We start from the raw sequence: 72,089 nt of genomic DNA, 5'->3' as shown, positions 1-72,089 counted from the left end.
TGTTTGTTATTATTAGGGTTAGTGAAATTTCACGATTTCGCGGACAGCGTGAAATTCGTGAAATTTGGCTTTTTCCGCGAAATCCCGTGAAATTTTATGTTGGTGTGAAACTGTAACGATTTTTCTCAAAATATTTTATCAAATTTAAATAGGAATAAAAATAATCTTAAGAACTACTGTAGAATTAAGCGTGTGAGTATCCTTGTTCAATTACTAATATAGGGTTAGTGAATTTTGACGATTTCGTGAAATTGTTGAAATTTATCAATTTTCTCATTTTTTTTTCTAAAAAGAGCATAATAAATATTTCAACCATGAAGACTTTTTAAAGTAAATTTTATTGGTTTTTCAATTGAATAGCTTTATATGAACCATTTGAAAAATTGTTCAGATTTTCAAGTTTTTTTTAGAAAATAACTAAATTTAGTAATATTTTCGTTCGCTGTGTTTTAACATTTATTACTTTTTTATTTGAAAGGTATAATTTCTAAAAAAATTAAAAGAATCAAGCTTGGTTTTATTCAAAATAAAATGAAGAATATTTTTATCTTTCAAATCACCTTTCAAAAACATTTCAGATTTTTTCTGAGTCCTGTTTAATTTAACGACATTTGATTATTTGGGTTGATAATTCCCGTGAAAGTTAAAAAAAAACACCTTATTTGTTTTCTGTTCTAATTTTGAATAAAAATTTAGATTTCGTTACACATTATATTATTTTTGTCTATTGATTTTAAATTTAGTTTTTGAAAAGAGAGATGAAAACCTTAAAAGTTATTGAATGGACTAAATGTCGCAGAAAATTAAAACCTATTTTACTCATTTTGGCTAGACAAGATTGTTAAATTTTGCTTTGATATGAAATTCAATAAAATGTAAACTGATAAAACAGAAGCAAATTAGAGAAAACTTTTTAGCTTTATTAAGGGAATATTAAAAAAGCAGTTCAATAAATGAAAATACGCATGCCCTACATTTTGTTTCAAAATATAAATAGAGCCCATCCATTAACCAGGTGGAAACTTTTTTGAAAACTGAGAGATTTTTTTGTGTCACGTTCAAATTTAGTGAAGATTTTTTTAGTTTATTGAAGAATAATATATAATGAAGCATAAAAAGTAGTTTCTGTGATTTTAGCATGAGATTTTCAGAATTATTTTAACATTTTTCACGTTCCGCGAAATTTGCGTGAAATTTTGTGTTTTGAAATTGAGGTCCCCGTGAAATTTGCTATTTTCGAGCGTGAAAAATCACTTAGCCTTATTATTTACCAGGCTTCACTGAAAACCAAGATCTGGTGCGCCGTGGTGCGGTTTTCGTGTCACTCTAGAAACCAAACCGAGCTGTTTGTTGTCACACCATAGCAACTGTACCGAAAGCACCTTGGTACACCACCGGTGCACCCAAACTGTATACCAAGGATGCAACTCAACATATGGTTGATCCAAGTAAACCGGAGGCGACATTGTTTTGATTGAGGTTTGCCAGCCATTATTCACAACTTTGGGATGGCGTGGCGGTTGTTGTCTCCGTCTTTTTACCACGAGGTTCCTGGTTCAATCCTGGGTACAAATATTTTTGAGGATTTTTTTTTCAATATTTGCTGTCAAAATTACTGATTATATACATTTTTTAAGTAACTTCTTCGAACCTGCGACGCTTTAGTCAAAGAGTTAGAAAATTGAATGGATTTTTGTAGTGGAATAGAGAAAACATTCCATATTATGCAGGCAGGTTTAAGTGAAAATGCCTATTAATATTAATATTAAATTCATCATCCCGGTACGAGAATCAAACTCACGACCTCTGGATTTGGAAACCCAGCACGCCGCTAGTCGAAACCCATCCCCTACCGGTCAGTACTCCCAGTGAGCATATTTACTCCTTTAAGGGATCTGACTTTGCCGAGCCAGACAGGAATCGAACCCATCAACTTCCGCTTACAAGGCGAAACCCGTAACCTCACGGCCACGGAAGCTCGGCATTATTTCAGGGTTATATGCACGAGAAGTTAAAGTTTATATTTCATGACACTACGAAATTCCTAACCAACTATTCTAAACAAATAAAAAACATTTTTTTTTTCAAACCTTAATATGTTTTTGCAACAGCCTCCAACACCCATACTCCTATAGGTCAAAAGTTAGGCAATTTCGTGGACTAGAAGCCTATGGTATTTTTTTTTTTTGGACAATCGCAGTTTTTCTCATTGTTCTACGATTTTTTCTATAACAAAAAATTTACAACGTTCACTTTTGCCCTGTAGACCAACAAGACGACACTTTTTGGACTCAATTTTGTCATATTCAGAATCCTCGGAAAATTCCACTTTAGATTGAGGTGTTGGAGTTATGGTATAACGTGTAGTCCCGTAAAATCTGTAAAATAATTGGGGCAACAGCCAAACTTAAAATAAAAATTAAAAAATTAACGTTGTTCATTATTTTCTTAAAAGTTTCTAATCTTTTGTGCAAGTTTTTTATCCTGTATTTTTTCAGAATTAATGTTCAGCCCCCTATTTTTTGGGGAAGGGGGGAGAGGGGAGTATGAAATAAAATCATGATTGGCCTTATCAATTACCGAACAAAAACTCAGTGCAGTGTATATAGCGATGAAAGATTCATGATTAAATAATTCTAAAAAGTATAAACTGAAAAGGATAGTTCATTACAAAAGCTCAGAAAATAAATTTGTTTTTTTTTAATCAGAATGTTGTTTCTAGATATCCTAGAACGGAGAACTCTTAGCGTATTTATGGATGCATTAATAATTTATCATACATTTTTGTTAGTTTTCAAAAGTTATCAAATTCACCAAACAAAGACTTCCCACAAGCAGATGCACTCCAGCTGTACCGAATTATAACTTTCCCTTTCATTTAAAAAAAAAACGAAGCCCATTTAACACAATTTCTAATCCCACGAGACCTTACACTTCTTTCTCATTAAACTAACATTATCCCGCTTATTCCCACTTGGCTGATGCCTTTGAAAATCGATCCTAAAGACATCATAAAGTGAACATAAAAGGCATTAAAAAAGCGGACACAATACGAAGACGTTCTCCACTCCGCAATTCAACGCCAAAAAGATGCAAAATTTTGCAGGATTCCCTGCTGATTGATTGAATTTCCTGCTGAAACGTGGCGCAGTTTGATGTTTTCGAGGGAGACAACAAGGGGGAGAGGTGGCTTGTTTCTCGTCATTATTTTTTCGAAAATCTTATATTGCCCGAGGGAGAAACAAAAAAACGCATTTATTTTTTGAAAAATGACTCAATTTTCCATGCGAAACGCACTGAAAACTGACACGCTTGACATAAATTGATCTGATTTTACGAATATTTTATGATGATTAGGGTGATCGGTGCCATTGTAGTTCGCTTTTTTTCATTTCTTTTTTGAAAATCGGATCAATGAGATTTTTTTTGGTTCTCTAAATGGAGGGGACCTAATCGCTCAATCATCATCGTTCACTCCTGACCGGGCCAGACGACGGTTTCGATCCAATCGAGATAATGCGACACCCGGTTGAACACTTCCACCTCGACGCCACACTCGTCGATGTGAACCGTGGGCATTCCGACCACGTACACGGTGCTCCCGAGCGTGGTCAGCAGCGGTCCCGAGGAGCGTGGATCGCAGAATCGGGTTAGCGAGCTGTTGGTGCGGGACTCGCGGACGCAAAGCTGGAAGTCCTGAACGCCCTGGTTGAGCTCCGGAACGGGTCGCTTCAGCTTGGCCAACTCGGCGCTGCACTCTTTGCGGGTTATGAGCGGGAGGTCCAGCCACCGGAAAGACGGATTCTGCTCCGGCTGGAACTCGAACCACTCGCCGAGCACGGCCTGCGGGTTCTTCAGCCGGTTCTCGGCCCACAGACAGGCCACCTGGCTGCGTCCCAAGGCGTCGCGATCGTACCTGCTGATCGGCGAAAGAACCTTTTACGATCTCTAATTTTGAGGTTAGGTTTCGTCCTACTTACACTGCGTTACGTAGCTTAACGACGGCCACGTTGTAGTACGCTGGCTCCTCCTCGAACTTGGGATGGACGAAGATCTTGCTGACGTAACGACGGCCATGCTCGTAGTAGAAGACCTCCTCGCGGTCGACCATCGCGAACATGTGACTCGAGGGATGCTCATCGGGGCGTTGCAGCATCCGTAGACACAGGGCGGACGTTAGCAGCGATTCGGGACTGATGAAAACCGCTGGACAGAAGTAGGGCTCCTCGGTGGAGAAGATCTTCAGCTGAAACGTTGGTATTTTTGAAGATCTTATATTTTCTTAAAGGCCTCATTACTTACCGGAAATATAAAGCTGAAAGAGGTGCATTCTGAAAAGAAAATTAAAAACATTAGTGCGTACTTAACTTTGCCCAACACCCTGAAACTCACTCCTAACAGCAAGTCGCTTTCTACTCGGATGATCATTGTTGAACAGCCCCAGCGCATGGTATCTCCCAGGATCGATGTTACTGACATTCTGGACACTAAACTGATTATTAACTTCACCGAGAACGACACTACCCACCACCGCTCCCAGAAGGATCAAGATCTTGTACACGTCTGCCATTTCAAGGTTTGTAGATTGATATTCAGGTCATCGGTGCATCGCAGTCGGGCATCAACTGAACTTGACTAGACAGATTATTTTCGATCCAATGTGTCGTGGAGTGTGTCAATGACCGATGAATTGATAAGGGATTTGCATAACCGAACGCTATCAGTAGTTGCGATCACGGTACTTGATGATTAATATGTTTCACTAGAAATTGTTTGTGAAGTTGATTCGCTCGAAGATGATAGAACATTGAGTAAAATGGACATATTTGATTTCTGGTGGGATGTTGTGAATGTGGTGTTTCAACTTAGTTCAGTTTGTAAATTGTTATAGAAAGTTCGTTTCGGTACATAGAGTTTGGGGATTCCTTTTAGCTGTGAGGTGATAATTCATTTTGAATTTGGCTAACAGCAAAATGTATGGTGCTGTAATTCAATTTTTTTCCCAGCTCGATAAACCAGCTTTTAATTAATTTTTCAAAATATTATGGCTTGACAAAATAACTGTTTCTAACTAAAATTTCTCGAAAGTGCGAGAAACTTATTCAGTTTCTTTTAGTATTCTCAATTTCACAAACTTCAATGTGGGTGGTTTCAAAGTTTTTCAAAAATGTATGACATAAAATTCAACCATTTATTGCTGGACACATAACTGCACACAAAATTCCGTCTCAAAACTGGACCCCAAAAAGACACACCTCATTACAATCGTAACATCACCATGATTTATAGGACTTTCTTACGGTAAACATTTGCACATCAGCAAAGCCGGTCGTAAATTAGAACACCGAGAAACAGAAAAAAAACTTCAAATTTAAAACCATAAATGCATCGCTCCATCATCACAACCTCGATGTTTCCTAGTTTCGGCTCAAGAGTTGTTTCCATTGTTTGATCTCCCCCTTTTTTTCGAAAAATAGCTTCGTCCACTGCCGTTTGTAGCATTTGTAGCGCCCGCCGAAAGGGACACCAGGTATCGATTTCAGGACACATGGGTACAAGACAATCCGCTTGTAATCCGCTCTGAAATATATGTCCGCCTGTCAAAGGGAACTCATGCCCGTATCACAGGAATTTGCACTAGTTTTTGGGTTTGTTGTGGAATTTGCGAAAAATTTGCGCACCTTTTTTTTCGGCTCCGAAGTTTTCTGCCAAAAGGGACCGCTTTCCCACGTTTCCGTGTTGCGATTTTCGGAGCGATGTTGTTTGCTTTACAGGGCCTTTGCGAAATAGTGCGAAATTGTTCGTGAGGAGGGGGAGGTCATAGGTGTAGGGAAAATATTTTCAAAATAGTGGTAAATATCCTCCGGAGAACAATTGTCGGTCTTCTCGGAAACTGGGCAGGACGCTTTCACTGCCTTGGGTGGTGAAATTACCGGTTGACCGGTAATTACCGGTATTCGTAATGGAATTAGAATTAGCATTAGCCAGGGTGGATTTCGAGCGCGCCGAAAGGCAGCCAAAATTTGAATAACGCCGCGGGCATGCTGTGACACTTGAGCAAATCGGTACGGAGAAATGCTAATTTTGCGAAAGTTGGTCGCTTGAACTGTGGATGGAGTGTTGTCGCGCGGATCGAATTACCGGAAGTTTTTCCCATGTGATTGGAGGAAGCGCTGTGCGATTCACCTATTAGTGTAGTAGAGAAATTTTCTATTTGAGATGTATTTTTGCGAAACTTGAAACGTACTTGAAAGGAAAATTCTAACCACAATTCAAAAACCTACTAAAAATATTTAAGGATAGGGAGGTTTATGAGGACTTCTAGTAAATTGCACTGCAAGTATTTATTGATGAAACACACCTAGAATTTGCGCTCGTGATTTCGCTCTGGGCTGGCAATAAATTACAAAAAAAATCAAATTATTCACTCTACAGGGGTGACCAAAGTATGGCCCGCGGGCCAAATGTGGCCCGCGAGGTGACTTTTTGTGGCCCGCGGGCCCATTTCGAATGATCATGTAAAATGGCCCCGTTGACCAATCTGTATAGTAATTTGTAATTTTTAAAAATTAAGGTTTAGTTCAAGTGTGGTTTGGTTGAGCGTTTTAGTAGAATGCTAATTTGACTAAAGTGAAAAAACTGTAAAGATATCAAAAATATAGGCATTCCATTCAAATATTAATTCAAAAATTAGAACGCATTTTTAAAGGACTGAGCCTCAAACTTATCTTGCTCCTATAAACCACCTAGGGATTTGAAGTTATGAAATTTGGTGACAAATCTGAGTGCATAAATATAGAAATTTTATTGAAATTGCAGGAAGAATTGCTGAAAAATCTTTTGCAACGAATTATTATTATTTTTCAAAGTTTATTTTACCATTTTTAAAATATAATAAGAATCGTTGAAATTCAAGTGAATTTCAAATAATTAATTTTTTTACCAATTCCATTATCTTTGTGAAAATGTGATTGTTTTCAGCCACAACATGTTCAACCGCCTCTCGACCTTGACCAGGCCATGATTTTTAAAATTCTTGCAAAAATACTGTATTTCCTGATTCAATGTTTGGCATAAACATTGGAATAAAAAGCTTACGAATAATATGTTTTGCTATTTTTTTTTATATTGCTGATTAATGAAATTGGAAGCTATTTGGAACAAAACTGCTGCAAAAATTTATTATTTGTTAACTAATATTTAAGCGACGAAAAAAAAATAACAAAAAAAACATGAAAATAAAAAAAAAACCCGGTAGTTATACTTTCTGCTATTATGGATTGATATAAAGTAATTTATATTTTCTCAAATAAACAATTTTTACATTTGGCCCGCAAGCTCATGTGAGCTACAAATTTGGCCCGGCATTCACAAACTTTGAGCACCCTGCTCTACAGCATTGCCTTGGCGTTCTCGATTGCGAAATCCTACGACCAAACCTCTAGGTTAGACCGGGGCCAACATTTACTTCCCCAACCGACGAAATGCGTGATCAGACAAATCTCGTCTCAAAAAATTGCCATCGGAACCTTCTGGGATCGAACCCAGGCCGACTGAGTGAGAGGCAACCACGCTTACCCCTACACCACGGGTCTCCTAAACCAATCTATAAACAGGCTGTTTACCTTTTTTTAATTAGTTTTTTCGAAAAAAGCTACAAATTTAAACATTAATTCTAACAATACTTCAACAAGTAGTCTCCTGTTGTCATGATTTTCTAATTCTCATGGCATTCATAGACATTTTTCTTTGTGATACGGAGCTTGGATGAGATTTGATATTTTATTGTTTTTCTTAGCTGAACGGCGCCATGATTCCCTCTTGATTCTGTTTTCGATAAAATTGTATTAATTGAAATGATGAATCACACATAGTAGGTTATCCTGTTAAATTTAAAGTTTGTTGCTTAGTAAAATTTTCAAAAATAATCCTAATTGTAACATTATTTAAATATATCGTCCGCAGCATATTTTTAAATTGAAGTTGCAAAATAAATAAAAAATCAATCAGATTATATTTTTCTTTCCTATATGTGGCTTTTGGCTTTGCTAAATCTGATGAAGTTCACGGATATAGGGGAACTATACCCTTTCTCAGCCTATTTGTATTATCGGCCTATCAGCACTTTGATCATGAATTACAGCTTCCATAAAGTGTTTTGACTGTTCCAAAGTAATAAATAGCTCAAATAAAAGTGAGCAAGCAACTCTTTATTGTTTATGCATCTGAAAATGTTGATTTAATAGCGAAAAACGGCAAAAGTGATGAGAATCGGTCGAATGGCTTAGAGTGATTAAAATGGGTATATTTCCCCTATATCCTGTAAGTTAATTAAGAGCGAGTCCACGAACAGGGCATACCCCTTTGCATGGGACGTCGTTTGGACCTCACCAATCTGCCTGAAATTTACAGGGGTTGTTTGTACATATAAAACTAGCATCTGGCCAAAATATGAGCACTCTAGAACAATGGGAAGTGGGGCAAATCGGGTCACAAAGTTTGAAGGTTCAAAAACGTCAAAAATCTTAAAAAGGCTATGACTTTGGCAAAATTCAATTTAATTTCAAAATTAAAAATGCATCTGTAAGGGATTAAAAAATGCAATAAAATGCAGGGAGAAGCATCCCAATTGGTTAAATCTCAAGGGAGTTATTGGCATTTTAGCGAAAAATAGCAGAATTTTCAAACTCAAATAAAAAATACGATTCTGATTGTCTGTGGAAGTGTTGTCGTCTCCCGAACTTCGCTGCATCTTTTTGAAGATTTCTCGCCGTTCAAACTGAGTGGAATGTAAAGTGTACATCAGTTTCCTGCTATTAAGGACCCACAGCGTCGCTGCAAGTTGGAGTGCAAACGATCGAGTGATTTGCTGGCCTGCAAGACAAAAATCTTTTTCGCGAACACAGAGGCATAACAACAAACAGTGCTCCATTGTTCAATATCGAGGGACAGTCCGCTGGAGCTATCTTCGTTCTCAGCAACGCTGGTGTCATCTATCGGTCACTAGAGGAACTATACACTGTTGTGCAAAATTAATAACTATGAAGAGATCCTGCCAAAAGTGTAAACAAAATATCGCTGCTGATGAACCGATCGTTATCTGCGAAGGATTTTGTGAAGGAATTCAACGATACCATGCGAAGTGTGTCGGCCTAGCGGCGGAAGACCAGAAATCCTGTCATCTGCGCAATATCTTTTGGATGTGCGATGAGTGCTGCGATCTAATGTCGAACAACAAGTTTCGTAATACCGTCAACGGGTTGAGATCTGCTGAACGCAAAGCTGACTGTGAACTGGAAAGTCTGAGAAACGAAATGTGTGAGCTGAGAGGAACTCTATCAAGTTTTATGGATTCCTTTCAAACCTCCAAAACATCTGCTGCAACGTCATCTCCTCTAATATTACCATCACGCGAAGGTTCGACAAAAGACGATGCAGAGCCGCTCTCTTCGACTAAAATTCTCGTGTCGTCACCCTGCCCAACGGATAACTCGAATGCAGATCAACCTATTGCGAAGCTCAGATTGCACCTCTCAAACATTGCCGTAGACGTCACGGAAACCGAAGTGTCTGAAATGGTCAGCGAAACTCTTGGGATTGATAAAACGCTCATGGTTAGGTGCTTGGTTCCATCCTGGAAAGACTTTTCGTCGCTAGAATTTATCTCGTTCAAGATCGAAGTTGACCCCCGTTGCAAAGCTCGTGCCCTGAACCCATCAAGCTGGCCAGGAGGAGTGAGATGTCGGGAGTTCAAGGAATTTGCTAGAGATGTTTGGCGCCCGAGAACCAGAAGCCGCTGTTAACTTTCATGTTTGATTTTGTAACCGATGTAAATTATAGATTTTTGCTTAGCAATTTATGTTTTCGAATTAGATTTTAAGTCCATTTGGGCTAAAAAAGCCTGTTGGGAGAAAACAAATAAATAAATTTTGAATTTTGAAATCAAATTGAATTTTGCCAAAGTTAAAGCCTTTTTAAAATTTTTGACGTTTTTGAACCTTCAAACTTTGTGTCCCGATTTGCCCCACTTTCCGTTGACCTAGACTGCTCATATTTTGGTCAGATGCTAGTTTTATATGTACAAACAACCCCTGAAAATTTCACGCAGATTGGTGAGGTCGATGCGAGATGGGTATGCTTTGCTCGTGGACTCGCTCTTAAGTAACTCTATGTTGTCAAATTTGTTAACAGTAAAATGTTTTCAAAATCGTAAATCTAGAAAGTTGCACTTATCTACAATTATTTTTATGATTATTTATTCACGTCTTTTTTTTATGAATAATGCGTAAAATTTCGAAATTATTCAATAAACAAATTACTGTTTAATTGAATAAAGATGAAAATCTCAAGTTTATTTAAAAAAATTGTATTTTGAAAACAAAAAAAGTCACCGATTCCAACATTGAGTATGTGCCAAAAAAATGAAAATCCGGGCTAACAATATTTATGACTTATCATTAGCAAGAAACGTAAAAATAAATCCAGAAACTGCACAACCTCTCGATTGCACAGCAGCGAGTTGAGGAAAAAAAATTGCACCGTAATTATCATATAAATTTGCAGCAATTTGCATCAATCAAAAAGCGAGCAAGCTGCACTATTAAGGATGGCTCTTTTTCCCCCTTTTCGAGTATGGTGAAGACACAAACCTGCCCAAGAAAAAGCCAACCCGAGGTTGGCGTTTCAAGAGTGTGGAAATGGAACCCCTTTTCCCGTGTTTTGACCCAAAGATGCCGGAATGGAAAGGATTTCTGACATCGTGTTTTGACATGTCAATTATTATGCACGTTATTGCTGGGTGATCTCACGAGAGGTTGGTGGGAAAACGGAACGGATTTTGCCTCAAATTTCCGCTCTAAAATGGGAACAAATTGGCCATTTACATTTGAGTTGATTAGGCAATTTGTCTACAAATTGCCGACAATGAGAGGCAGCCACTTTGTTGACTTTTTGTGCGACAATTTGGAGCAAATGATAAAATTATGCAGCAAAAGTGATGCAGTAAATTATTGGCAGTAAGGAACTAAGCACTAACGGAAAATCAAAATTGTAACGGACTTCTAAGAACTATGTTTCTTTTTGTACAGCATGGATAGAAAACTCGCTCAGCAAGAAAAATATATATTAAAATTGTGTAAAATTCTAATTGCCTTTCAAAAATTCATATGTGAGATGTTTTTTTTTAGGAAAAAGTGATAACCAAATTTCACTGTTTTCTAACTTTTAAAGTACATCAAATGGAATCGAAAAACAAAAAGCAACTATTTCCAAACTTGGCCCTATTTTGTTGATTTTTTAAACTAAAAACATCTGTTCCTTCGTTAGAATACCTACAACCTAACTTTAAAAATCGCCGTTTCATACCTATTACCCTCTGATTGGCCCTTTAAAAATTATGACGCAAAGCGCAAAGGTGTAAAAACTTGATCATTCTTCAAGGTGCTAATTTTCTGCCGGGATCTCCGTATCTTTTTTTGATTTCTTCATTCCACCTACTACTCGAAAAAAAGCGTAAATGAACAAAAAGAACCTCTCGAAACAGATGGAATTACATTCGCTTTCGTGTACTTTTGTAGTGGCGGCGGTGGCACGTGGAAATCTGGTTTACGAAAGGAAAAATTTATGAGGCACGTGCGCGCGCTCTCGTCCCAAAAGTTTCGTAGAACAAAACAATATCAGCGTTTTTTTCTGTTCCTTTTTTGAAGACCTTTTTTACTAATTTAACGCAGTTTTTACTTCGACGGCAAAACAAACAAAGCAAACTTTTTTCACATTTCTTTTGAGCGGAAAATATTTTCTACAGGAAAAACAACTTTTGCCGATAAGATCGATCTCTTGACTGCGCAACAATCGCCTATCGCTGATCGATCACTGAGCTATAAATATTTTGGAGCACAATCGAACAAAACAAACTCGAACGAGAAATCAACTTTTGATTGCACATAATGGGCTGTCCCGGGAAGTTATTGAAACGTCCGAAATTGATGGGCAAGGTGGTTTTGATTGGATCCATCTGCCCTTTGGGCACTCCTAAAGAGGAAAAACCGTTTGCAACTTCAAACGGCTTTTTCTTTGACACCTTCCAAAAGGATCCAGAACTGAGTCCGTTTAAAGAAAGTCAACCAGCTTGACGAATCCGTTATCTTTTCTTCCTACGAACAACCGGACTTGGTGGCGACTTCGGGACAAATCAGCGCACAATTTATGATCTGACCGACCAATTCATTGCTCGTGAACCGTGGAAAATCGAGGTCCATTTTTGGTGACTTTGAAGGGATTTTTGACTTTCCACCGAAGAAATGGTAAATAAGCTATAACCATTTCACGCGCAATGTGTTACGGAATCGGTTCGGAAATTGCAGATGCTCGGAGCCTTGTGAAAGGATGCAGGATCGTAACTTATAGTCATAATTGTGAGAGTTCAGTGGAAGATCTGGAGCTTTGAACAAAACTCAATTAGCTCTGGACAGTGACTTTGAAACGATTTCTGAATCGTCCTAAGTTATGAACTAGCGTGGAAGATAAAATTATAACTTTTCCAAGAACATCTGGTTGATGTCAATTCCTCACAATTGCGTATCGTTTTCCCCAACCGCTTTTTATCACTTTAAAAATTCGCATTTCGAACCCCCCCGCCTTAACTCATTCCGTAACAGGTTCATAATTGGTGGTCATTACAAGTGTTAATGTAATAAATTATGACCCTCGCTCGGGACCCTCTCGTTCGCCGTATCAATGACCCAAATTAGAGCCTCATTTACATTCTCACGGTTCTCCTCTTAAAAAGGCGAATCGTGAAACCAATAAAATAATAAAATGTAAAACTGCTTAAAACGACCTGTTTGATACAGTTTCCAATTGTTGGAACGAGTCCATCCAGGCCGTCCAGACGAGGACGAGAACCGCGAGCAATCCCTTCTCGCGGCAGCTCATTAAGACGGTTGTTTTACAATTTATTCCAATTAAGAATTCCAGACCAGCTGGAGCTGGATGGTGTCTGGAAATGGTTTAGGGATGGATTGGAATGAGGGAAAATACTAGGATGAAATTAAACAGAAGTGGAATGGTTTGAATGAACTGTTTTTATTGCTAATTGGAAAACTGTAATTTAAATATATCTACAAAAAAAAAGTTTTTTTATGAAATAAATGAGTAATATCTGATGATCATCACCAGGGCTAGTGATTTTTCGCGATTTCACGGAAGCCGCGTAATCCGTGAAATTCACCTCTGGCCGTGAAATTAGGGAAATATCGTGAAATGCCGCGAAATTTGAAATATTCAAATGATAAATCGTTACTCAGTGCAAAAGCTTTATTTTTTAATTCAAAAATTTTAAAAGATTTTTCACAAGCATTTTAAAAGCAGTTTACAAATAAAAACGTTATTTAATCCACCTTTAGGTGGTTGGTGCCTTCCTCACATTCATAAAGTGAATACACTACACAGCGTATAAATAACACTTATTTTTATCAAAATATCTGAGATCAGGCCTCAAAAGAGTGAATTGAAAACACTATAGTACTTATAACTTTTGATAGGGTTGTCAGATCTTCAATCTTCAATCGTTGGAAAGGTCTTTTGATTACCTATCCAACGATGGGTCGCTAATAGATCCGGACAACTTTTTCATCAAAATATTTGAGATTCGGCCTCAAAAAAGTGTATAAATAACACTTAAGTGCTCATAATTTTTGATGGGGTTGTCAGATCTTCAATCTTTTGGACGCATTGGAAAGGTCTTTTAAATACCTTTCTAACAATATATAGCATGACGGGTATTCTTACAAAAACCACCCTTTTTACAATTTTCCGAAGTTCAGCTAAAACCGTTTTTTTAGCATAACTTTTGAAGTACTTTTCTAAACTTAAATATTAACTAGGGTTTTGTGGGACCCCAAGATGAATCGAATGAGACCAAAACAGTCTTAACTGGTTCAGCTAGTCCGGAGATAATCGAATGCATATTTTTGGGTGCACGGACTCACATCCAGACACACGCACAGACATTTGTTCAGAATTTGATTCTGAGTCGATAGGTATACGTGAAGGTGGGTCTAGGAGGTCGAATAAAGAAGTTAATTTTTCGAGTGATTTTATAACCTTTCCTCATTGAGGTGAGTATGGCAAAAAGTATTTCATATCAGATCTATAATCATTTGTTGAATATTATTTTTCATAATTATTTGTTGAAAATATTGTTCATTGGAATACTCAACAATATGCAGATAGTTTATTTATTCCACAAAATTCCAAAAAGATTTTAAAAGAACATTCATCAATACTTCTTTAAAAGAAAACGCAAATAATATCTTTTTTTATTTTTAAATTTTTAAAACTAATTTGAATAAATGAACGATATTAAACAACGATGAACAAACTGCATTTAAATATTTTGAATATAAATTATGTCTTTTAATTCAATTGATTAGTAAAATAGTACATATTGATATCATGTTTGTTAACCATTTTGCAATGTATCATATTTTTTCTTGAATAATCAATAAATGTAAAAACTGCTTTTAATGAAGTTTTGCCTGAATTTTAATAAAATACTAAAATTTCCCTATTGCTGAAATTAAGGAAAGCAAAAATCTGCACTTATTTGAATGATTCTAGTTTTGATGAATTAGAGGACGTGCTAATTTTATAAAATCTCAATAAAATTAAAACAGTTGAATAATAAATTCTTGAATTTTTTTTATTAGGCACAATAAACAAATGTTATGTAAATGTTTATTAGAGTAAGCGGGATACACTTAATGTTTACATTTGTTTGTATGACCTAATAAAAAAGTCTAGAATTCAACTGACGGAAATTCTTCCAAATTTCCCAAGATTAATCCAATACTCCTTTTTCAAATAAATAATTTGTGTCAGGGGGTTTATTTTGTATATGGAACTACTGCTAACTTTTAAGACACTTTTCTGTTAATAACTTTGCTAAAAGAATACATTTTAACGTTTATTTTGAGCAGTTTTTAGATTACCGTGAAATTTCAATGTTTTGTAATTGGCATGCCGCGTAATTTCGATTTTTTGCCGTGAAAAATCACTAGCCCTATTCATCACTTATGTAAAGATCATAAGCTTCTATAAATTCATACAAATTTTCAAAATTGAAAAATACGAATTTTGGGAAATTGATTTTGTGCGAAAAAAATAATTTAAAAATCGGCAGAAAAAAATCCGTGTATATATTTTATAATAGTACTGCTCAACACCTACAACTTTGCCGAAGATACCAAATCTATCAGGAAATTCCTCCAAAAGATACAGATCATCGATTATTTACGTACCATTTTCATATGGACAGCTGCCAAAGTTATATGTTCAACAACAATTGTAACAACTACACAAAATGGATTTTTTGGTCATATGCCACAAAGTTTTAGCCAAATGATCAAAATAAAAATAAAATCAATTTTTGGATTTCCTTGTATTTTTAAAGTGAACTTTGAAAATTCTAAGGTCTCGTTCTATAGCTTAGCTTACATTTGTGAGTTCTCAGTGTTGATAGAATTAGATCCTTTTTTAATTCCTTTTAGGCCCATAAAAACTCCCATCATATCAATGTCACCCCGGTTTACGGTATCGTTGAACTTGTTTTTTTTTGTTTCTTTGGAAAATTTTGCTTAACATATATTTAAAACGATTCATTTAATATTTATAAAAACGTATTTTTTTATTCTTACGGATTCAAAGACGTAGCAAGAAACCGTTGAATTCACGAATTTTAATGTTTTTTTAATATAAAGTTTTTTTTTTGCGAGTGAGGCATTGAAAACAAGAAGGATGGATCTTAATATTGTCAAACACCAGGTCCTAAGATTGTCAACCAACTCCCACTTCTCAAAACTCTAAACTGCAATCAACTCCATCAGCTGGACATCCGTTTCCGTTACCCGCGGCGACGACGGGGACTCTAACAAACGAATGATCGTAAATCCCCGGAGGGAGTCATTTGTGAACCCACTCGAGGCTATTGTGCAAAAATCAAATCAAATGTGTGTCCTAGAAAACAGCAAAAATTAGAGCGCCTCTCGAGTTGAAACTGCCGGCATTCCACCCCAGGTCCAAACAATTGCACCCAAATTAAAGCGCCCCGGTAATCCTTCGGCAGATCGGATCCTCTGTACCTTTGAGGACGTCCTTTTGTTCTGAACTTATCCTGATTTTCTACGACGGGCGGACCTCATTCGGGGGTGTCCCTTTTGTTCCGCTAATAAATACAAAGCGGGCGGGAAAAGCGAAGGAGGACAACAAATGACCACTCCAGGAACTGGAACAATCTCCGGGCTCTGAGCAGGGATTTGTTTCACCAACAATATTGTAACTGGACGTTCGGGTAGTAACGGGCTGGAGTGGCGGGACAATCTAGACTAAGTAATTGTTTGTTCTGCAGAGGAAGAGTTTGATTTACGTCGATAGTGGTAATGGCGAAGATCTTTGGAGGTATCTTCCCACGATCGAAGGTGGTCCTTCGGAGGTCACCTGGACCATCCCGGATTAAATTTATGCGAATATTTTTCCTTTTCAACCTTAATTACGCAACCGCATCTTGCCTGATGAGTTTCTGGCTTTGCAAACGGGTAATCTTGCCTGAAACCTCGAACCCAGCTTTGGGTGAAGTACAATCGAATTGATTTAGAATCCTTTTCCTTCAACCTCGTCGTAAAACCGTCACCAAGGACGAAGTGGTGGGTTACAATCGCGCGCTTCAATGCGACAGCAAAAAAAGGAGAAGCTTTTGTCCTTGCTTCGTTGCACTCTACGGAGACTTCCTCCTTCAGGATCTACCAGGAATCGGGAGCACAATGCAGCAATGTAATGGTAGGTTATAAACTGGGAGCTCCTTAAAGATTTTTTTTTATGTTCTATTGCTCCTGTTTCTTTGGCGATCTTTGGAGAAAAAAGCAAAGCAAATTAAACTTGGCAAATTTTAAAAAAAACTTAAAAAGGCAAATTGCTAAAATTAGTTCCTTGTTATTGTTTTATGTGAATATGGTATTCCAAAATGATTTTTTTAAATTCAATTATGTAAACTTTCTTTTATAAATACTATTGATTATGAATAAATGAAACATGAAATATCTTGTTCCTGTTTCTTCAAGAATCTTCTGGTACCAACAGCAACAACGCAACGACATCGGGATATTGAACAGAGCCACACAGAAATACAGCACAAAAAAATACTAGTCCGGGGCGCTGAACTCCACGGAGACATCTGTTCCCTGGGTCCAAGTCCTCATCGCAATTGACATCCTCCTCCCACTCCTTCCAGCAGCCGGTTTGTGGCACACGCGCAATCCTGCCGTGCATTGTCCTCCGTTTAGAAGTTATTATAGCTGACATAAATAGTGTGTTTTTTCTCTGCATGTTCTGGAATGGCTTTTTACTTTTCGTTTTTGTAGGTATCCAGGAAGAACTTCCAGTCCCGATTCAGGGGACAATTGAAATTTAAAAGGACCTGAGCTGGAAGCCACGTTGGGAATGAAAAAAGAAGCAGAAAATCGAATTATAAAAGTTTTTTGTGCTTCATTTAAATGTGTCCCGGGAATGGCTGTGAAGGATTGTTATTTTCCGTAGATTTGACGTAGGAGTTACAGGCATTCCTACGGATAGTCCGGCCACAAACAAAACATTCAGTTTAACCGTACTTTTTAAGGAACGCCTGTAGACTAGTTTCCGTAGCTCGTGGCAGTTTTATTTTTTGTCAAATAAAAGGCACCAAGTTGCATGGTTACTTCTTGGGTTCGTGGTGCTGTTCGTGAAGTTTGAAAGAAGTTGTGTTTACTTTCGATTCGATTTTGGGCGACGGAAGTGTTGGAGAAACAAATAGAATAAGAATTTTGTTTGACAGCGCGAGCTGGCGAGCTTTTCATGTTGTCCTTCTAGAACTAAAAGGACCGGATGGTACATTTTTGTTTGAATTTATTTTGTCAATTTGAAGAATCCATTCGCTGAAATCATAGTTATACATTTATGATGTTTTGTTCATCATCGTTAAAAAAAAAGTTCAATCAATAAATGCTTTTTTTTTCAAAAAAGTCAAAATCTTTTTTTAAAAACCATCACGAATATGCACTCCCAAAAAGCGTCCTATATTTTCCACATATATTTTCAATGCAGAAACTACTCTAGGGTGTCCAAATTTACCGGAAAACGGGAAAAATATTGTTGGAATCCCGGGAATTCCCGGGATTTTTTTAAACAGTCATAAAATCTATGTTATCATTATATTTGTTATGTTTTTCAAGCTTAAAATCATAGAATTAGCTCAATCGTATTAATTGGTGATAATCTACACTTCAATCTAAACAAAGACGACAGTTTTTAGATAGCTTAAATAAAATAAAAATAAGTTTATTTTTGTTCCTTGTTGTGCTTTGGATTATAAATGAAAAGTTCAACTTTCACAAAAATACACTTTTGCAAAAAATGTATTTTACAAATTATCTTTAAGTTACTACCGCCAACTAGGAAAAACAGGAATACAGTCTGAATAGGTAAGGAGGTTTTAGAGCAAAACATCTGTGAAATTGTTTTGTTCTGTTCCTGTTTAAATCAAAGTCATTCAAAACATCATGCAAAAAAGGTTAATAGCTATCTTAACATTCCAACGCCCAAGGCTCCAAAAAAGTTGGAACGGTAACTTCAACTCAATGGTTCTCGGGCATAACTCAACCGATCAAGATGATTCTTCTTTCCAGTGATTTATAGGATGTCTAGATAATTCTAGAACTTAGCAGAACTTAATTTGATAAAATCTGTATTTTTTTGCGATCAAAAACATCGTTCCAACTTTTTTTTACGTGTGTAAAAAAAAAAATCGCCAAAAATTCCGCGGAGGCAGTCGTTTAAAAAAAAGGTGGAACGATGTTTTCGGTCGCAGAAATCACATATTTGTTCAAATCAAGTTCTGCAAAATTTTAGGATCATCTAGACATTCTTACAAATCACTGGAAACAAAAATCTTCCCGATTGGTTTCATTTGTCCTGATTTGCCCCACATGCCGGTGTTTGATTAAAAATAATTTTATTTATTTTTTTTTTAATTTTAAATCATAAATATACGTAGAAATCGCAATCTTTTAAAATTATATAAAATCAAAAAGAAAATACTCAAACTGCTAGGCATTTTGCAGATCGGTAAACTAAAATTTTAATAGTTTTCCCAAATAAACCAAATTAATGCTGATATATGTCGAATACATTATTAATGCTTTAAATTTATTATCGATTATGAGGTATTCAACTGTTCATCCATTTCCACATCAAATCTGAATTTCCAGACTAAAATTTGATTTTTTTTTAATTTAGGGAATTCCCGGGACAAATTATTAAATTTCCCGGGATTCGGAAAATCCCGGTTATGGAAAAATCCCGGGAATTTTGTCCCGGGAATTCCCGGGATGGGCGCACTAAACTACTCGTTTTTCAAACCAACTATGCTGAGCGGCTTTAAAGGACTTCAAAATAAAAGTCGTGAGGATTGAAAGATGGTGTAGTTGAAATATTTCGAGAATCAACAAAATTAATGAAATTTATTCCTGAAATATTTCAGCTAAAACTTATTTCATCTTTCACAACCACAAGATCATTTTGTACATTTTTGGGCTCTTCTAGACAATTGTAGAGCTTGTCAAAATAAACATTTTTATTCTTGCTCATTGATCATAATTTTAAGTAAACTTATAACTATATATATTTAAAAATAAAGTCTTGATTGTTCAAATGACCTCACAATATCAAAAACTTAACCGTCATTACAACCGCTTGGCACCCATTATGCAAATTTGCATCAAAATGAATATTTATCGACGCACAACAATTACACGCATTTCAATCGCGCTCTCCCCGCCCATCACATCACATCCCGGGACGTCCACCGCGTGTTACAAGCTGTCACCAATCAAAATCACCGTTTGACACGTGATTGCATCCTCCTAAAATTTCCACGCTCGTCGATCTCGATTATGGCCACCGCCAATAAATTTGCATAAACGACAATCGCTTGCAATAATCATTTTCCGGTGCTGCGCTTACGGTGATGATCCCATACTGTGACATTGTCACACCTAAGTTGCCTGAGCTGCGTACGAACGTTGGCGTTGCCAAGGTATTGGCCGATTTAATCGGCTGCGCGCAACTAATTTTTATTTACTTTAGATAATTGGATGTCATCTTTGGGTCCTGGCGGTGGCGGCGAAATCCTCGTCAGATATCGGCGTGACGAATCGTGATCGGAAATTCAACTTTTGCTATAAATTATATTTCGGGAATTTCACGCTCGTCCCGAAAGTGACCGTTGTGAATCGTGGTGACCGTTTTGTTTGATTTTCAAATTCTGCTCTCCTTTTTCTCGAGGTTTCGTTCGAGGACCACCTGGACACGTCTTTGCTCATCCTGGGATATTCATGAGAAAATGTTCTCAAGAGGCTACCCTCTCAGTTCAAAACCGCAAAGCAAATGGAATTAATCTTGTTTCGATTAAACAAAAAGAAAAGTTTTTTGTCCGATCTGGTCAAACAAATCCCACCCCTCTTTTGGTCACTAAAAGGCAATAAAAGTGCCAAAAAATCGATTTTCCCGAGTAAATAAAAATCGGACCCGGTCTCACATTATGCAAATTTATGGCCTCCGATCAATTCCCCCTACCCTCTCTGGTTAAAAATCGAATAAAAAATGCATTTCATCCCTATTTAATCGCCGTGCACCTATTGATATTTGCCCTATTTCCTCCAAATTCGACTGCTGTTTTATCTATTTCTAATGGAGGGAGGACGGACAAAAAGTCAAGAATTTTATGCAAATTTCGCTCCCATCCAGGGCGTTGTGCATTTTAGCCACAGGTCGTAAATAAGGGGTTCATAAAAAAGGGAAGTGCAGTTTTTTTTGTAAATCTGTGACATGTCCTAGATCTGCAAGCTGGGCTTTCAGAACGTTCAGTGGGTGCCAGCTGAGGGATAGGTGGCATAATTAACTTGTAGTTCCTTTATGCATGCATTTCGAATGGAATTACGGAACCCGATAGGCTTTGTGTGCGGTCCCAGGAGAGATTGCACTTTTGGGACATACGGATACATGTAACCTTTTGTGGGAATCTTCAAAAATCTATCGGAAAAAAGGTTAAGGATTTTTGCATTGCGGTGGAGGCAGGCGGCTACATCGATGGATCGATCAATCTTGATTAGTGATGCATTCGATAGACGTTTCAGTCACCCGGAAGGTTGAATGTCAGCGGAATTGACAAAACATACAACGCATGTCTTATTCTTCAAGAGTGATCCTTGGGTCAGTGATTGGGAGCTATTGTGTAACGGATGGATGACATTTGTAACACAATTGAAAAGATTAAGAAAAATCTCAAGATTGAAATTTGAAATAATTTGGCTGATTAAGCTATTAATCACAGAGTAGCCCAGAGAACAGTGCGAAGAAAAGTCATTTCGTTTCTTGGCTCCGCGAAATGAAATCAAAAATCAAATCACTCTGGGTTACTCTGTGTATTAATCCTTGTATTATTTATTCTAAGCATCATACTTCCTAATCGGAATAATGAGACAAAAATTGAAGGCCTAATGTACTGAATTTCAAAAAGCAAGCAGGTTTCCGTACAGAAAATAGCAAAATAATTTATTTTAATCCTGAAAAAAAGCTAATTGGATGGAAATCTGATCAAATTCCTAACCCGTTACTAACGGGCCGTTAGACATATCAGAATCTCCTTTTTGGAAGTCAAGCTAGAATATTGAATTTATTTTGATATTTTCTTACTTTTTTTTGTCGAAGACAAGACCACTAGATTTTTCATAGCTTTATTTATATTTGCACTTTTTTTGTTTAATTTCATTTTTCACCCCAGGGTTATTTATTTATATATTTTTTTATTTTGGTGTTTTTGATATTTTCAACATTTGTTCGAGGAACATAACATAACAAACAATAACATAAAATCATTAAACGAGCAAAATTCATCGTTTTAAAACTCTAAAAATAAAAGTTTTTTTCGGAAAGTTCAGCCAATTTCGCATAAGAATGACCTTTTGGACGCTAGTAGTGGAATAATGGATTATGAATTAAAATGCGTTTAATACCAATGCCAACGTTTCGATCCAATATTTTCAAAATGGCTTACAAAAAAAATACAAAAATATGTAACAGAAAACTATATTTACTTAAGAATTTAAGCACTGAAAGACTATCTCAACTATTCTTCTATACATTTCTTTGGAAAATTGAATTGAGAACTAACTTAAAATTTTCATATGCTCAGGCATTTTTTTTCTAAAACAAAAATTGATAGATATTTGTTCTATTTAATCATGTTCATATTCAATTTCTGAAAACTGTAGCTGGTTTTGGGGTCAAATGTTAATATTATTTCTAAGATGTTAGTTTTCACTTTGTGTTATCTCTCTGAATCCAATTTAATAGCAACAGCTCAACCGCCGCAAAGGATCATCACTCATCTTCTATTGAGTGGCCGTCATAAAAGCCGCCACATTTCCAAAAGTCATTTCGGGCCTCACACAGATCAAACTCCCAAACGCCAGACTCCGCAATGAGTATGCAAGTTTTGCCGGCGCGCGTGGTGCCGAAACTCGAAAACAAAACAATAACCCAAAAATCCGAACAAAAGTTGAGGAAAAAGTCCATCAATAAAATATAGATATCACACAAAAGTTCTGCAGAGCCAGGAAAAGAATTATGTCATCAGGTCCGGCACTACGCTCTTTAAAGTTTGCGTTTTTCCCTTCCGAGACCCGGAGTCGGAGCCAAACCAGCAGGATCCCGGAACGCTTGCGTGTGGCGTTTTTCGTCAGGACATCATCAAAAGGATCAGAAAACAGGACACAAAATCAGCCACCGACGGCCGGGCCGGGTGATGACGATGAATGACATCACAAGGAGTAGTAGGCACTGTGCCAGTAGCAGCTGTCATACGGTGCAGAGCAAGGATCATCGATTCCTTGCCTTGCCTCAAAGAGGTGCTTGCGGTCAGATGTTCGAGCGGTGCATGACTTTCTCACTGTGGGGATTCTCTTGTTTGATTTTTAATCTTTTCTTGTACAGAAAGCGTAAAGTACTTTTGTGATTTCTTTGAAGGAAAGTGACATCTGAGCATGAAACTTTTGTGAAGAGTTCATCAATTTCTACTTTGTAACATTTCCATATGCGCAATCCACACCACAAAGAGTTTGCCACCTCTCGAGCATTGTGTTGAAAGTCTGACGTTTCTTTGACAGACAATAATTGCTCGTCACGTGCCAGTGGCGTCCTTCTTTCTTTGGAAAGCCACTTGTGGTGGGCTGAAGACTCTTTGGATTGCTTCCACACTTTGTTCCGGAGAAATTTAATTACCGATCCAGCTGGTTCGATAGCGAAAGTCAACCTCGGAAAGCCAATCTGCTGAAAGCATATTTATTCTACTGATTGATTTTTCCCCACAACCCAATTGTAACACCATTCAGCTCCTAAGCTGTTGAGTGAATTTATGATTTTTTGGCGCAACCAGAAAACGAAATCGGCACGGAAGGTGAAAGGTCAACCTGACCCTCGTTGGCGCGGCATCGGCATCGCCGTTTCCTGCCGGTACTTTAACTGGGGTGTCAATGTTCGTCGGGATTGATTCTCTCTTTGTTCATCAATCTCGAGTGGAATCGATTGACGTGAAATTATTACCGTCCATCCATTCTGAGGAAAGTGGTTCAGCTTTTGATGGGAAATTGGATTTTTGCATATCTCGAGGTTCAATTTCATTATGCGGCTGAATCTGAATGCCGCCTCTCTTGAAAGAGGGAACGATTTCACGGTGAATTATGGCCAAACGATGAAGTAACGGTCATCTGGTTTCTGGTGTGATTTGGGGTTGAGATTGGTTGTGATATATTTGAGAAAATTTTCAGATCTAAATAACTCTAACCATATTTGAGATTTATGTACCAAATTTCTTCAATCCTAGATATTTCTATAAAATGGTTAACACTTGAACACCCAACGCATGTTCAACTTACACGAACGCCCTAGCCTGGAACGGTATCTTAAAACTTTGCAGAACATGATTTGATCAAATCTGTAATTTTTGCGCTCAAAAACATCGTTCCAGCTTTTTTTGTTGCGCTTGCCTCCGCGGAATTTTGGGCGATTTTTTTTAAACGCGCAATACGAATGTTCATAAGGTCAATATAAATTTTAATAAGACTGTAACGGAAAAAGATGCACTGACATATCTTTGATTTTCTTGAAACTTTACCGTAAGGGGTATTTTTGGTTCCTGATCACGAATCCGAGGCCCATTTTTCGATATTTCGTGACGGTGGGGCGCACCGTCCTTTTCATTTTCTTGATTTTTACTAAGACACGTTTTTCAATGGTTTGTAGCTCGGACTCGTGAAGAGCTAGAAGCTTGGTGTCAAAAGAACTTTTGTAGACGCTCGATTTGATGGCGTACTCAAAAATTCCGAAAATCTAAAAAAGTTTAAAAAAATGTTTTAAAATCGCTACCATTTCCCGTGATGAATTTCCCGAGAATCGAAAAATATGTCATTTTATGGAAAATCTAATTTTATTTTTAAAATGAAAAGGTAATGATTTTGACCATTTTTATCCATTTTTCAAAGTCCCTTAAACTCAGTTTTTTTTTTTTTGAAGTTTCAGCAGGTTCAGAATGACTCTTTGGACGTCTGTTTTTGCTCGTGCATTACTAAAAAAAAGATATGTCTTCTTTTAAAAAAATTATGATGAACGGCAGTATCTGGTTTGTTTCTTTTTTTAGTAAAACTCCCACATTCAAGCTGAGAAAATTTGAATAATTTAAAATTCGAAAATAAATTTTAAAACATTTCTTTATATGTAGGTAAATTTTTTCGAAGTTTCCTTTATTAACAGATATTATCTGTTTAGTCTTTAACATTTCCATACTTCCTGCAAATATTTGATAGATTTTGATCAAATAAGTTGGAAAAAATCTCTTTTTTCGAACAATCGTTTAAAATTGCCATTTTGCCCTTTATTTGGAGTAAATATTGAACTATTTATTACCTGATTTATTTTGATTTGTGCTTATCTACTATCTATTTCTCAGCAAAGATAGTTATAATATCTATCGTCGCTTTTCATATTTTTCATATTTTTGATCTTTACTTGTTTTTAAAGCATGATTTTTAGTTTCAGTTTATTTGTGATATTCTAAAAATGCACAAAACGGTCAGCGGTCAGTTACACCATCTTGCATTTTATAGTTAATAGACGGTAATAGACATACAAAACTTATTTCACTGCATCTCAGCATCAAATCAAATCTCAGCATATAAAATTAAAGTATATTTTTTAAAACAATGCAAAGTCAAATAAAAAAGGTCACACAAGCTCATTAGGGTTCTTAAAATTTAAAATGTTATCGAACTAGTGCTTTTGAAAGAACTTTCCTGGAGCAAAAATGATGAACATGTTGTACGCTTAGAATACTACTATTCTACTTGAATGTTAAATTCCAATTTTAATGATATCGTTGAAATCAACGACTTCCGAAAGGTTACATATAGTAGAAATCAAAACTGAAAAAATACTTATTTAAAATAAAAATAAGATTGAAGATTTATAAGGTGAAATCATATGAGTGTGTCTGTCACTATAAAAAGAATCAAATTGATAAATTCCGATTGGCATACATATATATCAAGAAACGTACGAATTAATTCATGTAAGAAAACTTTATCAAAAAAAACTCAAGATAAATAATACAAGCTGCCAACATAAAAGACTCAATTACCGCTTAGAGTTTAATGTTTTCCAATGAGATTCATATTGAAGAATGTCAGGGTTTTTTTCTGACTATTACAACGAAAGATTCAACAAAAAGGACATCACACTATCACACCGAAGAGTTCTTATTTGAACCCATGCTATTTTTCAATTAAATCGTACTTCAAACGTTTGCAAAGTCATGCTGTCATTTTTTCTATCACTAATAAAAAACGAAGTTTATTGTCATCACCACCACCCATGCACAATCGTTGTCCGTTAATCACTTTGATTAACTCCGAGCTCACCGGCAGACAATGTCCTGCCTCTGTGCACCGCACACACAACAGTCAGTTGCCACTCGCCCAACGCCGTTACTCCATCAAAAACGGTGCTCTTAATCCTTTCACTTTGCTGCAACTCATGCTTGAACAGCGTTTTATCGTCCGTCAGTCCGTCGGTCGGTCGTTGCAACCAGATTTAACGCTCGCGTGCACTTTTGTCTTTTCGGCTTGCATTGTTTTGCGCGCAATCCTTTCGACATCACCCTCCCTCTTTCTTTCGTTTTTATTTCTGGTGACATTTTTGTTTCAACGTCAAACAGTTGCTCATATTCGGTTGCATTTTGATGTAATTTGCTTATCACAGCTCAGAAAAGAAAAAAGTGCTGAAAATAGCGCGGAAGGGTTGCACCGCACGAGCTTCCTTTCCCCGGAAGAAATCTCTGTAAAATGTGAAGTTGAGTTGAAATTATTTCAATTATGCAGAGAATATTAGTTTTAATCACGACCAAGTCAACTTTTTGAAGATTCAAAATTTGTTTAAAAATAATTATTAGACGATTATTTCATATCGAAGCCCGTTGGGTTGGTGGTGTTGGGTTTTAGATAATTAAAGTGAAAAGAGTAAGGGAGGGGATAGTCAAAGATTGTATAAAACGTTATAGAATTCATAAGCATAATATTCATATCTAGTTTTAATCTAAGAGTGAAAAAAAATAATCAAAATTTTCCTTTATTTAAAACGTCTATTGATTCCAATTATAGCAGTTCTAGTTCATTTTTAACATAAAATAATGTTTGAATGGGATGTTGAAGTTCAGTTTAAAGAAACATAATAGAGTCAAAAAATAAAATTTAGATCGAAATTCAAATTTCAGCCCTTATGTTTACCTTAAAATGGATGAAACATGACAACAATCCTACAAATGTTAAATACTAATTTACCTGTATCCATTCAATGATAAAAAAATATGAAGGTGAGAAATTAAACTACAGAAATTCATTTATTTTGTTCTAGCAATAATTTAAAGAGTTTTAATTTTTTTGAAAGTTTGGAAAAAAAATGTTATTTGTTACAAATTTACCCTTTTCAATCAGTCGTAAACTATTACGAAAAACGTTATTTTTTGCATTTTTCTATTAATGGAAATGTTGAAATCTGGGACCACAGACAATAGAAAGACGTTAGGATAAAATAAAATAAATAAAATGTGGACAAAAGCATAACTATATAATAAATGATGTATAATGCATCTTTTAATACTTTTTTGAGCATAATGCTCAATGTTTGAAAAATAAAACATAAAAAATAAAATAAGATGTCAATTTTCAATCTAAATGTTCATGAAATGTTTTCAATCTAAATGTGCTTTTTACAATACTACAGTTATAAAATCAATGAAATATCAATGAATTTAAAACAAAACAAATCCAGTTTCTTCTTAAGCATGTTTTTTAATGTGTGGTCCCAAAAATAAATAAAAATGGTAAAAAGCTTTAAAAGCCCTTTCACGAATAAAAATACAGAAGTAGGTAATATATAATGTAACAGTTAACAATCAATTGTGAAGGTTTAAATAAAATGGCAACATTCGTTTAGGCCGTTCAAACAAAATTTAGCATTGGTCTTGAAAATTAAATTTTCATAATTATAATAATAATATTTATTAAATTTCAAAAAACAAATATTGTACTGCAACTCTGCACAGAGGGAAAAATCGAGCCAAAAAAACGGACTTGATTGATGCCGGTCAATTAGAACTTTCAACCGAGACTATTCTTATGTAAAAAATTCTGAGGAATCGATTGGTGATGGTGAGAATCCGCGGAAATTTGCGTAAGGCCCGTTTATGGCCGATTTACCCTGCTTTTTCTGTTTTTATAGGTTTTAAGCAGTGTTGGAATTCGAGCGAGAAGAAGGAAAGCATTTCTCACTCGCGAGCGAGGAAGAGAACTTGTATTACTTTTCTCTTCTCGCTCGCGCTCGCATTTTCGTTCGCGTTCTCGCTCTCGCCGCGAGCGCTCGCGAGCGCCTCGTGCTAGCCGTTCGTCCAAAGCTAGCAATTTGTTTATTTGGCTTCTGAATACGAATCAGGCGATGGTATAGAGGTGTAACTTCAATCGTTGTGTTGTTTTTTTTTCGTTTCTGACACGTTCAACTTTTCGCGAACGGGCAATTCTGGCTCGCGAGAAAGCCCGTTCGCGAACGGAGGAGGGCACGGGAAATCGGTGAGTTTCTCTCGGCAGCTCGAGACTCGCGGCGAGAACTCGAGAGAGAGAAATTTTTCTCGCGAGAGCGCGATAAATACCAACACTGGTTTTAAATATGTTGCTGAAATGTTCAATATTTTGACATAACTTTTTCTTAAGTAAAAAAATCCGAGGAATTGATTAGTGAAAGTGAAATCCCGCAAAATGTACCTGAAACTCATTTCGATGGAGTAGAGAAGAGAGAAGAAAAATGTATGTCAAAGCATTGAACATTTCAGCAACATCTTTAAAACTAATAAAAACAGCGAAAACAGGGTTAATCGGCCTTAAACGGGCCTTACGCAAATTTCCGTGGATTCTCGCCATCACCAATCGATTCCTCAGAATTGTTCACATACGATCCTCGGTCCCAACCTGGTCACAGCACCTAAAAGGACCTAATAAAAATAAGTTATGAATAAAAAAAAAATGTTCACATAAGAAAAGTCTCGATTGAGAGTTCTAATTGACCGGCATCAATCAAGTCCGTTTTTTGGCTCGATTTTTCCCACTGTGCACTGTGTTTGTCACCAAAAAAAATTAGGTCTATCTTAAATGAAGAGCAAACATGACAAATCATACAATCTTTGCACAAAAATCTTAAGGAAAGAATCAAACGGTTCTATCCCATTCCCCAGAATCCCATTCCCCAGAATTCCATTCCCCAGAATGCCATTCCCCAGAATGACCCATTCCCCAGAATTCCATTCCCCAGAATCCCACTCCCCAGAATGGTCCATTCCCCAGAATGATCCATTCCCCAGAATGACCCATTCCCCAGAAATATTTATAACCTTGAAAAACATGTTATGTTTCCCATTTGATATAATGCCATTTAGTATAGCGCCGTTTGGCATACCATAATTTGGCATAATGGCGCATAGTGGTCAATTGGCATAATGATATTTAATTCACAACATTAATTCAATATTAGAATTGGTTTAAAGAAGCCTTCTCGATTTGTGATAACTGCTGACACTATTTTTTTATTCTTTAAAAAGGGAAAACTCTCTTTACTAGGGATAACTGCTTAAGGAAAATTGTCAGTATGCTGCAGTTATCACATTTCAACAGAGTTATCCCTTCTTTAAAGAAGGGAAACTCAACTTAAAAGGGAAATTTCAACTTTTGTCCGCAGTTATGACAGTCACAAGAGTTTTCCCTTCTTCAAAGAAGGGAAAATTCAACTTCAAAGGGAAAATTAAACTTTTGTAAGCAATACTGACAGGCAAGAGAGTTTTCCCTTCTTTAAAGTAGGAAAAATTCAACTTTAAAGGGAAAATTCATCTTTCGTCAGCAATTATCACAAGTTAAGAGCGTTTTTCTTCCTTTAAAGAAGGAAACATTTAACTTTTGTTAGCAGTTATCACAATAAAGGTGAAATCTAAATACTTCACACTTTAAAACTGAACATTTTTTGAAATAAAGTACATTCATAATAAAAATAAAACTTTTCTGGGGAATGGGTCATTCTAGGGATTGAGTTTCTGGGGAATGGACCATTCTGAGGAATGGGATTCTGGAGAATGGACCATTCTGGGGAATGGATTTCTGGGGAATGGCATTCTGGGGAATGGAATTCTGGGGAATGTGATAGAACCGAATCAAACATGACTGTCATGTCTTTATTCTCAAAAAAATTAAGTCAATAGTTCGTTAGATTTTATAGAAATCTTGCAAAATTTATTTTAAAATTATGGACTGCTGAGTTATATGTTTAATAAATAAATTAAAATTACCTTTAAAAAAACATGTTTTTTAATCAGCCCTGAATCCGGTAGGAGTTAGAGGCAGTGCTAAAGAAGCCATTTGATTTTTTTTATCATTGAAAATCATCAATACATTTTTTTTTTCAATTTATTCAGTCCTTTTCAAAGAAGTAAATTTTGCTAGAACTCCTTCATTTTCACTCAAAAGGTAAAAAAAAACGGAAAAATATTATTCACAGAGAAAATCATCTCTCAAATTTACAAACGGTTGTCCAGTTTGGACCAAACACAAATAAACCTTATTTGAAAAAGTCATGTTTACATTTCAATAATTACCGCTGCTGCACTGTTTTTCGGGCGTCGCGACGCACCCTTCGCCGTTGCACACTGCGTTTTTGGACGCCCCATGCGGTGCGTTTGATGGACACGTTGTGCACGTGTCCGCTGCCACCGCCGCCAAAAAGGCTCGAGGACATTTTCCAGGGTCGCGGCGGTCCGCCTCGCAAACAAAACACACACTGTATCCAAATAATGGACAAACAACTGACCCTCCGCCGGGAGGTGGTCTCGCTATATATACGCGCACGTGGTGGGGTGGTGAGGACGTTCGGATCTGTTTTTTGCGCTACTGTTTATTTGTTTGCTTTTTTTTTCTCTTTGTGATGAAGGGGACAAATTGCAACCGAATGCAGTTTTTTGGTGCAGAGTAATTAAAATAATGCTGTTAAATAATAAACTCGTAAAACATGCACTGACTTTTTTCGCTGGACATCTGCGCGGATTTGCCTTTATCAGATTGGATTGATTGAGGAAAAGTGCCTCAAGCTAACAACTAACTACTTGAAAAATAATCTGAAATTGTATTGATATCGTTTCTATTAAGAATGCTTATCATAGCATTGCATAGCATAGCATTGGTGTCTTCCCGTAGTTGCTACTCCGTTATTGACCATAACCAGGTTAGTCCGATACTTGCATGGTGGAGACCGCTAAATCAGCTGCGTTTCCTGCAAAGTATCACTTGAGTTTCGAAGGGTAAGTAACATTGGTATGTGGTGAGGATTCATTATGGTAAAATGTAATCAAGCTAAACAATATTTCTCCTTATAATTAACCTTTTCATGAATCTTAAATACAGAGAAACCGCTTTTTACGCGGTGCGATACGTTTTTCTAATTTGTCGATTTCTCTGGAACGACGCTACATTTTTGCAATCTTTTAAAAGCAATTTGTAGGTTTTGTTCAGATCTACAAAACGCATTTTGAAGCTTTCAAAAATATTATATGGTTTTAGAGAAATCGACGAAATAAAAAGCGTAACGCCGCCGCGTAAAAAGAGGTTTCTCTGTACTCTATTCGAAATGGGATTTCTTCCAGTGATCCCCGTACACCGCGTTCAACCGCGTTCTCTGTTTTCTGTACTCGATCAAACACCAGCACCGCGTGTGCACGCGTACAAGCAAACCTAAACTCTGCCGTGTACAGGCTGTACCCGTACACGAACCTCATGTTTAAACCGAACCTTGCACCTCGGGTACAAACCCCGTGCAGGCCGGCGACGCAAAAAAGAGACAAAAATATTTCCCTCACGCTCCCTCTGCTGTAAAGTGGTGTTTCATTCTCCGCTGCAGTCACGCTACAGTGTTTGCCATAGAGAGAGTGAGAAGCAGTCATTTTTTCGTCTCTTTATACGCTCTTCGCTCGCACGGCGTTGTACCCGAGGTGTGCACCCCGTGTTTACACCGCGTGTAAACTTGAGTGCGCCGTGCGGAGAGAACTCGAACATGGTAGCCTGGTGTGTTTGAGGTTCATCTGCACTGAACACTTGTACGGCGTGTACGGCGTGCGCGCGTTTCGGGAAGACTGATTTCTTCCTTTAAAGACAAAACAATCAATAATTATTTTAAATTTTATTTTAACCATTATCTGTGCATGTCGTCGATAATGAAATTGTATAACAATCACTTTAAAACGATTCAAATTAAAAAAGGAAGCTAAAAGCGTACCAAATTAATGCATGCTTTCCTTAAGGGGATACATTGAAAGTGTAATTATAAGCATACATTTGAGGGTCCACAATCAAGTGCCACTATATCTCATTTCTGTGTTGATATCACCGGGGTATTTCAAGAAAAAACGCTTTGCAAATTTAGAAAGTTTGCTAAAGATGACCCTTCGATTTTTATGACACTTTGGTCAAAGGAGTAATTTTGGTCCCGGATCATAAATTTGTTTTTTTTTTCGATATTTCGTGACGATGGGGCGGTACGATCTCTATTTGTTAAGCATTTGTTAAGCATGAAACCTTGACGAGATAGAAATGGTACTCTTCTGTAAAAAGTCCCTTTGACATCAGATTTGTGATCAGAGATCAAAATTAAAGCAAAGTTTTACGAAAATCGAAGAGGGACCAAGGCATCTGTATTACATTCAGTGTGTAATATTGTGCGTGCTTTTTTATATTTATCATTAAATTTTGATGAGTTAATTTCACCAGGCTGTGTTATATGTTTTTGGCATTACTTGAATGATTGGTACTTTTCTTTCACGCCGCGAAATCCAGTTCGCACTTATGAGTTCCAATGCAAACAACACCATTCCCATCAAACAACTAAAAACCCAAAATCGCCAACAGATCATCAGCGAGCTTGAGTTGAGCGGTGCACTCGCTGTGAACCGTTTGATTTTAATGATTTCTTCGTCGAAGGTTCTTTTCCAGAAAGTCCACAATCCCGACTGAAAAAGCATCGCTTCAAGGTTGCTATACCTTTCAATGAGCGGAAATTCCCGATGAACGTTAGCTGTTCTTGCAAAACATAATAATATTCTGAATATAAAATTTCCCATGAGCTATGCGCGACGTATTTACTCCCTTCGCAAAGTAAGCACAATGCACAATTAATTTGAGAAGATCGCGAAAAATCTTCCAATGGATTAACTAGATTGACGTAGCGGGATTTAAGAAGCGCATCCAACACTTCTGGATAAGTTGTGCAAAGCGGAATGCCAGATTTGTTAAATTCATCCAGGGTTTCCATTTCGTCTTCATATTTAACAGAAATGTACCAAAAGATTGAATCTGACATGTAGTATTCACCCAACACTGATAGCATAATTTCTACTGAATTTGAGAAAATACTAACTGTGTACTTGTACCATTTTGAGCATTTTGCATACTTTTTTGGAGAATAAACAAACTTAATTAAACTTAACAATAAACATTTAACGACTTTTGTTCCAAGTAGAAAGGCCCAAAAAAGGTAAGAATAATCGGACATTGACGAGATAATCATAAAAGCTTTTTTGTTTCTAATCAACAAACACCACCCACCAAATTCAAAAGATGGCACGTAAGTAATATCTGGATGAGGAAAATAGTTTTGTGGAATCATATGAACATGGCCAAGATATAAATGATCCAGCATGTTGAATGAATGACTTACATCGATGTTTTGTATAAACCTGATGCTTCCATTGAAATGATTGACAAACTCTTTTACCGCGAGAACAATCGGTGCCTTGGAATCTTCAACGGGAATTGAATCTTCAGTGAAGAATGTACCGTATCCGACGTTGAACGTGAAACCTTTCACATCTTCAGCTACATTTTGGGATAAAATATAATGTAAGGAAAACGAATTCAACTTGTACGAATCTACATGCTTTGTAAAATAGTTCAGTGAATACACAGTTTCAGATGTAAGAAATACACTCTTAGGCATTCCCTTAGCACGAGCTAATATATCATAAATATCCACCAACTGATCGGTAAAACTCGGCAAAGCATCAACAAATATAAACCACGTTGTTCGCTGTGAATATGCCTCAATGTCAACGATGGCTGACGCTAGCTGATTGATTAAATTTAATTCTAGAAACATGATCGCCACTGAGCACTTTTCTAGCGAGGATCCTGCTTTGGTGAGCTTAATTGTCTGCATTTCATTCCATTGCGAAATTTCATTGACAAATTCTTCAGCCAGATCAAGACCACGGTCGTGAATTATGCAAACGGGATTTGTGTATAGTGCTCTAATGTTCACCAGTTGTTGTAAAATTTCACTAGAGCCCAAAATAACTGTCACGCAGTACAGGTACAGTACAGTGGGACCAATAGTTTTCTCCATGATGACTTCTGCAAAGCTAAAACAGACTGATGTTTTAACTTCTGGTAAAGTGTTTTTTATATTATGCCACTTGAAATTAATCCCCATGAGCATAACTTATAATAATCATACAATGTATCGAAAAAAGATGTGTTCCATGCATACACAATAGAATGAATTTCACTTGTTTTGAAGTTTAATCATTCATTAAAACGAACCCATTCAAGGATGTAATATTGGGTTTTAAAAGCAATCTGTTACCATTCGTTTTAATTCCGCACTACAGAGCGCGGTGGCAGATTTCTCTAAAATCCGTTTATTGCCTTAATTTTTCTATTTGTGAAATTATCAAGAACAAAAAATTTCCTGTTTAAAATTACTCAAAATTCTCTAGGGACATCAGACTTGTGTAAAATCATATTACTCACACAGATATTATCATTCTGTTACATTGAAATGCTGTTCCTGCGTTTATTTCCATTGGTCAAACTTTTCAGAGCAATTCTCTACAAAATCGGCCGATTTCGACCATTTTTGTTTTTTGTATTTTTTGATTTGGCTCAAACTTTGTGGGGGCCTTCCCTATGACCAAAGAAGCCATTTTGCATCATTAGTTTGTCCATATAAATTTCCATACAAATTTGGCAGCTGTTCATACAAAAATGGTACGTAAATATTCGAAAATCTGTAACTTTTGAAGGAATTTTTTGATCAATTTGGTGTCTTCGGCAAAGTTGTAGGTATTGTTAAGGACTATTTAGAAAAAAATAGGTACACGGAAAAAAAATTTCCCGATTTTTTTATTAACTTTTTTTTCACAAAAACTCAAATTCCCAAAATACGTATTTTTTGATTTTCGAGATTTTTTGATATGTTTTAGGGGACAAAAATCCGCAACTTTTGAGCTATAGAGAAACATGGTCAAAAAATCTGCCGCTGAGTTATGATTTAAAAAAAAAACTGGTGATTTTTGGAAAAAAATCGAAATTTCATACATACAATTTTTTTGACCTCATTTTTTTTATGCAAAATTGAATTTGCAATCGAAAATTACTTTACAGATTTTTTGATAAAGGGTCCCGTTTTCAAGATATAGCCACCAAAAGTTTGATTTCCGCGAAATATTTGCAGTTTTTCGATTTTTAAAAATAGTGACCATGAGTGACCATTTCTAAAAATATTTTTTTTGAAAAGTTCAGAAAATTTGCTATAAAATTGTCTAAGAGACATTGAAGATTGGACCTCTGGTTGTTGAGATACAGCGGCTTAAAGAACAAGAAACACGAAAATTGAAGTTTTCTAAGTCTCACCCAAACAGCCCACGATTTTCTAATGACGATATCTCAGCAATTAATGGTTCAATTTTCAATGTTAATACATGAAACATTCGTGAAATTTTCCGATCTTTTCGAAAAAAATATTTAAAAAAAATTAAATCAAGACTAACATTTTAAAAGGGCCAAACATTGAATATTACGCCCATTTAAAATGCTAGTCTTGATTTAAAAATTTTCAAAATATTTTTTTCGAAAAGATCGGAAAATTTCACGAATGTTTCATGTATTAACATTGAAAATCGGACCATTAGTTGCTGAGATATCGTCATTAGAAAATCGTGGGCTGTTTGGATGAGACTTAGAAAACTTCAATTTTCGTGTTTCTTTTTCTTTAAGCCGCTGTATGTCAACAACCAGAGTTCCAATCTTCAATGTCTCTTAGACAATTTTATAGCAAATTTTCTGAACATTTCAAAAAAAATATTTTTAGAAATGGTCACTCATGGTCACTATTTTTAAAAATCGAAAAACTGCAAATATTTCGCTGAAATCAAACTTTTGGTGGCTATATCTTGAAAACGGGGCTCTTTATCAAAAAATCTGTCAAGTAATTTTCGATTGCAAATTTAATTTTGCATAAAAAAATGAGGTCAAAAAAATTTCATGTATGAAATTTCGATTTTTTCCAAAAATCACCAGTTTTTCAAAAAATCATAACTTGGCGGCAGATTTTTTGACCATGTTTCTCTATAGCTCAAAAGTTGCGGATTTTTGTCCCCTAAAACATATCAAAAAATCTCGAAAATCAAAAAATACGTATTTTGGGAATTTGAGTTTTTGTGAAAAAAAAGTTAATAAAAAAATCGGGAAATTTTTTTTTCCGTGTACCTATTTTTTTCTAAATAGTCCTTGACAATACCTACAACTTTGCCGAAGACACCAAATTGATCCAAAAATTCCTTCAAAAGTTACAGATTTTCGAATATTTACGTACCATTTTTGTATGAACAGCTGCCAAATTTGTATGGAAATTTATATGGACAAACTAATGATGCAAAATGGCTTCTTTGGTCATAGGGAAGGACCCCACAAAGTTTGAGCCAAATCAAAAAATACAAATAAAATCCATTTCCGGTTTTGGTAGAGAATTGCTCTTCAGATTAATCGATATTTTCAAGCTAAATGTAATCAAATTGATAAAAGGAAAAACACAAAATAATTACAACATTTCCAACATTCTAACAATCAGTGCTGTGAAATCGGAGTTGGAGTCGGTAGAATTGGATATTTTTTCCTCGAAAAGCAGGGTATTAAAATCAGCAATTCCATTTGAAAAGATCATAAACCGAAAAAAAGATCTCCGATCAGGCTCAACATTGTTGTAGCTGTTCCTTGGCCAAAATAATTAGACCTATATTTTTTTGTTTGGCCCTTAGGGTAACCTACGCCGTGTTAGGGTGGTCCAAAAAAATGCAATTTTCGTTGATTGACAACCAATTTTAGCTGTCTTGGACGCAAATGAAAGGTGATTAGTTGGGGACCAAAAAAGTCCAGCCTAACATTTGAAAAAGTCGGATGAAAACTTTAAAAGGATTTCGAGATATGATTTTTCGAAAATAAAAACTCGGTAAGCTGTGCATCGGACCAGCGTCTTCTGACGAGACTACTGTTACGGCAGTAACGATGTTGTTTCCAAAATTTTGATTACTTTATTGTTGCGAAAGAATAAAATTTTCCTGTAATGCATGGTATGGTTAACTTAGTCGCGTTCGTATGCCTACTTACGTTTGTAATCTTTTTTGCCTTTTTTTAATTCGTTCTGAACCTGATGTTAAATTTGGGCAGCTGGTGCTGTTTATACAAACGTTTTCAATTAAATACTTCTAAGTTAAATTTTACAGCAAATTACCTTGCGTTGGTGAAAATTGGTGGGATTAATCAACGAGATCGCGGGTGCGTTGCCAAACGCGGGTAAATCTAACCTAAAAGTACATATGGTATCTCACAAAAACTATCCTAATGTATTTTGTTAAGAAAACTCACGGTGGACAAATTAATTCACAGATAGTTAAATTCGCATTACAATCTTCAGCTCGATAAACGATAAACTAGCAATTTTAATCTACAGAGCACACCTAAGCTCGTCGCAGCGAGTCAATTTTCTGTCCTTCTTCGTTTTCCGAGTTCACAAAGTTGTTTCATGACGTAGCGTTGTTCCTTGACAGTTGGTGGCCAGAGTCGTACTCGGGCCTCAGCGACAGCGCAGCCAAGATGTTTTCTGGAGGTCGTTACTGTCTCGCGTAACAGTCCCCCCCAGTGGTTGGATCCTGGTCCAGATTACTCTCCTTTGCGCCGACATCCAGTACCGCTAGGTTCACCGCAGGACGTTCGTACAACCCGGTCACTGTTTGTACTGTAGCTGAACGGACCTGACCATCCTTGGACTGCTTTGTTGCAACCACTCTCCCTTTGGGCCAGCAGTTCCGTGGGAATCGGGGATCAACTACGATGACGATGTCACCCAACTGGATCGGTCGAGCAGGAGTAAACCATTTTGATCGGCGGGTGATTTCGGGAAGATACTCGGCCACCCACTTCTTCCAGAAGATATTGGCCAGCATCTGTGAAGTCTTCCAGGTGTTTCGGAGCGCCGCACTGCCGCCGTCGTACAGAACGTTTGGCTTAGAACCGTTCGTTGAGCCCAGTAGGAAGCAATTCGGGGTTAGCGCTGGAGTTGCTTCGTCGTCAACCGGTACGTAGGTCAAGGGGCGAGAGTTGATGATGTTTTCAATCTCGATTAGCGTGCTCCGAAGGACTTCATCCGTGGGTAAACGTTGCGTCGGCAAGATTTGTTGAAGAAACTTTTTTACAGACCGAATCAGCCGCTCCCAGCTGCCACCCATGTGCGGCGAAGCTGGTGGATTGAAGCTCCACCTGGTCTCCTCGGTGACAAACTCGGCCATCAAACGATCTTGGTTGACTTCTTTCATCGCCTCCTTCAGCTCCTTGCTCGCGCCGACCAGATTGGTTCCTCGGTCGCTGATTATCTCAATTGGGGTTCCACGTCGAGCGATGATGTTCCGAAGGCACATGATACAGGAACTCGTTGTCAGTGAGTGGGCGACCTCGATATGGACCGCGCGGACTGTCAAGCACGTTGCTAGAACGCCCCAGCGTTTCTCCACTCGACGTCCGACTGTTACCTGCATCGGACCGAAGTAGTCGATCCCAACGTACGAGAACGGCCGGATAAAGGCAGCTAAACGAAGCCTGGGCAAGTCAGCCATGGCGGGAGGTTGAGGCGTCGCAGTTTGATTCTTGCACAACTGGCATTTACTTCGAACCTTGGCATAGGCGGCACGCAAACGAGGAATGTAAAACTTGCGCCGGACTTCGTTGATCACAGTTTGATGGCTCTGATGATGGTAGTCTTCGTGAATTTGAAGAATCACCAACGATGTCACCGGATGGTCTCGCGGCAGGATGATCTGATGTTTGGCGCTCTCATCCAAGCACTCGCAGGCAGCAATACGCCCACGCATCCGCATCACGCCGTCGTCATCAAGGTAGGGTTCCAGCTTAAATAGAGCATTAGTTTTGTGAAGAATTCGCTTACCAGTCAACTCATCGGGGCACGACAAAGAAATGCGCTCTTCGTAGTAGGCGTCCTCTTGTGCTTGTCGATAGAGATGATTTGCGGCTGCTCGAAGTTCTCTTGATAGAAGTGGAACCGTTTTCAGCCGCTGACCACGCACAAGCTTGGCAAAACGCAGCACGTAAGCAGCTGTTCGTAGAAGATGATTCCAGCTAGAGAAGTCTTCTGGGTGAATGGCTGGATCATCGGCCTGGTGGTGGGTTAACACATTCGCTCGAAGTTCCTCTAGCGTTTCTTCAACTGCAGACTGCTTTCTCCAGGTTTCTTCCGGTTGCCACATGAATCCGGATCCACTGATGACTCGTTTCAGGTTGGGCTTGCGTTTCCACTTCGTGACCTCATCGGCGATGTTCAGTTTGGACGACACGTGGTTCCACTCGTTAAGGTCAGTGATCTCCAATAGTTCGCTCACTCGGAAGGCAACAAATTGGCTGTAGCGACGATGGTCTCTGTTGTGTAGCCAGCACAGTACGTCTCGTGCGTCGGTGTGAAAGAATCGCTTTGAGATTTGGTACGTGTGCCCCTCTTGAATGCTAGCAGCAAACCGACCACCAGTTAGGCCACCTTGTAGTTCTAATCGAGGAATGGAGATGAACTTGAGGGGAGAAACTCGACACTTGACCCCAACCAATGCACAATGAATTTGGTTTCCGTTTTCGAAGCGAAAGTAGCTCACCGCAGAGTAGCCACACTCGCTTGCGTCTACGAACGTATGTAGTTGAATTGTGGTTCCTTCGCTGTTAGCCCAGCTCACTTGGTAGCAGCGAGGAATGCGTAGAGATTCGAGTTCTGGGAGAAACTCCAGCCACTGTTGCCATCTTTCGTACTCAGCGTCGCAAATGCCATCTTTCCAGTCCACACCAGATCTCCAAACGTCTTGCAACACGATCTTCAGGAGCATCAGGACACACGCGATGAGACCGAGCGGGTCGTAGATCGACATTAGAATGCGCAAGACCTCAGACTTTGTAAGCCGCCGGCCTTCCGTGAGAACTTCTTTGTTTCGATCAGTGAACACTTTGTAGGTGAAGTAGTCGCCCTGCGTTGACCACCACATGCCTAAAACTTTCTCGTTCGCCACCTCAGACGTGATATCCAAACTTTTCTCAGAGACTTGATCGGTTCCAAGAGCCGCCAGAACTTTGTTTGAGTTAGAAGCCCAGCCGCGGATTTCGAACCCGCCTGCTTCATGGATCATCTTGACTTGTTTCGTCAGTTCGATCGCTTCTTCATCGGTGTCCACGCTTGTCAGCATGTCGTCGACATAGTGAGACTTTTGGATTACGTTAACCGCGGCAGGGAACCGGTTTCGGAAGCGTTCCGCGTTGTGATTCTTGACGAATTGGGCTTTGCTGGGTGAGCATTTGGCACCGAATGACATCACTGTGAGCACGTACACATCCATTGATCCGTCCTCGTTCGGCCAAAAAAATCGCTGGCAGTGCTGATCCTCATCGTTCATGCGCACTTGGTGGAACATTTCACGGATATCGCCGGAAACAGCCACAGCGTGTTCACGAAACTTGTAGAGAACTGACGGTAGTGATGTATTCAAATCTGGCCCCTTCATCAGCACGTCGTTTAGAGAAATTCCTCCGGAAACAGCAGCAGCGTCCCAGACGATCCTCAGCTTCCCGGGTTTATTAGGGTTGAAAACAGGAAACACCGGCATGTACCAGACGCGCTTCCGTTGCTCGGCGATTTCCACAGGAGACAGCTTGCGTGCGTAGCCCTTGTTCAAGTCCGCGATTTTTTCCGCGAGCGCTTTCGCTAGTTCTGGTTCCCTTGCCATCCGTCGGTGCAGACATTCAGTTCGCTTTTTGGCCATAGTCTTGCTGTCCGGCAAACGTACGTCATCATACTTCCACAACAAACCGGACTGGTAACGATCGCCTTGCAGAGAAGTGATGGCCCGCATCATGTCGAGCGCACGTTCATCTTCACTAGTCATGATCGGCTTCGTGGGCTTCGAAATTCCAAGACTGTCCAAGGCGAAGAAACTTTTGACCAGTTTGTGGAGATCGTCTTCGGCGGCATGGCTAGCATCGCAAATGTGGAAGTTGTGAAACAGCGAAGGATTTTCGATTTGATTCAGATCTGAGGTTGGGCCGTACACGATCCATCCCAGGCGTGTCTTCGAAGCGATCGGTTCCAGCGCCTCGCCTTCTTTGGTGCGAAGGTTGCGTCCAACCTGGATATGGTTCATTCCAATGAGGATTCGAGGGCGTACGTTAGCGTACGAGTCCACAGGTAAGCCTTTCAAGTGCCGATGCTTTGTCGCTAACTTTTCAAAGGCCAGCGTTTGCGGTGGTAGCTTTAACTTGTCGACCGTGTGAACGTCTCCCAGACGAAACCGGTTTCCAGGGTTGCGGATACCCGAAATCTGCAGCGATACTTGACGCGAGTTCTCTTCATAGCGGCAATCATCCGCGGTCCATTTCAAACAGAGCGGATAAGGAACACCGTCAAACCCCAACTCCGTCGCCAGTTCGTTCTCGAGCAGCGTCACAGACGACCCATCGTCTAAGAACGCGTAGGTGTTGATCGTGGATTCTGGACCATGCAGCAGGACAGGCACATAACGGAACAGTACCGCTTTGTCAGCGCTTCGGTGGGTATTACATTCTGCTTCGTTGATGTTCACTGCGTTCGTTACTTCCGGTGTTGTTGAACTGAATTCAGTAGGCGTAATGTTGGTATGCCTCCTGGGTGCATCGTTGTGGAGTAGAGGGTGGTGTTTGTATTTGCAATTGTTCATTCCACAAGCAACGTTCACTTTGCAGAATCCACGATGATTTTTAAGACAGCGTCGACAGAGATCGTGCTCCCTCAGCGCAGTCCAACGCTTTGAATGGTCCAGTCGCAGAAAAGCAGGGCACTTCTCTACCGATTCACAGTCTCCACTGCATATATGGCATTCTTCAGCTCGTTCGTTGTCGGCTGGCTTCCTCGTTGGGGACGGAGATGCTTCGCGATGTGAGTGCAGGTAGCCGCCGTCACCTCTACGACTTCGTTTGTTTTTGGCGTCGTCACTAGGCGGCAGTGGAACAGTCACGGTACTAGCAGCTTCGGCCATGCGGTACAACCAATCGCTGAAGTCCTTCAGCGTCACTCGATTCAGCGGTTGACGAAACATTGCCCAACTTAGCATGATCATGGTGGGAAGGCGTGTGACCAGCTCTTGGAGTAGCGATACGTTGTACAAGTAGTCATCCAGGTGGCAAGCCTCAACGGTCGCTACCATGTTTCGAACTGCTACGGCGTAATCCACCAACGTGTCCAACTTGTCAGCCTTCGGTGAGGGCAGCGTGTGGATTCTCTTAATCAGGGATTGCACAATTATCTCTGGACGTCCGTATAACATCTTCAATGTGGAGATCACACCGTCAACGTTGCTGGCGTGCAAAAGCTGGCTGAATACTTTGGTTCTAGCTTCACCTTGAATGCAATTGTTCAACCGGATCATGTTCTCTTCCGCTGTGAAGCCACAAATCTTGGTTGTGCTTTCAAAAGTGGCAAAGAAAAGTGGCCACTCTTCTGGGTCACCAGCGAATTTGGGCAAATCTCAGGATACAGCGTGCCTCGCTGCAATTTGACTTCGACTCAGGATACCTGGATCTTGTCCATGGTGTCCCGTTGCGATCGATCGATCGCCCAAGCGAATACTGTTTCCAAAAAAGCTCGGCGTTTCAGAGGGCACTGGGTTAGGCTGATCTGGCAGAGGTGGTAACGGCGACGGTGACGGTGACGGTAACGGCGTTGAATGTTTAAGAGGGTTACCCAAAACATCGCGTGTGTGGCTTTTATCGGGTACAGGATCTGCAGCCGCAGCCATCAACAGACGGTACCGCTTCTCAAGGAACTTCTTCTCCAACGCTTCTTCCTCTTCCAATAACCGCAACTGCAATTGGGCTTGTGCGGGATTGAGCGACGTATCACCTACGTTGAATGTTCCGCCAATATGTGGTGACGTTTGTTCAGCAGATGGTTTATTCTCAGGAACTTTATTCTCAGGAACTTTAATTTCAGGAACAGGCAACAAGATCAGGATCAGGCCTGAAGCTGGTACGGGTTGTGGCACAGGTATTGGTACAGGAGACGGCGCAGGAGTCGGTGAGACCTTCTTGGAAACACGACCCGCAGTTTTCTTTTTGGGTTTTGCGTTCTCAGGGACTGTAGGCACAACTAGCTGATTATTTTCACTGACTTTAGCTGTGTTCATCGTTGTGACGCACCTCTGGCAGCACCAATCCTGGTTTCTCGCTACCGTTTCATTCACACCAACACAAGCATGATGATGCCACGCATCACATTCGTCGCACTGCACCATGAAATCATCGTCTGGCTCGTCACAAAGCACACAATGACTTTGAAGGTTATGTTCTTGGTCGGGATTCTTGTGGGCAGCCATCGTCTCAGGTCCACAGAAACGAAAATTTTATAAATGTTACGGCAGTAACGATGTTGTTTCCAAAATTTTGATTACTTTATTGTTGCGAAAGAATAAAATTTTCCTGTAATGCATGGTATGGTTAACTTAGTCGCGTTCGTATGCCTACTTACGTTTGTAATCTTTTTTGCCTTTTTTTAATTCGTTCTGAACCTGATGTTAAATTTGGGCAGCTGGTGCTGTTTATACAAACGTTTTCAATTAAATACTTCTAAGTTAAATTTTACAGCAAATTACCTTGCGTTGGTGAAAATTGGTGGGATTAATCAACGAGATCGCGGGTGCGTTGCCAAACGCGGGTAAATCTAACCTAAAAGTACATATGGTATCTCACAAAAACTATCCTAATGTATTTTGTTAAGAAAACTCACGGTGGACAAATTAATTCACAGATAGTTAAATTCGCATTACAATCTTCAGCTCGATAAACGATAAACTAGCAATTTTAATCTACAGAGCACACCTAAGCTCGTCGCAGCGAGTCAATTTTCTGTCCTTCTTCGTTTTCCGAGTTCACAAAGTTGTTTCATGACGTAGCGATGTTCCTTGACAGTTGGTGGCCAGAGTCGTACTCGGGCCTCAGCGACAGTGCAGCCAAGATGTTTTACTGGAGGTCGTTACTGTCTCGCGTAACAACTACGGATAGGTCACACCCGCTTGACTCACTCGTATCTCCTCGAGAAAATTGCGCCACCAGTTTGTCGCTATTGTGGCGTCTTGTTTACAGTCCAACATATTCTTCAAGACTGCAGAGGTTTCGAGGAAAGCCGCAAAAACAACAGCATCAGTGGAACACTTCCAACCATTCTTGCAAATGAGAAAAGAAAGGAGATCTTGATGCTAAACTTCCTGAAAGAAACCAGTTTGTACAACAAAATTTAAACCATTTTTTCCAAGACTGAATGCCACAAAAGTGGTAAAATGTCTATAATAAAAAAAACACGGTTTTCGTCACACCGCGCGCAAACACTTTAAAATTATGAAAACGGGAAAATATCATTTTTTTTAATAAAACTACGATAACTTTCAGCGTTGACAAATGGGTAATTCTTTACCAACTTACACGAAATCGGAAAAAGTTGCCCAGACCCCTCTTCGATTTGCGTGAAACTTGGTCCTAAGCTAAGGGGTAACTTTTGTCCCTGATCACGAATCCGAGGCAGGGTAGGTAAACCATCACCATCGCACTATCATTGATGCATATTTCCGTGCGTTCCTCGTCTCTTAAACTTTCTCTTCTCTTTCGCAGCCGAGTGATGGTCGGCTTGCTATCGCGAATATCGAAAGCCCACCACATCGACGAGGAATACCCGCTCGCTAGCTCCGATGGAACTATCGTTCCAACCGGAGAGGCACGCACACGAAATTGCTGTATACATACACTGGAGCTCACGCACACAAATGAACTCATTTCTACAGGGCTTACGGGCGAGAGAATTTCACGATTGCTCTTTCTCTTGCTTTTTGAGCGAGGAGGCTGGCTGTGCGAGAGATTTTTTCCCGTCTTACGCATCGGTTTGTTCGTTGCTCGCTATTTCATCGGCGTCGTTTTCGCTTCGCTCTCTTGATGCAGTTTTGGGAGAACGGCAAAAATTTGATGATTTGAGCGAGGGACGATATCTAAAAGCCCTCGCCATCGGCGAGGAAACGAGTAAATACCATCCCTGATCCGAGGTCCGTTTTTTTTATATCTCATGACATTTTTGAACATGCAGAAAAAGAGGTGTTTTTTTAATAATTTGCAGCCTGAAACGGTGATGAGATAGAAAATTGGTTTCAAAGGAAGGGGGGGGGGGGTTATGTAAAACTGGACGCCCGATTTAATTGCGTATTCAGAACTCCGAAAAAACTTTTTTTTTTCATCAAAAAAAACACTAAAAACGTTTTAAAAACTCTGCCATTTTCCGTTACTCAACTGTAAAAAAATGTTGGAACATGTCATTTTAAGGGAAATTTAATGTACTTTTCGAATCCTCATTACCCAGAAGGGTCATTTTTCATCTAGCTTTTTTCATTTTGAAATATCGTGTTTTTTCTAACTTTGCAGGGTTATTCTTTTAGATTGTAACAATGTTCTACAAAGTTGTAGAGCAGACAACTACAGACACAGACGACGAAACAAATGAGAAACGCAAAAAGTTACTTTTTCAAAACATTGTTTTCTTAAAATCGCGATAACTCGTGACGGTTATAAGCAAACCGCTTATGTTTTTATATCAAAATGTGTGTAATTGTCTGCTCTACAACTTTGTAGAACATTGTTACACTCTAAAAGTAACCCTGCAAAATAGAAATAAATACGAAATTTTAAATGAAAAAAAATGTTCTAAATGAACAAATGACACTTCTGGGTTGATGTAGATGCCAAAAGTACATTAAATTACCCATCTCTACGATCTAGCTGTCAGCTTTCATTGGTAAAAATATGAATTCATGAAATTGTATGTGTTTTTTTTAAAAGAAAATCGAAATTCTCAAATCGCAACTTGAATGTTTTTTAATTACCTGAAATCCCGAATTGTACAATGTGGAGGAGAAGGCATTTTTAGGAAACGACAGTATTTATTGTAATTAATGCATTGTTTTCATCGAAATATATACTGCCACTCTAATCTAGTCCGTCCCATATGTAAAAACAGCAAGCCGAGAAAAACACAAAACAAATTTGTCCCGCCCATAAGGCTACGTGTTAGAATTTTCGAAAAAAAGTGAAATTTGCTGCGATTTTCTGGAACAAACTACTAAATATTATTGGTTATTCTGATAGTTCACATGATTTTGAACCAAACTGCATCATTAACTCATATGGGACGGACTTGGTTTGAGCGGCAGTATAACTGTTAATTATATTTCATTTAAACACTAAGGTTCAGCTAATATTTAGTTTATTCAAACATTAACACGTTCAGACTTCCGTTTATTACGCAATTTCCAGCGTGCACATTTAAGCTCCAATAAAAGCACTACGATTCCTATCAAACAACTGAAAAACCAAAATCGCAAACAAACCATTAAAGAAAATGTATCAAGTGGTAATTTGAAGGTTATCATGGCTTGATGGTCGCGAACTGCATTTTCAAACAATTGCTTCCAGTAGCTCCAAAGTCCTGCTTGAAATACTTTACTCTGAAAATGGCTAAACGTATCAATCATGGGGAAATCTTGGTAAAAACTGTGCCCTCCATCAACCGACGTTAGTTGTTCCTCCATAACGTATAGATATTCTGTCCCATCCAATGTCAAAGGAAATGTAGCTGCAATCCTAGCAGCTTCACAAAGCAAACAAAGTGCACAACTGAACAGCGGATAATCTTTAATTTCATGAATTGGGTTTACTAAATCTATCTCTAAATGCTTCAAGTACAAGGATAGTTGCTCTGGATTATCAATACATATCGGTTTTCCAGTTTTATTAAATTGTCTTATGGTTTGGATTTCTTGCGTGTATCGTGCTGTCATATACCAAAATACTGATTCCGACATAAAATAATCACACAGCATTGCCAGAAAAACCTCTTCTAAAAATGTGAAGAAACTTATTTTTGCCTCCATTTCACGACAATACTTGATCATCGATTCTAAACAGCACTTTGGAAAAGATAACCTAATAAAAGTCATGAAGCAAATAAAAACAAGTTTAATTCCTACTAGTAACGACCAAAAAATTGTGGCATAATGCGAATTAAAAAGATTTTTTTGTGAGATTGTATTTTTCAGTAATAAGCACCATCCATCAGGTTCGTATGAAGGCACGATCCTAACTTTTGGATGAAACACCAACTGTTGTGGAACCATATGAATATGTCCAAAATATAAGTGGTCCACCATTGTAACCCCGAGGCCTAACTCTGTCTCCGAGACAAATTCAATGGTGCCATTGAAATAATTTGCAAATAATTTCATCATCACAAATATCGGTGCTTTCGATTCTTCAACAGGAACAGATTCTGTGTAAATTGTACCAATCCTAAGTTTGAGCGTAAATCCATGAGCATCTTGCATAACATTTCTATTCAAAACATCACGAAAGTCATAACTATCCCAGCCATAGCAATCGATATTCTTTGTAAAATAATTTCTAGCATATGCACCATCACTATTCAGCAATAAACTTTCCGGCATATTTCCTGTTTTTGTAAAAATATCATAAAAAATCATCATTAGCTCATTCAATTCTGGCCACAGATTAACAAATATAAACCGTGATGAAATCTTCGAGACAATCTGAACATCACCAGAGAACAGATAGTTCACCAAATTCACTTCCAAAAACATGACCACCGTGGAGCACATCGACAGCGCTGGACCTGGTTTGGAGAGAAGAAGGATTGGAAAACTCTCCCATTGTGTTGCTTCCCGGATGAAATTATTCGTCGAATCATGTGTCTGATTACTAACAATGCAAACTGGGTTTGTGTAACGCGTTCCCAAGACTTCACTGGAATTATTAATGGCAGCTAGTACTTGAGAGAGAATCATAGTCAAACTAAGGCCAACTGTGGAGTGAATGATGGCTAGACACAATGTGAATGCAACACTATTGAAACGCTGTGGTGTTAAATATAATAAAATCTCGTGGGAGATCACAGCAATTATGATTCTTCAAAACTGATAAGTCTTACTTTGTTACTAGAAAAAAGTATTTGAACAGATTGGCCACTCAAATCCCATCTTGGGAACTCCAAAATTAAGGTGCTAAATGTTTTACCAACACAGAAAAAAAAAATCATGGTAATATTACATCTGGGAAGGGGTACATTTTTTATGTCAGAAAAAAGGTGTAATTTTACCTCTGGAAATGTGTAATTTTACCACTTTTCTGGTGTAATGTCACTTTTTCAGTCTAAATTGAGGTAAAATCACTTCATAAAAGAGGTAATATTCAACCTTCCAAAATTACAGCTTCCAAATTTACATTATTTTTTACTGTGAAGAGAATTATTCTAAGAAATTCCTTATGTTACTATTATCATATCACAAAAAATAAAACATTATTAGTAAATTCTTGAGTAATATTTAATAAGTATGTGAGAATTGTATTGAAATTTGGGATTTACATATTTATACGAAACTTGTTGAAATTTCAGGGCTAAAAGCTTAACAAAGAAACTAGCCAGCCAGTTTTTGTAGCACATTAAATAATACATTTATTTTCATAAAGTTTGAACACTTATCAACTATGTTACCTGTGTAAAACTATAGAATCCCAATATAAGTTATGTTCTTAATTTAGGTCATTTAACAAATTCTCGAAATATACGCTCCCATAATCCATAAGTTAAAGTAGGTTGAGAATCGGGTCCAGTGTCATTTATTTTTTATGAATACAGCTTTCAACATTCCAGTCCAGAACTTTCGTAGGACGAAATGAGTCCACAAATTAAAAAGCGAGTACAACTGAATTTGTCTGGCACACTTACATTCCAAACTTAACGACAATTCCTCACGGCAACAGTTGTTCAGAAGGTGTACTTCATTAACATCCACCCCAACCCCTAATTCAATTTTGATTTCCATTTTCGCATGCAGCCCATGTAATGGAACAAGGAAGGTTAGGGTCCTGACTTTGTTTTGTTCGCTTCCGTGCACGGGAGGAGTGGAATATTTGCATATTTGCACAGGAATTATTCATTTCGCGCTGTTCTGCCAAAGTGACGGAATATGTTTCGGTAGGTATAAAGTTGATGATGGTTTTATATGTGCCCTCACCCTCGTCGTCGTCCAATATTTGCTCCAGTTTTAACGTTTTAACACGACGACGACCGTGGACCATAAAGTGAGCAATTTTGGGCCCGGGAGATGAGATTAGATCTCGGGCTCGGTGTTTTGTCCTGCTACTGGAGTCTGCAAATTTAAATTATACCTTTTATATTGCCGCGATTTGCACCGAGAGATTAAAGCTCGCGCAAGTCAAGAGCCACTTAGGCTTAATGAAAAATTGCCACTTCAATTATGCAAATTGCTGGCTGCTGCTGATGTTGCGTTTTGGGATTTGCGGTGATGGTTGGAGTGTTTGGGTAGTTTAGGGAGAAGGAAGATTAACCATCGGGGATGAATTAGCGGGATGGTGCATTAAGAATAGGTGACGGTGAATTTGATTTGCGGATTAGTTTTGTGGTACAATGGAAGCATTTGGTAGCGATATGATTAATGATGTTTGGGATTCATAAGACACGGATGTCACAATATTTTATTTCGGTAAGTAAAGTCAGGTTGAAAAGTTCTGATCTATTCTGATTATTCTAACCAATTTTGAACCATTTTTTTTATCATCGCCATTTTGACAGCCATCTGAGATTTAAAAATTCTAAATCATTTTAGAGTAGTTTCTGAGTAATGCTTAAGCTTGACAATAAAAAATAGATTTAGTTAAAATTGTTAAAAGTCAGAATTTTGCCTCCAATTCGTTAAAACTAGTTTTGTTCATAAATTTATCGAATCAAACAAAAAAAATCAAATTATTCGCTCTACGGCAATGCCTTGGCGTTCTCGATTGCGAGATTCCGACTCGAAACTAGGTGTCCAAAGGCTTGATTGTTGAGGCAATTGCAAACCTCTTTTTACACCTGGGTTTCCATCCACCCCGGGATTCGAACTGACGACCTTTGGACTGTTAGTCCAGCTGCCTACCAGCGACTCCCTACACCTCGGTTCACAGATTATCGATTCATATTGCTTTTAAACTGAATTCGATGCACGAATCAAAAGTTTACACATTTTATATGAAATTTGTTCTACCGAAATTGTCTTCTCCTAGTGTAAGATTTCCAAATAATCTAAAATGCATTCCGTTTTTGAAATCATGTTCATTGAGAAAATCATGACATTTTGATAATATTAAAAGAATGCTATTTATCAACATTTTCCTAGTTATAGTTAACTAACTTTTTAAACTTTCCAAAAGTATATGAAAACTTCTTCTAGAAGTACTTTTAACACTTCTCTACCATGGTACGATTCCATACCATTCCGTACGTATTTAATTTGTACTCTTCAATTTTCGGAAAAATCTCAAACCTATCAAAGTCACCTCGTTTTAAGTTACTTACTTTTCTGTCATTCTAAACTGACAAAATTACCTAGCTATCACCAACAGAAATAAGAATACAGAAAAGTTCATTATAGCACAGCACTGCATGAACTGAAGTTAAAAGTTGGGTGCCTTGATAATTATATTTTTATTTTTAATTAAAACCAAATTTTAAAGGGGCCATCCAAAAACCACGTAAACACATTTTCGGAAATTCTAATTCCATGTGGACAATTGTTCATTAGGGTGCCCAGAAAAAAATAACGACCTGCTCCACAAACGGAAAACAAGTTAAGGGATATTTATTATACTTAATCTGTGCCAATTTTGAGCGAAATTGGTTAAGATTTACCCGTTAATACCTAGGTGATGAATAGAAAGAATACGTAACGTGATTTTCGAACGATCCCACTTTGTTTACATCTACAAAGTAGGAGGCTGTTCAAGCACAAGCATGACTTTTTCTTACTAGTAAATAAGCTGTTTTATAATCAGTAGTATGTGTTTTATTTTGTTTAGTTTTTGTCATTTTTTGCTGGAAAATGGTCGCGTTTCGATCGGTTGGAAAAGATTTTTTTTACGGGTGACGAAGAACTGCGGCGAGAGTGTCATTCTTCGATGTCGCAGATAAATTCCCTGGCTGATTTTGGAATGCTGCAGCTCTTCCTGGTCCAGCGAAAAAGCTTCGCTTATTCTAGCGAAGCTGATCCTACAAACAGAGTAGATTTTCACTAAACCAGGTTTTCAAACGGAATGAAACAATCAAGACAGCTTCTGGATGGACTGCATCGACTCCATAAACAACTTTTATTCAATTCAATTCAATAAGTATTTATTAGAATTTAACAGTTCTGCTCCAGGATGTTAAATTTGCAATTCAGAGATTGGGAGAACCTTTCAACTGAGATCAATTCATAAGCCATATTGGGTGCATATTGCTATGTTTAGATTTTGCTAGCTGAGTGCTCTTTTAGGAAAACACAACTTCTTATAAAAAAAAATTATGATCTCAACTTCAACTTTCTTAAGATTTCTTGACTTCAACTCCAAGTCCTCAAAAGCCACACATTTTTCATTCTTGCAAAAGAAAACAAAATTAATGATCGATAACAATACTCTCTACTTGGTTCCACTTTGATAGTTGAGGCCGTTTTGTGAACCACTATTCAGCACCCAGGTTAATACCCGAGCCTGAAGTTGACGAAAAAAAAAATGTTTTTCATACAACAAAAAGCTTTTTTAAATCACCAATAACTTCCCAGGATCGAATTTTACAGCTTTGGTATGTTTGGCAAAGTTGTAGAGCATTACATTTTCAATGAAAATCTCACTTTTGGGAATATTTGGATGGAAGTAGCGCACCCTGCAGACGCAACCATAAGAAAGTTGGGTTTTATTTGGTTTTTATGCTTTTTTGAACATTTTCGCGTACAAACTTCACCTTCGAATATCAATGGGTAGATGTTAACCGATTTTGCTCATATTTGGCCCAGAGTCCTAAAATAGCCTAAGGAACAATACAGTGCCATCTCGTTTTTTTAAACATTTCTGCTTGCCAAAAATCAACGTCATTTTTTTAATTATTTATAATTGTGTGTTTAGATTGATTTTCGATCAACAATTTAGAAGAAAAATCAAATTAGTCTCATCAAACAGTCAGACGAGAGGAAAAAAAAATAAAAGTCACCCTGGGCATCCTATTATCCATACAAAAAAAAATGTTTTATATGGAGCGTGGACAATCAAAAGCACTTCAATTAAGTAAGTACGAAATGCGCAAGTTCCCAATGTTACAAGTTTGCTGCTTACATGGGGTTGGGTTTTTTTGATTTTGTATTGATTTTGGACTATGTTAAGGGTACATTTAAGGATGTAACAAAATCGGTCATGAGGTTTTTGAAAAATGCAAAAATCGTAAAAATGCTAGAAAGACTCAACATTGTTACGCTAAATTTTTATTTTTATATCTCCTTTTCGTCGTAAAAATAGACATTTGGAGCCAATGCACCACGTGGGCAGCATAGTTGAACATAAAAAAAGCAATGTTGCATTTATTAAAACATATTTACCCATTATCCTGCCACAACGCCGTAGTAACTCGACCCTCCAAAGAATCCTCTCAGTCCTCGTCTGCAGGACTCGAAAGCGCGACAAAAGGTCACCCCTCGCCTCGCTGCTCTGTTTTCGGACTTCAGCGACATCGCGCTCGCGCTACTGACACACGCAAAACAACCAATGCGAATTCTTTGATCATTTGTACCGAAAATTTGAGCATCGAATGGTCATAAACGATCATGCTCATTCGATGCTCAAAGCGCGTTGACCATCCGATGTTCATCTTGCTTTGAATGGAATTTGACAGTTCATTTGATTGTGTGCGTGTCGCCCCGTGCAGCTTTTTGCAGTTTTCTCTATTCAACACTGGCGGCGCCACCGTACATTGCCGCTGCTGGGCAGTGCCGCTTTTCGCCACTAGATGGCTCTGTTCAATGTTTTTGACACTAGATGGCTCTGTTCAATGAGTATTTTGGGTATAATATAATTTAAATTAAGAGAATGTTAATCAAAACAGATGTTTTTATTGCTTTAATTTCAAAATTAAACTAAATCGAACTGTTTACATTGAAAACAATAGATTTATTTGGTTTAATTTTTAAGTTAAAGAAATAAAAACATCTGTTTTGATTAATATTCCCTACAAAAGGAAATAATTGATAAAACGTTAAATTTTTTTTAATTCAGCCTTTAAAACGAACGTTTGACAATCAATCTTTGTTAATCCAGTCATCGGCAAACCATTTTTTTAGTTGCAGAGTTGAAATCAACAAAATCAGGAAAGAATGTTCAACCAGTTCTTTCTGCCTTGTGGTCTTTGGCCGTTCGATTCCAGCGCATCAAAATTTTCCTGACGGAACAGTCGACCGTGCGGTACCGGCGGTTTTCATGCGAGCTTTCGTTTGGTCCAGCACCAGATCGACCTCGATCCGTCGGAAGAACCACGCATTGGCACGCAAAACTTCCGCTCTGTTATCGACGCCAGTCTATTTCACTCTGCTGCCACGCCATTCGATTTAGAATTTCAACGACGATTCTTATAATTGTCCGGGGCCGGTCCGGAGCGCAGTCAGGTTCTTGTGGGTCTGCATGTTCGAAGTGACTTGCTTAAGTTCTGTGTGAAGATAAGAAAGGTTGTAGAACTTTGTTCATATTCAGGGGATCTTCCTACCTACCTTTGGCAATTTTCGTGCCATGGCTGCAGCTTTGTTTTTGCCGACCCAAACCAGTCCGGTGCTGCTTAATGTGCGCTTGAAGTTTCGCTAGCGTTAACCAGGTCCACTTCACGGCTCCAAGATTCCAATTCCACTTCTTGATGTACGGAGCGGAAGTGGATGGCTCTTGCTGATGGCGAAGACGGCGAGGTCGCTTCTTAAGCAGGTTTTGCAGTTTGGTTTTGGTCGGGGCGGGGTGCACAAACGAGAAATGCACGCTGTGGAAAGAGTGAAAGTTGTGAGTGAGATTTGTGTTCATAAGATGAACAATTTTCGTACCTACCTACGCGTACTGCTGCTGCTGGAGTTGCTTGGCCGTGACGGCCGAGCTGACGTGCGATTGTTGTTGTTGTTGGTGAGCTTGCTGGAGTTGTTGTTTGCGCTTTTTGTTGTTCTTTCGCTGTTACTCGATTTGGCTGCTGGCGGACTTGACGTCCAAGCTCGAGCACGAGCCTTGGCTGTTGGCGTCGATGCCGGAGTCTCCACCTTCCTCTTTGTCCTGCTGCTGCTGGACGACAATTGAAGCTGTTGGTGGAGGTTCTCTCGGATGAATGCGATTGTTTGTTGCGGGGGTGGTTGAGTTGCCGCCTCCGCGAGTCTGTGGCAGTGGAACGTTGACAATTTCTTCGTCCGAGTCCAAGTTCGACGCAATCGTGACACTTTTCCAGCAACTCCTTGATGATGGTGATGTAGCGGGTCATTTCCTGTTCCAACGGGAACTGGGTAACGTGGTTCACCATCCACTTGACGACCAAGGTGTGCGATTTTGTCCTGGGGATCGATGTCTTCTCCTGCGTTGCACAGAACCTCCACGACCGCCAGGTGGCCTCCGTTGGCAGCGAGCCAAAGTTGAGATTTGCCCTTTTTGTTCTTGACCTCAACGGCCGCGACGCAGGACAGAAGCAACTCGACAAACTTCAGATGACCCTTGTCAGCGGCTATCGTGAAGGCTGTGTCTCGTGAGGAGTGAACCGGTACCACATTCACGTCATCTCCCTTGTCCAACAGGACGCGACCCACTTCAATGTAACCACCGGAGGCGGCCTCCATCAGCGGAATGAGCCCGGTTTAGTCCCGATGTTCAACGTTGGCTTTGCGATCCAGCAGCAACGAGACCACCTCGTGACGACCTTGGAAGCAGGCTAACGTGAGGGCGGTATTTCGGTTCGTTTCGCTTGCAGCCCGTTTGAGAGTTGATTTCAGCGCCATGACTCAGCAGAAGCTTGATGTTTTTCACGTAACCTCCGCTGGTGGCCAAACTGAGTGGCGTGTAGTCGGGTACGTTACGGTTTTCACGGTTGGCGTTCATGTTCAGCAGCAACTCCACCACTTCATACCGTCCTCCGGAACAGGCCAGCGACAGTGGAGTGTCCTTGGTGCGTTCGGACTGGGCCTCCATTTTCGCCCCATGTCGGAGCAGCGTTTCGACGACCTTCTCGTGACCTGCGGTTGCGGCCAAGATCAACGGTGTAAAGCCCTTCTTGTCCTTGTGTTCGATGTTGGTACCGCGACTGATGAGCAACTCGACCAGTTCTTCGTAACCACCGGCACAGGCACAGCACAGAATCGGTCTCCGAGTCCACGTCAATTTGACGCTCCTGGACGAAGTTTCCAGCCGGGTATTGAATGGGTGCCGGAGCGGGACTAGCCTCAAACTGGTATCCTCCAGGAACGGCGGCCGCTGCAGCTGCACTTTGTTGACCTGCCGGCGCCTGTCGTACTCCGGCCAGCCGATTCTTCTCCTTGCGTGACTTGTCACTCTTTTTGGCTATCTTCGTGGGCATTCCGGACGCGTTAACCGGAATCAACGCCGGCGGACCTCCCGTTTGAAGCTGCTGCGTCCACGTTGGACACAAACTTGGGTTGCTGCTGCTGGCATCCGTCCGCAGCCGTTACTTGGCCAGCAGCGCCAGGCGCGTGGTGAAGGACCATCGCTCCGGATCTGGTCGTCGTGGCCTGGTAAGGGGAGAAATAATTCGAGTGAAATTATCCTTAGAGCGGCTATTTTTTTTTAAGCAAGTAACGCACCTGCAGCTGACTGGTTTGGGTCGAACGGTCCGGCTGGTCCGGCTGCGGCTGCAAAAGCCACACTGCTCGGCGTCCGCCAGGTTCAGGTTGCCAACCGCATCGTCCTCGATCGGCGACGACGTCCCGGATGTCACCAACTGGATCTGGTTGCCGGCAAAACAAAACATTGCGCTAGCAAAAAAGTAAAAACTCCAACTGTCAAACGCGATGAAGGAAGAATCGGAAGAATCCCCGCTAATGGAACAAAGTTAAAGAAGAAGAGAGCAGCTCGATAGGGAGGTTCACACATACATTGAAATAAGTTTTAATTCTGTTGGTAATTTTTACGAAATTTGAACGTTCGATGTTCACAGGTATGAACATCGGATGGTCAAAGCCGAATGCGCATCCGATGTTCACCGGAATATGTTTGCGTGCATCATTAATTTAATGACAGCCAATGCGTTGCGCTAAGGTCCAGAGAAACGCGCGCGTGCTGCGGCGGTGCTCTGCAATTATTATCCCATTTTTTCTGTTGGATCGGGGTTTTGTTTGGACGGCGGCATTTTTTGATATCGGTAATGCTCGCTCGGGGTTTTTTTGCGTCGAAGGTTATGATTATAAGCTACTTTTGTTTAAATTTGGCTTTTTTTCGGGGGCCGACCACACAAATTTGTGACATATGACACATTTTTTTCAGTGAATTGTAACTAATTTTCAATAATGTTACAGTTTTTTAGGGGAAGGAGCGGGGGGAGGTATCATCCCCTTTGGGTTTTTTTATTAGTTGCTCTTCAAACCACAATTGAAACCACTTTCCGGACGCAGAACAAACGTACAGAAAAAGCGCCCATTTGAATTAATAGTGCTCATGTAAACAAATAAACGGTTGGCTTGGCCCAGTATGGTACACCGATAGCGGTCTTCCCATATGGTGAGCGGTTAGGTTCGACACATAAAAAACGCTGTTTTTGATCGTTTGCCATAATTCATACAGTCAATTAGAGGTGAGTCCTCGTCGGGGGAGCTTCTTCTTTCAACAGCTACCACCCCTGCTGCTGACGCGCACCCTCAAAACGGGTTAACTTATGAAGATCTTAAGGGACCATTTTACGGTTGTCCTCACGTCCAGAACATGCGGCACACTTCTTGGAAGAAGGCCGGCGTAACACGCACCCGGTTAATGATACGTCTCGCTAATTTGACGAAAAGTGCCGTGAACAACTTCCACCTGGAAGACGCCTTGAAGACGCCAGGACGTTACACGCTAAGGAGTTCAAACCGAAAGTGAGATGTGCTCTGTGTTGTCACCTCGAAGGTCAGCCAGGTGCATTTTTGCGGTTTTCCCGGGTGCGGTTTCAACACTTTCTCAACCTGCAACGGGTTACGAAGACGTGCTTCGCGAGGACCTCTGCCAACGGTCGTCCAGGTGAGAACGATCTTGTGGTCGAGAACGTCTGGGACCGTGGTCCGAAAGGTAGCAATTTTCAATTAAACACATCTCTCATGGTCACACCATTTAGTGAGTATAAATTGCAACGGTTGAACGGGCCATGTTTGTCCTTGAAGGCCACGCCGTAACTGCGCAGAATTACAACGCTTCACCGAGCACGTAGATTAATGGCAAAATTTAAACGAGAAATGTGCAGGACTTCATCGGTGGTGGTGGCCCAGTTTTGGATTACGAACGGTGGAAACGGTTTCGCAATCACAAATTGGACCACCGAATTTTAATCCGATTCAGACTGGTTTCCCTCTTCCCCTGTCCCACTCGGGGTGGGAATTTTTCTAATATTGTGATTTTGGCTAATTCTTTTAAAAACTCAACTCAACGCGTTGTAAATGGGGTGCCCAAACAAAAGGACTTTTTGAATTCGATAATTGAATGAAGCTTCGCATCGGTGGTTTTGTTCGAGCATGTTGAACTAAACATGGTCGGAATTAGGTTGAACATGGTATTGTTTCTTGCATCACAGTGATGACAGATTCATTATTGAAATGAAATCTTGTGCTCAAAAACGTAAATAAAACAATTAATTGATCATTGTGAATAAAACATGCCCAATGGCTCGTTTTAACATATAGGGAGGGTTGCTGATTCGGTTGCTGAAATTGTACAAAAGTAACTTCAGTCAAGATATAGTTAAAGGGGGCAATCCTTTGCAAGATTTGTTCAATTTTCCGATAATTTATGTTTTCCAATAAGGTTATTACATACATTTTTCTAGGGGAAGAAGCAAAATAATATAAATAACCTAAGTTGCAAATTTAAATCCATATCATCAACATTTGAAACTAAAAGTACCACAAAATGCTCTGGAAATTTGTTACAGTTATGCTACAATTTCTTATCAATGTCTTTATTTGTAAAAAAGCCCAGAAGCACCCCATTTAACTACCATTTTATAATTGTCTGCCGTGCTTTGTAGACCATTGGTAACCAGCAATATTACATTGCAGACACGATATTTTGAAATAATCTAAATAAAAGTGACCCTTCTGGGTCATTGAATTTCTCTTAACCCTCTGAGACTCAACCCCGCCTGTAAAAGTGCTCGAAAAATTAGAAAAAAAAAACAAATGTTATCACCAATTTTGAATTTTAAAATAGAAAAGGACATCCGAGAACACCCGTAAATGTATTACAAAAATTAAAGCGGCCAGCCCTACTGCGTTGCGTTTACCGTAGAGAGTATTCTGAGAACGGAACACATTTCACAGAATCTACAGGGGAGGAAGAATGTGTGGACATACCGTACCAAACGCTCCGATTCTAAGGTGATAATTATGTTCGAAAAAAAACAAAAATAAAACTCAAAAACTGGAAACGCGACTGTAGGATAATGATGGGAGGTTGGAGAACAGGCCTAACTACAAATAAAAAAGACTGCACAAATTGAAATTTGGAAAGTAGAAAGTTAAAATGACATGCCAACAGTTGAGAAAAAGCAAAGATTTTAAAACTATATTTGTATATATTTTTTTTTTCAGTGATAAATGCAAAAAAAATCGTACTACTCCACCGTCACGAGATATAAAATAATCGTCGATTCATGATCATAGACCGAAATTACTTTTTGCAATTCCGTCGTGAAACTACTTACTTTTCCTGTCATTCTCAAACGACGAAACAGCAGCCTACATTTCTCTACCAAAAATAACAGAATCGAATAGAAACACATTTCGAAACAAATGCTGAAAAGTTCTACTTTTCAGCACTGAAATGAATGCAAAACAGTTGAAGTTTTCAGCACTTGTTTTGTAAAGTAATACTTTTCAACATTTATTGATTTAAACAGTGGTTTGACTAATTACATTTGACTTACAGTTCCATTCGAAGGGTATTTTTCGAAACTGAAAAAAAATGTATGGAACTCGTTGCAAAACTTGAATGAACTGAAAAAATCTTTTTGCAATTCCGTCGTGAAACTACTTATTTTTCCTGTCATTCTTGAACGACGAAATAGCCTACTTTTCTGTACCAAAAATAACAGAATCGAATAGCAACACTTTTCAAAATAAATGCTGAAAAGTTCTACTTTTCAGCACTGAAATGGGTGCTGAAAAGTTGAACTTTTCAGCACTTGTTTCGAAAAGTAACACTTTTCAACATTTTTTTGATTTAAACGATTTATTGACAAAATACATGAAAATTCGACTTAAAATTTCACTCAATAAGTGTTTTTCGAAATTGCAAAAAATGTTGTATGGAACTCGTTGCAAAACTTGATTTTTTCAGCACTCGTCGTATTTATCCAACTCGGTGAACCTCGTTGGATAAATGTACGACTCGTGCTGAAAAAATCCTCTTTTTGCAACTTGTTGCATAAACTACTATTTTGCAACTTGTTGCATAATCTACTGGGTAATTCTCTACCAACTCACACGAAATCGGGAAAAGTTGCTCCGACCCCTACTCGATTTGCGTGAATTGTTGATATCTTGTGACGGAAGGGCAATACGACCCCTTTCATTTTTAAACATGCGAAAAAGAGGTGTTTTTCAATAATTTGCAGCCTGAAACGGTGATGAGATAGAAATTGGGTGTCAAAGGGAATTTTGTATAAAATTGGACGCCCGATTTGATAGCGTACTCAAAACTCCGAAAAAACGTATTTTTCATCGAAAAAAACAAAACTGTTTTTCGTAAAATCGCATGTTAACACTGGAACGCCCAACGCATGTCCAACTTACACGGACGCCCAAGCCTCCCAAAAAAGTTGGAACGGTAACTTCAACTCGCTGGTTCTCGGGCATTACTCAACCAATCGGGACGATTCTTGTTTCCACTGATTTGTAAGAATGTCTAGATGATTCTAGAACTTTGCAGAACTTAATTTGATCAAATCTGTAATTTCTGCGACCGAAAACATCGTTCCACCTTTTTTAAAACGACTGCCTCCGCGGAATTTTTGGCGAATTTTTTTTTACACGCGAAAAAAAAGTTGGAACGATGTTTCGATCGCAAAAATTACAGATTTGATCAAATTAAGTTCTGCAAAAGTCTAGAATCATCTAGACATCCTAACAAATCACTGGAAAGAAGAATCATCTTGATTGGTTGAGTTATGACATGACCATTGAGTTGAAGTTACCGTTCCAACTTTTTTGGAGCCTTGGGCGTTGGAATGTTAAAAAATGAAAGGGGTCGTGCCGCCCCTCCGTCAAGAGACATAAAAAACGGACCTCGGATTAGTGAATTAGTGAAAAAGTAACCCCTAAGGACAAAGTTTCACGCAAATCGAGAAGGGGTCGGGGCAAATGCGGTGTGAGCTGGCGGAGAATTACCCTACTATTAAAAACTAAGTTTCACGAAAATCGAAGTGCAACTTTTCCGATTTTGAGTGAGTTGACAGAAAATAACCTAGATAATATTGCTAATGTAAATATCCCTTCAATGGCGTGATGGTCGATTTTAATGTTTTTTTGATCAAATCTAGCTATTTTGCAATGTTTTAGAAAATTTTCATAAAAGCTGAATAATAATTACATTTGGTTACCTTCTATTCAGAGAAAGAAAATTTTAAATGTACTGTATACTAACAGGCTATCGTTTCCAATAAATTACAAATTACAATTACAAATTACTGTATGTTAAATGTTAAAAATAAATACATTTTAAATTTCGCAAATCGAGCACGTATGCACAACAAATTCAAAAAACCCCATCGCATCGAACGCTCGCAACGTGTTGATGATACCCTGTTGAACAACCACTTTGCCAATAAAATTTTCCAACCCACGTGTCGATAGTTTTCATCAAACGAAGTACCTTCGCTGCCCACCTTCCGCTCAGATGAAAGAGAAAACGTGTTCTACATCGTCAGCTTTCGATAAACTAATGCCACCACACCACCACCCCTAACCCAACCCCAACTGACAATCGCCGAACGGAAAACCATCAACCGAACGGGTGAAATGCGACCCCCCGTGGCCATCAGACAGTGGCACCATCATCATCATCCTCATCCTAGTCGGAGAAAGTCGAAGCCGGGAAAACTTGATTTTCAATTGTTCCTCTTCATTTTTCCCCCACGAGTTTTGCAACCTTGCATGCACTGGAAAAAAAACGAAAAATATTTCAAACAAAAAAACGTGAAATTTAGTAATTAAAAAATTAAATTTTTATTTATTCAATTCTTGATTTTTATATAATTTGTAACTTTTTGTAACATTTTTTCACTGTGCAAATATCGCTTCGATAGAAAAGTGGTCTTTTCTAATGGTTCTCGTTTTTTCGATCCTTCCCCATCGATCCAGTGTTTTAGAGCACTTTTTTCGAGCGAAATCTCTTCATGCAAGGGGAAAGTCCTTGCGCGCGTGGACCGACAGGATTAAAGTGATGCTACGCCCCGAAGGAGATAAGGACTCTGCTGTGCCAGTGGTTTTTGTGTCCTGCTGTTCCGGTGCCAACTGCTGGCGAAAGTGAAGGATTGATACGCTCGACCAGTGAAACACACATCACACATGGTTAATTGAGGACACGTGCCCGCAAGCAGGCAAGATTTGATGAAAAATATACGGGTTCATTGGTTTAGTAGAGTGCAGGAAAGTAGATTTTGGAAATCATAAGTCGCGGTTGAAGTTTGCTGTACATGCCAAACAATGTGTTCGTATTTCACTCTATTTCTTTTTAATATGTACACATTAGGATGAGGCCAAATTAGAGGATAACACATCAAATATGAGCAAAATCGGTCAACATTTACCCATTGATACTCGAAGGTGAAGTTTGTATGGGAAAAATCGAAAAAATGTATGGAAAACAAAAATTTCTTACAGTTTGGTCTGCAGGTTGCGCTACTTCCATCAAATTATTCCTAAAAGTGAGATTCCCATTGGAAATTTAATGCTCTACAACTTTGTAGAACATACCAAAGCTGTAAAACTCGACCATAAAAAGTTATTAGCGATTTAAAAATGTCATTTTTGTATTTTCAACATTTTTTTCACCAGCTTTAGGCTCTAGTATCATTGGGTTAATCCTAACAAATTTCGCTCAAAATTTACAAAACCGTTTTCCGCTTGTGGAGCAGGGGGTCATTTTTTCTGGGCACCCTAATATGGTGCCAGTTTCACTCGATAATGACATTTGAGAAGGGCGTAAATGTTTTAAATATTTTTTCATTTCGTAATTCAAATATCGCTGTATCTCGAAGCCGTTGGATCGTATCAAAAAGTGGTCAAAGACAAACTTGTAGGAAATTTTTCACCGAAAGAAAAAAATACACCGAAAAAAACACGCCATCTCTTTTATGAGATTTTTTGAATTTTTAGTTTAAAAGTCAAATTTGAAGGTGAGCCCACGATTTTTTTATCATTCAAATTGTGTATGAAAATATCCTAAGATGTTACAAAAAGACTCACGAAAAATGCAGGATGGAGCAACTCTCCTAAAAAAACACAATAATCATTTACTGAAAATGTTTTTTTTTTGAAAAATGCTCTAAACGTCAACATTTTTAAAAACCAAATACGGGAATCGATTCTCCAGACAATTTTACATAAAAGTCTCCATATTGATCCCTGTCCTAAGTCCAATCCTTGTGAAGGTACAGCGGTTTCAAAATGAAAATGTTGAAAAAATAAGTTTTTTTGGTTTTTGGCAAATTCTATACGACAGACTTCTTAAAATTGCACACATTTTCGTAAAACTTCATCAATTCCAACTCTCTTATAGTTGCATTTGGAAAGTCTTTTGAAGCACTTTAAAATGGGCCATAAACATCCAGGATTAGTTTGACTTTTTCTAATAGCTTTTGCAGATTACTGTAAAAAAATGATATTTTTAAAACCCTTACATCTTTTTGCAACAAGACCTCAAGAACAAACCGAGCACAACTTACCAAAACTACCTCTTAAATGGTCAAAATTCACTTTAAACATTTTAGTCAATGTCAACTTTGAAATTATTAGTCAAACTTTGAAATTATTAGTCAATGTTTTTTAACTAAATAAAAGGTCCAATAAACTTTTTTTTGTTTTGCGATATTTTTGGATATTTCGTGCGAAAAAAAATGTTTATTGGACCGTTTTAAAACAAAAACTTCAGAGATTCAAATTTTCATTTCAAACACACAAAAAAACAATTATCTTTGACAACATGTGTTTAAAATACTTGAATCTGAATTATCTACACATTGTAAGAGATTGTAAGAGACGAGCGTTACATAAATTATTTTTCAAATCAATAGATATTTCCGAAACCTTTCAAAATCGATTTCGTCTTTTTTCCCTGCCTCCGATTCACGCCGCAAAACTCGTCCAAACTGATGCCCAAAACGTGCCTTTCCCATCGCACTCAAAATCGCGCTTCATGTCGGAACATCAAATTTCATTCGCCTTTCCCGCAACACAACGCTCAGCTTCTCTCACACCTCACTTCATCACTTCCAACTGTCTGACCTGCCACAAATAAGAGAGCATCCCCACCGATCGTCGTGATAGAGGACACTCGCTCTTCACCGTGGGTGGGAGGGTACGGTACTATCGGTCGGTTTTATTGATGTCCTGCGGTTTTTCCGCAACCAAACATTGTCCTGATTGCCTTCCTCAGCAGCAGATTCCGTTTGCAGCGAAACAGTACGAAATTTTATTTCATTTATTTTTTTCTTTAAAAAGTATTTTGTTTTAAGAACACAGAAAAAAAATTATGGTAATATTCATCAGGAAATGGTGACAGATTTTGTGGCAAAATAAATGATAAATTTTACCCCAGAAAATGATGAATTTTCATCAGTTTTTGATGAATATTCATCAGGTTCACATTTTTACACATTTTTTATGTAATATTACACAAATAAAGAGGTAATATTCAACCTACCAAATTTTCAACATTCCAAAATTCAACTTTTTTTTTCTGTGAATATAAATAATTTGCTTTAGATGTAATAATACCAAATTTAAATTTATTTGAAGTTTTTGTACTGTGCATCATAAAAACATTTATTGCTGTTCACCTCGGGAAATCAGCCATCAATTACTCGATTTTCCTACCACGAGAGTCAACACACAGCAGTTTGTGGTCGTGGCCGCGGAATTTGGCTTTTGACGCGCGCGCGCGCAACGACTGCAATTTTGCTTCATTATTATGTACCACCAGAGGTGGGCCCCCTGGCAGCACTGCACCCAGGGCAGCCAGAGTCACTCACAAAGCCCTAATGGGTTGCCGAATTGTGATTAATCGTCCAAAACGCGAACTGCTCTTTGTTAAAGCTTTTGGGAAATTAAATCGTTTAAATTTAAATTCGCTCATTCATCCAACTCATTCAATCGTATCAATTAATCATGCCGCAAAAATTCGGGGCAGTCGGCGAAATGCAAAAATTTCACCAATGATTAATGTCTTGTTTGAACTGCACGACATTCGCGGTTTCCCGATTCGCATAAATATTTTCCAACAGAACTCTGCGCACAAACTCACTCACACTAGCATAAAATTCCCACTACTTCCGATGAACAGCTCAATTTGGGTTCGAATTTGAATGGATTCGTCATGCGTGCATCCTCAACATAGATTTCCATTATCCCAATTAGCACCGTTCCTGTTCAGTTCAAGTTCGGTGAAGCCCCCTTGTGGACACTAGGCGAAGTAGCGCAAGTTCTAATCGGAATCGAATTGGAAGCAGGATGTGTCGCTTCATTGGTTTGGGGTCGTCCGTGAATGAGGTACGAAAAGGATATTCGAACTGATTTTTGTGAGGAAATAGAAACATCAAAACATTAAAACATTAAAACATTAAAACATTAAAACATTAAAACATTAAAACATTAAAACATTAAAACATTAAAACATTAAAACATTAAAACATTAAAACATTAAAACATTAAAACATTAAAACATTAAAACATTAAAACATTAAAACATTAAAACATTAAAACATTAAAACATTAAAACATTAAAACATTAAAACATTAAAACATTAAAACATTAAAACATTAAAACATTAAAACATTAAAACATTAAAACATTAAAACATTAAAACATGAAAACATTAAAACATTAAAACATTAAAACATTAAAACATTAAAACATTAAAACATTAAAACATTAAAACATTAAAACATTAAAACATTAAAACATTAAAACATTAAAACATTAAAACATTAAAACATTAAAACATTAAAACATTAAAACATTAAAACATTAAAACATTAAAACATTAAAACATTAAAACATTAAAACATTAAAACATTAAAACATTAAAACATTAAAACATTAAAACATTAAAACATTAAAACATTAAAACATTAAAACATTAAAACATTAAAACATTAAAACATTAAAACATTAAAACAATAAAACATTAAAACATTAAAACATTAAAACATTAAAACATTAAAACATTAAAACATTAAAACATTAAAACATTAAAACATTAAAACATTAAAACATTAAAACATTAAAACATTAAAACATTAAAACATTAAAACATTAAAACATTAAAACATTAAAACATTAAAACATTAAAACATTAAAACATTAAAACATTAAAACATTAAAACATTAAAACATTAAAACATTAAAACATTAAAACATTAAAACATTAAAACATTAAAACATTAAAACATTAAAACATTAAAACATTAAAACATTAAAACATTAAAACATTAAAACATTAAAACATTAAAACATTAAAACATTAAAACATTAAAACATTAAAACATTAAAACATTAAAACATTAAAACATTAAAACATTAAAACATTAAAACATTAAAACATAAAAACATTAAAACATTAAAACATTAAAACATTAAAACATTAAAACATTAAAACATTAAAACATTAAAACATTAAAACATTAAAACATTAAAACATTAAAACATTAAAAAATTAAAACATTAAAACATTAAAACATTAAAACATTAAAACATTAAAACATTAAAACATTAAAACATTAAAACATTAAAACATTAAAACATTAAAACATTAAAACATTAAAACATTAAAACATTAAAATATTAAAACAAAAAAAATTAAAACATTAAAACATTAAAACATTAAAACATTAAAACATTAAAACATTGAAACATTAAAACATTAAAACATTAAAACATTAAAACAGTGTGGATGTGAGTGGTCACAAAGTGGTAAAATAAATCGCAAAATTTGGCAATGTTTTCAAAAAGTTAAAAAAAATTAAAAAGAAAAGGTATTATAATAAGTTGGTTTTTTAATGCTTAAGCTCGTACATTATCAACATTTTGATAAAAAAATACCTTACATCGCTGTAAAAACATGAAAAACTAAAACACTTTTTGCCCCTATTTTGGGGCTATTGCTCCTAGCATACGACCTTCTTTGTGCATATTTTCAAACCATCTGATTGGTTGAAATCTCGAAGCACGTGGCGAACTTTTTTGACGTATGGTTCAGCCCCAGGTCGTACAGTACAGCCGCACAAATTCGGTCGACAAATATGCAAAAAAAATTCTGACGTTTTAAGCCACAAATCAACATTAGAATGATTGATTTCACTTGCATTACGTGCATAATTAGCTTGGACATGATGTTTATCATTCTTTACGAGTTCCAAACATAATTAAACAATTGTTGCGTAGTCAAACAACAAGCCCGTAATATGCAAGAAAGACTGTAACTTGTGAAAAGCGCACACACACTGTCACAATTTGTAGAAGTGTCAAAAGGACTGAAAATAGAGCTATTCTCTTCGAGAGACTTTAATTAGTTATTATATTGATTTGGTGGCAGTTTAGTGATTGTTTTTGCAACAAGATTGTGCAACCCACCAATAAAAACATATTGCCGGTGGTTGGAGATTCGGGGGACGGCTCTCATTCGTGTGCTGAGCGATGAACGCCTTGACGCTGAGTGCCGAGAAGCGGTAAGCAAAAGTGGTGAAAATTTTGGACCTAATGGGCAAGTTGCAATTTTCTAAGAAAAATGTGAAGAGTGATATATTTATTGCATTATTTCTAATTTAAGAGGAAAAAATGAATTATTCTTAACCACCAAAATGAAGATAATTACAGCACGAATCATTCTCAAGTGGCAGATCCCTGCCAGATTTGGTGAAATGCTCAATTTCGTTGGATTAAGTTTGGTAGACCCAAAATAGGTACTAGGCCCAAATAGAATTTGTTTATCTATGAAATGATATTTAAGATAGATTTGGTTTTTACAAAAAAATATTCTGTTCATAAATACAGATTTGTGAATTTTCAAGCAAATAAGAAAACCTTAATTTCCTTGGTGTTTGTTCTAATGTATGATTTAAATTCTATAAAACCAAAATAATTCCCATGAAAAAGTATCTTTAAAAATGTTAAAATTTGTTACATAAACAAACGGATACATATGTTTCTTATGTACTTCAAGAATAAAAAAACATAACTTTGATCCAGTTTTTTCCTTCAAAGATTCAACCAAATTTTTTGCCCTACTTTTACCCTCGCCTCAGTACAAGTTTGCTCCTTTCCCTGACGACACACACCAAGCGGGCCACATCATACTCATCAATAATCCCGCAATCCCTTCAGTGCAGGGACCCACAAGGAAGAAGAAAAAAAAGTGTCTCATCGTTTCTCGTCAATCAGAGGCCTTAACTTTTTTTTATGTTCTCTCCGCTGGAAAATGTATCAATCCTCCAGGTGATCACACCCCATTTCTTCAAACATGTCATAACTGTAGCAATATCTTAGAAAGCAAACTACATGCGAGAGAGTTTGTCCCATAAATCTTGGCTGGGTTTCCCAAATGACGAAGCGAATTCCGGGTTCCGGGGTCTGACGATCTTGGCAACCAACGAGACGAGACGAGAGCAAAAAAAAGCTATGATGTTCCTTCAGCATCGGTTGGTTTATTCAAATTGAATCACCGTTTTGCGAACTCTGTGCAGTCTCCGGAATGCTCTCCAGAATGAGACCCTAAGGAGTGCTTCAATTTCGTCCCTGGGGACGACCCTCGCCGAGATGAAGATCTCCGTTAGATAGTTTGCAGATTCGTGGGGTGAATGGTTTTTTTTTGCCTTAAATTTTAAGACAGCTCATTAGAGACAATATTCCTGTTTTTTTTTTTGTCTAAAACCTTGAACCGCGAACATCCGGAAATCCGGGTGGCGTTAAATCCTCATTCGAAGTAACGGTTCCGCCAACGAAATTTGTGTGTGGGATCCTCCGGCAGCGAAGATTTGGCGGCAACCTTTGCGCAATTATACCCCCGGAATAGAGCTGGAAAGTTTTCCGTTCCCCATTGTGAGGCTCTTGAATGGAACACACTTTTGATTCAGAATAAAATATGAGCAGACAGATGCGCTGGCGGTGAGCGGTGTTGTGTAGGCATTTCTACAGGCTTCTTCACGGGCCGGTCGTCCCAAACCTTTAAGCGAGCTTGATTGCACACGGAAGAAGCAGCAAGCCAGAATCGGTTCTTGATGGCTTATGGAGCGATGCATGGTAGGGTGACCGAAACCAGCGTCATATTTTAATCTCTGAATTTAACTATTATCTTAATGTCTACCTATGATTTTCATACCTCATAAAAAAATATATTTTTGTTTAATCAATAAGGCCGTTGCAAATATTTTTGAAGTTTATGTCCCTCGACTCTGATCAAAGTCGAGGGGGTGGGGGCAAAAAAATAAAAAAGTTAAAAATCGAAATAACAGGCCACGGTGTCAACATTTGAAAGAAAAACTAACTTAATCCACCTACGTGGTTGATGCCTTCCTCACTTTTTACCAACAATGGGTAATATGAGTGGTTTGGACACATATTTCAGTTTTTTTTTAGATCCAGAAAAATACGTACACACATATAACTTAAGTAATCATAACTCGAGACAAGGTTGCCAGATCAACAATGTTGTGAGCTCGTTAGAAAGGTTTTTCGATTACCAAACCAACGATGGGTCAGATGATGGATCCGGACATCGTTTACATACATTTAAGTGGGATCCGGCTTCCAAAAACTACATAAATATTACTTATGTGGCCGTATCTCGAGACAGGGTTGCCAGATCTTCAATGTTTTGGACTCGTTGGAAAGGTTTTTTGATAACGTAACCAACGATGAGTCAGATGGTGGATACGGACATAGTTTACATACATTTAAGTGAGATCCGGCTTCCAAAAAGTACAAATATATCACTTAAGTGGTCATAACTCGAGACAGGGTTGCCAGATCTTCAATGTTTTGAACTCGTTGGAAAGGTTTTTTGATAACGTAACCAACGATGAGTCAGATGGTGGATACGGACATAGTTTACATACATTTAAGTGGGATCCGGCTTCAAAAAAGTGCATCAATATCACTTAAGTGGACATATCTCGAGACAGGGTTGCCAGATCTTCAATGTTTTGGACTCGATGGAAAGTTTTTTTGATTACCTAACCAACGATGGGTCGGATGGTGGATCCGGACATAGTTTACATACATTTAAGTGAGATCCGGCTTCCAAAAACTACATAAATATTACTTATGTGGCCATATCTCGAGACAGGGTTGCCAGATCTTCAATGTTTTGGACTCGTTGGAAAGGTCTTTTGATAACCTAACCAACGATGGGTCGGATGGTGGATCCGGACATAGTTTACATACATTTAAGTGAGATCCGGCTTCCAAAAAGTACAAATATATCACTTAAGTGGTCATAACTCGAGACAGGGTTGCCAGATCTTCAATGTTTTGGACTCGTTGGAAAGGTTTTTTGATAACCTAACCAACGATGGGTCGGATGGTGGATCCGGACATAGTTTACATACATTTAAGTAAGATCCGGCTTCCAAAAAGTACATAAATATTACTTATGTGGCCATATCTCGAGACAGGGTTGCCAGATCTTCAATGTTTTGGACTTGTTGGAAAGGTCTTTTGATTACCTAACCAACGATGGGTTGGATGATGGATCCGGACATAGTTTTCATGCATATAAGTGAGATCCGGATAAATGTGAAAACACATTTTTATATATAACTTTTGAACTACTTATCGAAACTTCAAACAATTCAATAGCGATGTATGGGACCCTAAACCAAGTCGAATGCAACCGGTTTGATCAAAATCGGTCCAGCCAGTGCTGAGAAAACTTGGCAAGAATTTTGAACACATACATACATACACACACACACACATACACACACACACACAGACATTTGTTCAGTTTTCGATTCTGAGTCGATAGGTATACATGAATATAGGTCTACGAGCTGTTTTTCAAAAGTTCAATTTTCGAGCAGGATTATAGCCTTACCTCAGTGAGGAAGGCAAAAAGTGTTTTAAAATGCATCATACACCTGTCCAGTTGTTTTGCAATCATTGATTTCCAAAATTTCTTAGTAGGGGAAATATACCCTTTCTCAGCCTATTTCTATTATCGGCCTATCAGCACTTTGATCATGAATAATAGCTTTCATAAAGTGTTTTTGACTGTTCCAAAGTAATAAATAAATATAATAAATAGTAATCATAAAGTGTTTTTGACTGTTCCAAAGTAATAAATAGCTCAGATAAAAGTTAGCAAGCAACTCTCCATTGTTGATACATCTGAAAATGTTGATTTGATAGCGGAAAACAGCAAAAGTGATTAGAATTGGTCGAACGGCTTAGAGTGATTAAAATGGGTATATTTCCCCTACTGACGAAAATTTTATTTTTGCGAGAAAAAAAAGTTTTTGCGGTGCTGTATATTGTAATTTCATAAAAGTTCAAAATATTTTCAAACGAGTCCAAACATGTTTAATATAATTATCAATGCAGAAAAAGGCATTTTAGATTGTTCTCAGTTGATTAAACTTCTATTCCCATTGAAATTTTGATATTTTTTTGAAAAAATACATAAACTTTGAAAAATATTTGCAACGGCCTAACTCTGAAACTCATATATTAATGATGTCTGTTTTTATAATATTATATTTCGACAACTATTCACGATTTATAACCAATTTTTAATTACTGTTTCGGGTTTTGCCCAGATTTAAATATTTTTCCACCACCAACAACTTTTGTATTTTTGTATTTTTGTATTTTTGTATTTTTGTTTTTTTGTATTTTTGTATTTTTGTATTTTTGTATTTTTGTATTTTTGTATTTTTGTATTTTTGTATTTTTGTATTTTTGTATTTTTGTATTTTTGTATTTTTGTATTTTTGTATTTTTGTATTTTTGTATTTTTGTATTTTTGTATTTTTGTATTTTTGTATTTTTGTATTTTTGTATTTTTGTATTTTTGTATTTTTGTATTTTTGTATTTTTGTATTTTTGTATTTTTGTATTTTTGTATTTTTGTATTTTTGTATTTTTGTATTTTGTATTTTTGTATTTTTGTATTTTTGTATTTTTGTATTTTTGTATTTTTGTATTTTTGTATTTTTGTATTTTTGTATTTTTGTATTTTTGTATTTTTGTATTTTTGTATTTTTGTATTTTTGTATTTTTGTATTTTTGTATTTTTGTATTTTTGTATTTTTGTATTTTTGTATTTTTGTATTTTTGTATTTTTGTATTTTTGTATTTTTGTATTTTTGTATTTTTGTATTTTTGTATTTTTGTATTTTTGTATTTTTGTATTTTTGTATTTTTGTATTTTTGTATTTTTGTATTTTTGTATTTTTGTATTTTTGTATTTTTGTATTTTTGTATTTTTGTATTTTTGTATTTTTGTATTTTTGTATTTTTGTATTTTTGTATTTTTGTATTTTTGTATTTTTGTATTTTTGTATTTTTGTATTTTTGTATTTTTGTATTTTTGTATTTTTGTATTTTTGTATTTTTGTATTTTTGTATTTTTGTATTTTTGTATTTTTGTATTTTTGTATTTTTGTATTTTTGTATTTTTGTATTTTTGTA

The 72,089-nt window shown here is 37.8% G+C and overlaps 3 protein-coding genes, 1 long non-coding RNA gene and 1 pseudogene across 6 annotated transcripts; all 5 read right to left on the bottom strand.

The window, feature by feature from the left end:
* Positions 1-2,902: 2,902 nt before the first annotated feature.
* Positions 2,903-4,611, bottom strand: LOC120428357 (serine protease Hayan-like). Of its 2 annotated transcripts, none has more exons than XM_052709057.1 (4): positions 4,393-4,611; positions 4,303-4,331; positions 3,981-4,246; positions 2,903-3,916 (listed from the first exon to the last, which is right to left on the bottom strand). In XM_052709057.1, exons 1-4 carry the CDS (start codon positions 4,568-4,570, stop codon positions 3,472-3,474), a joined length of 918 nt encoding a protein of 305 aa, XP_052565017.1. In that variant the 5' UTR covers positions 4,571-4,611; the 3' UTR covers positions 2,903-3,471. The 2 variants fall into 2 exon arrangements, with proteins under 2 accessions (XP_052565017.1, XP_039449296.1); XM_039593362.2 differs by having other exon boundaries at positions 2,904-3,919.
* A 32,539-nt stretch (positions 4,612-37,150) lies between these two features.
* LOC120428350 (uncharacterized) lies at positions 37,151-43,581 on the bottom strand. Its single transcript, XM_052709044.1, has 3 exons — positions 37,416-43,581; positions 37,282-37,354; positions 37,151-37,223 (listed from the first exon to the last, which is right to left on the bottom strand). The coding sequence occupies exon 1, from the start codon at positions 42,491-42,493 to the stop codon at positions 37,661-37,663; it is 4,833 nt and encodes a 1,610-aa protein (XP_052565004.1). The 5' UTR covers positions 42,494-43,581; the 3' UTR covers positions 37,151-37,223; positions 37,282-37,354; positions 37,416-37,660.
* A 2-nt stretch (positions 43,582-43,583) lies between these two features.
* Positions 43,584-44,100, bottom strand: LOC128093165 (uncharacterized). The gene is made up of 3 exons (XR_008212288.1): positions 43,849-44,100; positions 43,715-43,787; positions 43,584-43,656 (listed from the first exon to the last, which is right to left on the bottom strand). It is a non-coding gene; the product is annotated as an uncharacterized LOC128093165 (long non-coding RNA).
* A 9,151-nt stretch (positions 44,101-53,251) lies between these two features.
* LOC120428358 (ankyrin repeat domain-containing protein 50-like) lies at positions 53,252-54,826 on the bottom strand. 2 transcript variants are annotated; one of them, XM_039593364.2, is made up of 3 exons: positions 54,060-54,826; positions 53,734-53,994; positions 53,252-53,676 (listed from the first exon to the last, which is right to left on the bottom strand). In XM_039593364.2, the coding sequence occupies exons 1-3, from the start codon at positions 54,824-54,826 to the stop codon at positions 53,670-53,672; spliced, it is 1,035 nt and encodes a 344-aa protein (XP_039449298.1). In that variant the 3' UTR covers positions 53,252-53,669. The 2 variants fall into 2 exon arrangements, with proteins under 2 accessions (XP_039449298.1, XP_039449297.1); XM_039593363.2 differs by having other exon boundaries at positions 53,738-53,994.
* A 31-nt stretch (positions 54,827-54,857) lies between these two features.
* On the bottom strand, positions 54,858-56,137 carry LOC120428360 (ankyrin repeat domain-containing protein 17-like; annotated as a pseudogene).
* Positions 56,138-72,089: the final 15,952 nt, after the last annotated feature.

The sequence above is a fragment of the Culex pipiens genome, chromosome 2, assembly GCF_016801865.2.
Source record: "Culex pipiens pallens isolate TS chromosome 2, TS_CPP_V2, whole genome shotgun sequence".
NCBI lineage: Eukaryota > Metazoa > Arthropoda > Insecta > Diptera > Culicidae > Culex > Culex pipiens.
Note: the sequence above shows the minus strand (reverse complement) of the source record. Positions and strands in the feature narration are given on the sequence as shown.

Bases quoted from the DNA above. Each gene is read 5' to 3' on its own strand.
- LOC120428357 (XM_039593362.2), bottom strand. From the start codon at position 4,570: ATGGCAGACGTGTACAAGATCTTGATCCTTCTGGGAGCGGTGGTGGGT. The intron at 4,247-4,302 runs GTAAGTAATGAG...CCAACGTTTCAG, and splicing joins CTTTCAGCTTTATATTTCCG to CTGAAGATCTTCTCCACCGA. The intron at 3,920-3,980 runs GTAAGTAGGACG...TTCGCCGATCAG, and splicing joins GTTAAGCTACGTAACGCAGT to CAGGTACGATCGCGACGCCT.
- LOC120428350 (XM_052709044.1), bottom strand. From the start codon at position 42,493: ATGATCCGGTTGAACAATTGCATTCAAGGTGAAGCTAGAACCAAAGTA.
- LOC120428358 (XM_039593363.2), bottom strand. From the start codon at position 54,826: ATGGAGGCCGCCTCCGGTGGTTACATTGAAGTGGGTCGCGTCCTGTTG. The intron at 53,995-54,059 runs GTAGGTACGAAA...CTCTTTCCACAG, and splicing joins AGCAGCAGCAGTACGCGTAG to CGTGCATTTCTCGTTTGTGC. The intron at 53,677-53,737 runs GTAGGTAGGAAG...ATCTTCACACAG, and splicing joins TGGCACGAAAATTGCCAAAG to AACTTAAGCAAGTCACTTCG.